The sequence below is a fragment of the Babylonia areolata genome, chromosome 25, assembly GCF_041734735.1.
Source record: "Babylonia areolata isolate BAREFJ2019XMU chromosome 25, ASM4173473v1, whole genome shotgun sequence".
Classification (NCBI taxonomy): Eukaryota; Metazoa; Mollusca; class Gastropoda; order Neogastropoda; family Buccinidae; genus Babylonia; species Babylonia areolata.
Window position 1 is genome coordinate 16,704 of NC_134900.1, and position 64,003 is coordinate 80,706.

General features: G+C 46.8%; 1 protein-coding gene across 1 annotated transcript; it reads right to left on the reverse strand.

The window, feature by feature from the left end:
• Window positions 1-4,229: 4,229 nt before the first annotated feature.
• LOC143300067 (uncharacterized) lies at window positions 4,230-59,790 on the reverse strand. The gene is made up of 10 exons (XM_076613626.1): window positions 59,747-59,790; window positions 53,063-53,524; window positions 51,677-51,813; window positions 48,538-48,648; window positions 40,211-40,343; window positions 27,890-28,203; window positions 18,536-18,654; window positions 17,034-17,327; window positions 13,315-14,051; window positions 4,230-6,614 (listed from the first exon to the last, which is right to left on the reverse strand). The coding sequence occupies exons 2-10, from the start codon at window positions 53,139-53,141 to the stop codon at window positions 6,403-6,405; spliced, it is 2,136 nt and encodes a 711-aa protein (XP_076469741.1). The 5' UTR covers window positions 53,142-53,524; window positions 59,747-59,790; the 3' UTR covers window positions 4,230-6,402.
• Window positions 59,791-64,003: the final 4,213 nt, after the last annotated feature.

Sequence of the window (64,003 nt, forward strand, 5' to 3'; positions counted from 1 at the left end):
GTTCGTTCTGCAGTTCTCGATAGGTTTCAGTCTTTCACGCAACGCACAGAGATCCTGAAACACAGCAGAAAACTCCGGGAAATCAACTCCCCTGTCTTCGTACGGGACGATCTTACGGAAACAGCCCGCCGTCGTAAAAAAATGTCTTACACCGTAAATGAACAAGCTGCATTACGGGGGGAAGCGGGCCAAGCTGAAGAAGGACAAGCTGGTGACACAGGATGGTACTTACGCTTTCGGCCTGGAACGACAGCAGTTCCAAAAGCTGGAACCACGGAAAGGAGAGGCAGAAGCACTGGACGGTACCAGAACGAACACGTGCACAAAACAGCTTTTGTCACAACGCTGACACATGGCACAAAACAGCTTTCGTCACAACGCTGACAGTACACGGCACAAAACAGCTTTTGTCACAACGCTGACAGTTCCCGGCAGAATGGCTCCCCAAATGTGAACAAACCCTCACCCATGTCACGGAAGAGCAGGTCAGAGGTCATCACCGAGATTCACTGCAAAAAAGGCGTGCAGATGGAACAAACTGAGAGGATTTGCTTGGGGCAGGGGGCGGAGTCTAACTTCATGCATCAGCGCGTCACCTGGTCACGCTTCACCAAACAGCTACCGTGCAGCGATCGACAGTTCACTGACGAAGGGGTCGTCTCAAAACAATCACAGTGACTACGCGGTCAATGTTCAGTCACCGTCTGTCGATATTCAGTCGATATTCAGTCAGTGTCTGTCTCTATGTGTCTGTCTCTATTTTGTCAATGTCTGTCTCTATGTGTTTATGTTCAGGCACTGTCTCTGTGTGTCTGTCTATATTCAGTCACTGTCTGTCTCTGTTTGTCTATGTTCTGTCAATGTCTGTCTCTGTGTCTGTCTCTGTTCAGTCATTGTCTGTCTCTGTGTCTGTCTGTATTCTGCCACTGTCTGTCTCTATGTGTCTGTATTCTGTCACTGTCTGTCTTGATGTGTCTGTCTATGTTCTGCCACAGTCTGTCTCTATGTGTCTGTCTATAATCTGTCACTGTCTATGTTTCTGTCTATATTATGTAACTGTCTATCTCTATGTGTCTGTCTGTAATCTGTCACTGTCTGTCTCTATGTGTCTGTCTATGTTCTGCCACTGTCTGTCTCTATGTGTCTATGTTCTGCCACTGTCTGTCTCTATGTGTCTATGTTCTGTCACTGTCTGTCTCTATGTGTCTGTCAATGTTCTGTCACTGTCTGTCTCTATGTGTCTGTCTGTAATCTGTCACTGTCTGTCTCTATGTGTCTATGTTCTGTCACTGTCTGTCTCTATGTGTCTGTCTGTAATCTGTCACTGTCTGTCTCTATGTGTCTATGTTCTGCCACTGTCTGTCTCTATGTGTCTGTCTATGTTCTGCCACTGTCTGTCTCTATGTGTCTGTAATCTGTCACTGTCTGTCTCTATGTGTCTATGTTCTGCCACTGTCTGTCTCTATGTGTCTGTCTATGTTCTGTCACTGTCTGTCTCTATGTGTCTGTCTGTAATCTGTCACTGTCTGTCTCTATGTGTCTATGTTCTGTCACTGTCTGTCTCTATGTGTCTGTCTGTAATCTGTCACTGTCTGTCTCTATGTGTCTATGTTCTGCCACTGTCTGTCTCTATGTGTCTGTCTATGTTCTGCCACTGTCTGTCTCTATGTGTCTGTCTGTAATCTGTCACTGTCTGTCTCTATGTGTCTGTCTATGTTCTGCCACTGTCTGTCTCTATGTGTCTATGTTCTGCCACTGTCTGTCTCTATGTGTCTGTAATCTGTCACTGTCTGTCTCTATGTGTCTGTCTATGTTTTGTCACTGTCTGTCTCTATGTGTCTGTCTGTAATCTGTCACTGTCTGTCTCTATATGTCAATGTTCTGTCACTGTCTGTCTCTATGTGTCCTTTATCTGTCACTGTCTGTCTCTATCAGTCTATGTGTCTGTCTACAATCTGTCACTGTCTGTCTATGTGTCTATAATCTGTCACTGTCTGTCTCTATGTGTCTATAATCTGTCACTGTGTGTCTCTATCAGTCTTTGTGTCTGTCTATAAATTTAATCTGTCACTGTCTGTCTCTGTGTGTCTGTCTATATTCAGTCAATGTCTGTCTCTACGTGTCTCTGTTCCGTCATTATCTAAATCTATGTGTCTTTAAGTTTTTCTAAAAAGACAACCTATATATATGGTATCATAACTAAAAGAAAAATAGATTTTTGACAAAAGAATATAATTTGAATCATGCAAATTAAGTTCATCACTGCACAAACAAGCACCAACATTTTCAACATGTTCTTGTAAGCAATGAAGTATCATTTATTGATTCTGTTCTGGACAATGTATTTTGCAAAACATATGCATGGCATTAACATACAACTATCAAGCAAATTTTGTGTACTCATTAGAAACTTAGGAAAGGTCAAAGTTCATGACATCAATTACCACTGTGCAACCATGTAAGCAATACTTTTTTTTTCAAACTGAGGAACCATTTCTGGCTTTGAGCTAAATAGTGTAAGGCACTGGTTGCAAAACATTTCATTTACTTACTATACACAAACTCCTTATTCATTTACAAATAATTGTAATATAATAATGATCCATGACAATTTTAGAAACATTTCACATAGCAAGAGTTTTGCTGCTTCTGGCTGATGTCTACATCAATGTAATTTCCATACCACAGAGAATACTTCAATGTAACTTCCATGCCATACAGAATGTCTACATCAATGCAACTTCCATGCCATACAGAATGTCTACATCAATGTAACTTCCATGCCATACAGAATACATCAATGTAACTTCCATACCATACAGAATGTCTACATCAATGTAACTTCCATGCCATACAGAATGTCTACATCAATGTAACTTCCATGCCATACAGAATACATCAATGTAACTTCCATACCATACAGAATGTCTACATCAATGTAACTTCCATGCCATACAGAATGTCTACATCAATGTAACTTCCATGCCATACAGAATACATCAATGTAACTTCCATACCATACAGAATGTCTACATCAATGTAACTTCCATGCCATACAGAATGTCTACATCAATGTAACTTCCATGCCATACAGAATACATCAATGTAACTTCCATACCATACAGAATGTCTACATCAATGTAACTTCCATGCCATACAGAATGTCTACATCAATGTAACTTCCATGCCATACAGAATACATCAATGTAACTTCCATACCATACAGAATGTCTACATCAATGTAACTTCCATGCCATACAGAATGTCTACATCAATGTAACTTCCATGCCATACAGAATACATCAATGTAACTTCCATACCATACAGAATGTCTACATCAATGTAACTTACATACCATACAGAATACATCAAAATAACTTCCATGCCATACAGAATGTCTACATCAATGTAACTTCCATGCCATACAGAATACATCAAAATAACTTCCATACCATACAGAATGTCTACATCAATGTAACTTACATACCATACAGAATACATCAAAATAACTTCCACACCATACAGAATGTCTACATCAATGTAACATTCATACTAAACAGAATATTAGAAAAACTAGATTAAAAATTCAAAGTTCAAACAACTGGTATTTATCAATACGTTTGTAAGATAAGTGCTAATAAAATGTGAAAAATACATAAACTGTTAAAACATTTAACACTTCCAAACCCTTAGCCAGTTGTCTTTTGAAACAACTTTTTTTTCAGTTGTCTTTTGAAAGAACTTTTTTTTTCAATGCCACGTTTTTGCATTCACATTTTACATATGCCAATATAAAAAAGAATCAGAAATGAAAAATATAGACATGAGAGAATAGTATATGTATCCAGAATATGGACTTTGTGTATTGAATATGCATCCAAAATATGGACTTTGTGTATTGAATATGCAATGGGGATATGTTTTTTAAAAAGCAAAGTATATAACTATTGTGAATAGGCCTGTCCATACACAACAGATGATTTTATGGTTTTGTCGAAAATGTCATCTTGTTTTATTCAGAGGAATATGCAGAAAGTCTTTTCCTATTCTTATGCCAAATCTGGTGTCAACAGGCACAGTATATACACAAAATCATATGGCAATTTAAAAATGTATACACACACACTCTCTCTCTCTCTTTTCTTCTTCTCATCTTTGATAAATGTTTTCCTTGATATTTCTCTTGCCTGTTCACTCCTATCTTTTCTTCTTTTTTTTATCGTTATTAGTTTCTTTTTTCCTTTTTTTTTTATCGTTATTAGTTTCTTTTTTCCCTTTTTTTTATCGTTATTAGTTTCTTTTTTCCTTTTTTTTTTTCGAGGGCTGGATATGAAAAAAAAATGTTTTGCTTAATCTATTACCCTCAGAAACTAAATCATTCATTCATTTATTCATTTACTCTCTCTCTCTCTCTCTCTCCTGCTCTTTCAATGTGTTCAATAATACACACTGCTCTTTCACTGTGTTCACACTGTCCATGTACAATACACACTGCTCTTTCACTGTGTTCATGATGTCCATGTACAATACACACTGCTCTTTCACTGTGTTCATGATGTCCATGTACAATACAAACTGCTCTTTCACTGTGTTCATGATGTCCATGTACAATACAAACTGCTCTTTCACTGTGTTCATGATGTCCATGTACAATACAAACTGCTCTTTCACTGTGTTCATGATGTCCATGTACAATACAAACTGCTCTTTCACTGTGTTCACACTGTCCATGTACAATACACACTGCTCTTTCATGCCATGCCATGTAGTATCTGATTATTTGCTGAAAAAAGTTGTTAGGGCGGCAGGGTCAGCACATGTTTTGCACAAGGCTCCAGAGGTCCTCAGCCAGTTTATCAATGGGAAGACAAATAAGAGTCCCACCACTGTGTCCTTAGTGGGATAAGGTCCTGTGTCCCACCGCTGTGTCCTTAGTGGGATAAGGTCATGTGTCACACCACTGTGTCCTTATTGGGATAAGGTCATGTGTCCCACCACTGTGGCCTTAGTGGGATAAGGTCCTGTGTCCCACCACTGTGTCCTTAGTGGGATAAGGTCCTGTGTCCCACCACTGTGTCCTTTGTGGGATAAGGTCCTGCGTCCCACCACTGTGTCCTTAGTGGGATAAGGTCCTGTGTCCCACCACTGTGTCCTTAGTGGGATAAGGTCCTGTGTCCCACCACTGTGTCCTTAGTGGGATAAGGTCCTGTGTCACATCACTGTGTCCTTAGTGGGATAAGGTCCTGTGTCCCACCACTGTGTCCTTTGTGGGATAAGGTCATGTGTCCCACCACTGTGTCCTTAGTGGGATAAGGTCCTGTGTCACATCACTGTGTCCTTAGTGGGAAGAGGATCAAAGTGACACTGTGTCCTTAGTGGGAAGAGGATCAAAGTGACACCACTGTGTCCTTAGTGGGAAGAGGATCAAAGTGACACTGTGTCCTTAGTGGGAAGAGGATCAAAGTGACACTGTGTCCTTAGTGGGAAGAGGATCAAAGTGACACTGTGTCCTTAGTGGGAAGAGGATCAAAGTGACACTGTGTCCTTAGTGGGAAGAGGATCAAAGTGACACCACTGTGTCCTTAGTGGGAAGAGGATCAAAGTGACACTGTGTCCTTAGTGGGAAGAGAATCAAAGTGACACTGTGTCCTTAGTGGGAAGAGGATCAAAGTGACACTGTGTCCTTAGTGGGAAGAGGGTCAAAGTGACACTGTGTCCTTATTGGGAAGAGGGTCAAAGTGACACTGTGTCCTTATTGGGAAGAGGTTCAAAGCGACACTGTGTCCTTATTGGGAAGAGGATCAAAGTGACACCAGTGGGTCCTTAGTGGGAAGAGGGTCAAAGCGACACTGTGTCCTTATTGGGAAGAGGATCAAAGTGACACCAGTGGGTCCTTAGTGGGAAGAGGGTCAAAGCGACACTGTGTCCTTAGTGGGAAGAGGATCAAAGTGACACTGTGTCCTTAGTGGGAAGAGAATCAAAGTGACACTGTGTCCTTAGTGGGAAGAGGATCAAAGTGACACTGTGTCCTTAGTGGGAAGAGGATCAAAGCGACACTGTGTCCTCAGTGGGAAGAGGATCAAAGTGACACCACTGTGTCCTTAGTGGGAAGAGGATCAAAGCGACACTGTGTCCTTAGTGGGAAGAGGGTCAAAGTGACACTGTGTCCTTAGTGGGAAGAGGGTCAAAGTGGCACCAGTGGGTCCTTAGTGGGAAGAGGGTCAAAGTGGCACCAGTGGGTCCTTAGTGGGAAGAGGGTCAAAGCGACACTGTGTCCTCAGTGGGAAGAGGGTCAAAGTGACACTGTGTCCTTAGTGGGAAGAGGGTCAAAGTGACACTGTGTCCTCAGTGGGAAGAGGGTCAAAGTGGCACCAGTGGGTCCTTGACAACAAAAGGCGGGTGTCACACATCAGAGTCTCCCAGTCGGACCGTATCCCTGATGGCTCTGTTCCTGCTGGGACCTTCATGGACAACATCGTGCGCCACAAACGGTGCTGACCTCTGACCTGTATAGTAGTGGATGTTGGAGGCAGCGGGTGTGGAGGCAGCAGGGGGCAGCGAGGCGGGGTGAGATGGTGCCAGGAAGGCTGGGTTCGGATCTGGCTCATCCAGCACTGAAAGGACAATACCAGAGACTTCAGTTCCAGGCAGCTCTCTCATGACAGACAGTGGTATCATGTGGATAGACAGTGGCTATAGCCTGAACAAGACATAGACAGTGGTGTCATGTGGACAGACTGGCTATAGCCTGAACAAGACATAGACAGTGGTGTCATGTGGACAGACAGTGGCTATAGCCTGAACAAGACATAGTGGTATCACGTGGATAGACAGTGGTTATAGCCTGAACAAGACACAGTGGTATCATGCGGATAGACCGTGGTTATAGCCTGAACAAGACATAGACAGTGGTATCATGTGGATAGACAGTAGCTATAGCCTGAGCAAGACATAGTGGTATCATGTGGATAGAAAGTGGCTATAGCCTGAACAATACATAGACAGTGGTATCATGTGGATAGACAGTGGCTATAGCCTGAACAAGACATAGTGGTATCATGTGGATAGACAGTGGCTAAAGCCTGAACAAGACATAGACAGTGGTATTATGTGGATAGACAGTGGCTATAGCCTGAACAAGACATAGTGGTATCATGTGGATAGACAGTGGCTAAAGCCTGAACAAGACATAGACAGTGGTATTATGTGGATAGACAGTGGCTATAGCCTGAACAAGACATAGACAGTGGTATCATGTGGATAGACAGTGGCCATAGCCTGAACAAGACATAGACAGTGGTATTATGTGGATGGACAGTGGCTATAGCCTGAACAGGACATAGACAGTGGTATCATGTGGATGGACATTGGCTATAGCCTGAACAAGACAGTGGTATCATGTGGATGGACAGTGGTTATAGCCTGAACAAGACAGTGGTATCATGTGGATAGACAGTGGTTATAGCCTGAACAAGACATAGACAGTGGTATCATGTGGATAGACAGTGGCTATAGCCTGAACAAGACATAGACAGTGGTATCATGTGGATGGACAGTGGCTATAGCCTGAACAAGACAGTGGTATCATGTGGATGGACAGTGGTTATAGCCTGAACAAGACAGTGGTATCATGTGGATGGACAGTGGTTATAGCCTGAACAAGACAGTGGTATCATGTGGGCAGACCCGGGACCAGGCTGCTTCCAATTCAGTAGTGGGGCAACCATTCCCAACCTGGCGGGTCCCCGGGTGGCAGATAGGGGGAACGGTTCTCAGATATGGGGGTTAGCTGCGATATAAGTCAGGCTTTCCTGGCCAAATAAGCAGCCCCGGACCAACTGGCGATGTTCCTACCAGGACGGGGTGGGTCAACAGGTGGCACTGTTGTCCTCACTGAAATACCCCATGTGTCCTATGACGGGTTCATCATGTGGTCAAGAGGCGTGTTATAACCTCTAGCCCCGGAGTGGGACCCTCAGAGAAACAATCCCCCCTGTGCTCACATGGCAGGACGTACGAGCCATGAGCTAAGGGTGAGGCACCCCGAAAGAAAACTCCAGCTGAAGACGGTGGTATCGGGCCACCTGTGCAATTAAAACCACGATACCACGCGGAGTGATGGCCTAGAGGTAACGTGTCCGCCTTGGAAGCGAGAGAATCTGAGTGCGCTGGTTCGAATCATGGTTCAGCCGCCGATATTTTCTCTCCCTCCACTAGACCTTGAGTGGTGGTCTGGACGCTAGTCATTCAGATGAGACAATAAACCGAGGTCCCGTGTGCAGCATGCATTTAGCACACGTAAAAGAACCCACGGCAACAAAAGGGTTGTTCCTGGCAAAATTCTGTAGAAAAATCCACTTCGATAGGAAAAATAAAACTACACGCAGGAAAAAAAATACAAAAAAATGGGTGGCGCTGTAGTGTAGCAACGCGCTCTCCCTGGGGAGAGCAGCCCGAATTTCACACAGAGAAATCTGACGTGATAAAAAGAAATACAAATACAAATACAAATCCACGCTTCCATGATGATGCATTCCACAGAATCTCGATGTGGTGCTCGACCTTTGGAGACCCGCTGGGGAGGCCAGGAGCCGGGCCCTGTTCCTCAAAGGGGCCCACCCCAAGCAACCGGTGGTCGGACAAGAAAATTCCGCATTGCCCATGCGACGAAAAAGGAGCCCTCATCCTCCTGCTGGGGCCAAGCAAACAGTACCACCCAGAACGCTCAACATTCTTCATTGGAATGCAGAAGGGGTGCATAAGAAGAAACTTGGCCTGGCAGAAAGGATGCACCAAGAAAATATTGACATTGCATGTGTCCAAGAGACACATTTGACCGTAAACCACCGCTTTCAAGTGAGGGGTTACGAGACCATCAGGTTGGACCGTGAGGAAAGAAACAAAGGAGGGGTGCTTATCTTGGTGCGGAATTCCATCGCCGCACAAGAACTCAAGATCAACACCAATCAACAGGCAGAGATCCAAGGGGTTGATATAGTCTTTAAAGAACACAACATCAGGATCTACAATGTCTACTGCCCACAAGATCGTGATCTTTCCCTCACATACATGAACATCCCAGACAACAACTGCGTGGTGGTGGGAGATTTCAACAGTCAGAGAGATGGGGCTATGAGGAGACGGACAGGAGAGGTGAAGAAGTTGAGGATTGGGAGATTGACACACATCTTCATCTCATCAACCAAGAAGATGATGAACCCACCTTCTACTCTAGACGCTGGATGACCAATCAACACCAGATCTAGCGTTCGCCACCAACGACCTGTTCGTCAGGACCACAAGAACAGTCCTGAACCAGCTTGGAGGAAGTGACCACAAGCCCGTAAAACTCTCTATCAACCTCAACATGCAGGCTCCTCAAGCAAAGTGTTTTCCCCGCTGGAATTACAGAAAGGCGGACTGGACTCTCTTTGAGACCCTCACAGATAATACACAAAGCCAATCAACATCAGGCAGGAGGACTCAAACAAGATGGTTCAAGACTTCACAAAGGCCATCTTGAAAGCTGCTATAGAATCCATCCCAAGAGGAGCACGCAAAGACTACAAACCCTACCGGACGGAGGAACTCCAGAATCTGGAAGATGCAGTTACGGAAGCCAGGGACCGAGCAGAAAAGCAGCCATCACTGGAGAACAACATAGCACTGAAGGAAGTAACGGCCAGATACAAGCTGTCCTGCGCACAAGCTGCAAGAAAAAGCTGGCAAGAGAAAACTGAAAGCCTAAATCTTGACAAGGATGGCAGCAAGCTGTGGAAACTGGCTAGAACCCTCAGCAACGAAACAACAAGTCACACCACAATAACAATTCAAGAGAATGGAAATTACCTCTCTGGAAAGAAAGCAGCAGACCATTTCATAGGCGTCTATGAAAACATCAGCAATCTGGAAGTCCCTCCTGAACACAGAGCTGCAGTGCACAGGGCCCAAGGTGAACTTCATGAGAAAGAGCCCCAAGAGGAAGTCATGACCTCAGCTTTCACAGAGAAAGAGCTGGAGGAAGCGTTGCACAGCCTCAACCTGAAGAAGTCACCTGGACCAGACGGAATCAGAAATGAAATGATTCTGCATCTTGGGATGAAGAGCAAGGCAGTCCTTTTAACAATCTTCAACTCCAGCTGGAAGATAGGATCAGTCCCACAGCGTTGGAGGGAAGCAGACATGATCCCCATTCACAAAAAGGGAAAAGACAAGTCGAAGGCTGACAGCTACAGACCCATCAGCCTTACAAGCTGCTTAGGAAAGCTGATGGAGAGACTTGTCAACACTAGGCTTGTCTGGCACCTTGAGGAGTATCAGCTGCTGAGCCCTGAACAGGCAGGCTTCCGCCAACACAGATCAACAGAAGACCAGATCACATTCATCGCTCAAAGCATTGAGGACGCATTCCAAGAAAAGAAGAACACGCCTGCTGTCTGGACTGACATGGAGAAGGCGTTTGACAAAGTCTGGAACGACGGACTCAGGCTCAAACTACGGCTATGTGGTGTGTCTGGGAGGATGTACACCTGGATCAGCCAGTACCTACACAACCGCCAAGCCCGAGTCAAGATTCAGGGCCAGAAGAGCAAGAAGAAGGTGCTGAGACAGGGAGTACCACAAGGAGGAGTCCTTTCGCCAATGCTGTTCCTCATCTTCATAGATGACATCGTCAGAGAACTCCCAAGAGGGGTCAGAGGAGCGATCTACGAAGATGACCTGGAACTCTGGTGCTCTGAAGAGTACACAACTACAGCACAGGTACGCCTCCAGACTGCAACTGGACCAAGGAATTGCTTGTCTCTGTCAACTCAAGCAAAACAACCTACACAGTCTTCAGCCTATCCAGCAAGAAGCAAGAAGCGAAACTGACACTGAACAAGCCAAGGCTTGCAGAGGAACCCACACCTACCTACCTGGGAGTGACCTTTGACCGCAGGCTCACTTGGAAACAGCAGATCACCAGATGCTGTAGCAGGGCCAAGCTGAGACTGGCGATCATGAAGAAACTTGCAGGGACGGACTGGGAGGCTGATGAACGTATCCTAAAGAGACTCTATACGGGGAGAGTCCAACCTGTAGTTGAGTACGGGACATCAGCATGGGCATCAGCTGCAAAGTCTAACCTCGACTATCTCAACAAGATACAGAACCAAGCTCAGTGTGTCATAACTGGCGCCATGAGATCCAACCCAATCCTGAAGATGGAGGAGACTACTGGGCTACAGTCATTGGAGGACAGAAGGGACACAAAGATCATAATCCAGGCAGCAAAATTCAAACACCTTGAAAACCATCCAGTGAACAACAGAATGAGCAGACCCACCAAGAGCCGGCTGAAAAGAGGCAGCTTCCTGCACCAGTCAAGACGCCTTGAAAGACAAACCCCAGTCTTCATGGAACACGAAGCAAAGCCTTTCCCGGCAAATGTCACCCACCCATCTCGGAAGAGGCAGGTGTTCCCAACAGTCATCACCAGCATTCCCGGAGTGGAGAAGAGAGGAACACAGTCAGACACCCAAAGGAAGGCCCTGGCCATGGAGTACATCTGCAACAAGTACCCCCAGGAAGACTGGACCTATGTCTTTACAGATGGCTCCACCACAGAAGCAACAAGGGATCGTGGAGCTAGAATCTTCCTCCGATACAAAGACGGAGATGAAGAAATTGCAAACCCAACAGGAAAATACTCCACCAACTTCCGAGCTGAGTGAGAAGCCCTCTGTGAGGCAGCCACAACAGTCTTGCAGAACTCCACAAGAACAACAGGACAGGTGGTGGTGTTCTCAGACGCTCTCTCTGTACTCCAAGCCCTCAAGAACTCCCGCTGCAAAGAACAGAACCATCTCACTTCAGCCCTTGTTGCCCTGAGTGCCAGAGTGGAGAAAGTGGTGATACAATGGGTACCAGCACACTGTGGTAACAGAGGCAATGAAAAAGCAGGCAAAAGACAGTGCACAGAAGGATCGTTCGTTTATTTATTTATAGTCTGTTCATCTAAGATGATGATATTAGACTGAGCACAGAAGGAGCAGGCCAACAAACTGTTGTCATACGATGAAATTAAGACAATCATCAAAGCACAGCAAGGAATAAAGTGGCGCCTCACGCACCCCAAATATAACCCAGAAGACAGATACCGTTTGCTGGAACGACGGGAACAGGTCAAGATCTTCCGCCTCAGGACTGGACAGAACCGCCTGCTCCACCACATGCACATAAAATTTGGCATTGGACAATGTGCAGAGTGCCCTTGTGGTGAGGGACCAATGACAACCGACCACATCCTTCAAAACTGTAGGACACATGCAGCATCCAGGAGGAAGAACTGGCCAACAGCAGTGGAAGCCAAACTGTACGGCACCCTGGAGGAGCTGCAATGGACGGCAGCCTTCATCAAGGACACTGAGCTGCTTATCTAATGGGAGGTGAACGAGGAAGAAGAAGAAATGTGGACAGACAGTGGCTATAGCCTGAACACGACATAGTGGTATCATGTGGATAGACAGTGGCTATAGCCTGAACACGACATAGTGGTATCATGTGGACAGACAGTGGCTATAGCCTGAACAAGACATAGTGGTATCATGTGGATAGACAGTGGCTATAGCCTGAACACGACATAGTGGTATCATGTGGATAGACAGTGGCTATAGCCTGAACAAGACATAGTGGTATCATGTGGATAGACAGTGGCTATAGCCTGAACACGACATAGTGGTATCATGTGGATAGACAGTGGCTATAGCCTGAACAAGACATAGTGGTATCATGTGGATAGACAGTGGCTATAGCCTGAACATGACATAGTGGTATCATGTGGATAGACAGTGGCTATAGCCTGAACAAGACATAGACAGTCATATCATGTGGACAGACAGTGGCTATAGCCTGAACAAGACATAGACAGTGTTATCATGTGGATAGACAGTGGCTATAGCCTGAACAAGACGTAGACAGTGGTATCATATGGATAGACAGTAGCTATAGCCTGAACATGACATAGTGGTATCATGTGGACAGACAGTGGCTATAGCCTGAACAAGACATGGACAATGATATCATGTGGATAGACAGTGGCTATAGCCTGAACAAGACGTAGACAGTGGTATCATGTGGATAGACAGTAGCTATAGCCTGAACAAGACATAGTGGTATAGTGTGGACAGACAGTGGCTATAGCCTGAACAAGACATAGACAGTGGTATCATGTGGACAGACAGTGGCTATAGCCTGAACAAGACATAGTGGCGTGGCTATAGCCTGAACAAGACATAGTGGCGGTTGAAACAGTATAATTGAGCCATCACTTACATGTGGAAGTCTGTTGGGGTAAGTCACCATGGCCGCTGCGTGTGGTGATGCGGGTTGTGGTTCTGCGTGTGACCTGAGAACTGTCCTCAGGCTTGGGGTCAGAGGGGTCAGGGACACTGTCAGTCCACATGACCTGCGTGGTCTGCAGGTCACTTCGGGGGTCAGCGAAGGATTTCATGGCCATGGAGCGATGGCCATGATCTGGGGTGGTGAGGGCAACAGGGGTGGGGAAGGGGTGTCCCTCAGGGGTGGAGGAGAAGCCTGGGGAGCCGGGAGGTCCTTCCTTGCCCTGTGCCCGAGGTGTGCGCTGCGTGTGCATGGCAAAGGTGGTCCTGGTCATGTCTCCCTGTGCTGTGGGCACACTGTGCACAAAGTACGCCCCCTGCTGGCCTGGCTGGCTGCCGGCTGTCTGGTAGGCATAGGCATACGTCTGCTGGCCTGGCACCACCGGAAACATGCCGTAGGGCATGAAGGGCATGCGCTGAGGGCGCCACTCTCCTGGGTACTGCTCCTGTGAGGTGGGTGTGGTGAAGACAGGGTCAAAGGCTTCAGGAGGCAGACCCATGGGGTCAGGGTCACGCCCTGCTCCATGTCGCTTCCCTGAGTGAGGTGAGTGGCGGCTGTGGGGAGAGGGGGATGGGGGTGGTTCTTCATTCAGGTCCGGCACACTGGCTCTGACAGCCGCGTTGATGTGCATGGGGCTGATAATGGTGTCCACGTCTACCTCGCTGCCCTCCCTGTAACATGTAACATCATGTAGCATGACTTCACTGCCCTTTCTGTAACATGTAACATCATGTAATGTCATGTAGCATCACCACAGTGCCCCCTGTAACATCATGAAATGTTAGGTAATATCATCACCTCGCTGCACCCTCTAACATGTAACGTCATGTAACATCACCTCACTGCCACCCTGTAACATCATATAATGTCATGTAGCATCACTTTGCTGCCCTGTCTGTAACATCATGTAACATCACCTCACTGCCCTTACTATAACATCAGGTAACATGCAACATCAACTCGCAGCCCTTCCTGTAACATCATATGATGTCATGTGACATCACCTCGCTGACTGTCTGTAACATCACCTTGCAGCCCTCACTTTAACATCATGTAACATCACATCACTGCAATCCCTGTAACATCATGTAACATCACATCACTGCAATCCCTGTAACATCACCTCACTGCAATCTCTGTAACATCAAGTAACATCACCTCATTGCAATCTCTGTAACATCATGTAACAACACCTCTCTGTAACATCACCTCACAGCAATCCCTGTAACCATGTAACATCACCTCACAGCAATCTCTGTAACATCATGTAACATCACCTCACTGCCCTCCCTGTAACATCATGTAACATCACCTCACTGCCCTCCCTGTAACATCGTGTAACATCACTTCACTGCAATCCCTGTAACATCATATAACATCACCTCGCTGCCTTCCCTATAACATAATGTAACATCACCTCACTGCATTCCCTGTAACATCATGTAACATCACCTCACTGCATTCCCTGTAACATCATGCAACATCACCTCACTGCATTCCCTGTAACATCATGCAACATCACATCACTGCCTTCCCTATAACATCATGCAACATCACATCACTGCCTTCCCTATAACATAATGCAACATCACCTCACTGCAATCCCTGTAACACCATGTAACATCACCTCACTGCAATCCCTGTAATATCATGTAACATCACCTCACTGCAATCCCTGTAACATCACCTCACTGCAATCTCTGTAACATCATGTAACATCATCTTATTGCAATCTCTGTAACATCATGTAACAACACCTTTCTGTAACATCACCTCACAGCAATCCCTGTAACCATGTAACATCACCTCACTGCCCTCCCTGTAATATCATGTAATATCACCTCACTGCCCTCCCTGTAGCATCACCTCACTGCAATCCCTGTAACAATGTAACATCACCTTGCTGCCCTCCCTGTAACATCATGTAACCGCCTGTAACACCACATCACAGCCTGTAACAGGTAACAGCATATCACACCCTGTAACATCACACTAACATCACATCACACCCTTTAACATCACATTAAATCATATCACACCCTGTAACATCATGTGATCAAATCATATAACACCCTGTAACATCATGTGATCAAATCATATAACACCCTGTAACATCATGTGACCAAATCATATCACACCCTGTAACATCATGTGATCAAATCATATCACACCCTGTAACATCATGTGATCAAATCATATCATATAACACCCTGTAACATCATGTGACCAGATCATATCACACCCTGTAACATCATGTGATCAAATCATATCACACCCTGTAACATCATGTGATCAAATCATATAACACCCTGTAACATCATGTGACCAGATCATATCACACCCTGTAACATCATGTGATCAAATCATATCACACCCTGTAACATCATGTGATCAAATCATATAACACCTTGTAACAGCATGTGATCAAATCATATCACACCCTGTAACATCATGTAACATCACAGAATATAATGTAACTTCAACTCACTTCCCTCCCTGTAACATCACATCACACCCTTTAACATCACAAGGCACCTGTAACATCACATACTGTAACATCACATGACACCCTGTAACATTATATCACACCCAGTAACATCACATCACACCTGTAACATTATAACATGACATCATACCCTGCAACAAAACACCAAATAACATCACATAACCGCCTGTAATATGACATCACACCTTGCAACATGACAGCACACTCTGCAACATGACATCGCATCTTGCAACATGACAGCACACTCTGCAACATGACAGCACACTCTGCAATATGACATCGCATTTTGCAACATGACAGCACACTCTGCAACATGACATCGCATATTGCAACATGACAGCACACCTGACACAACACACTGTAACATGATATAACAGCCTGTAACATGACATCAAACCTGACATCACAGCCTGTAACCTGACATCACACCTTGTGAAATGACATCACAGCCTGTAACATGACACCACAGCCTGTAATGATATCACAATCTGTAACATGACATCACACCCTGTAACATGACACCACAGCCTGTAACATGGCAGCACACCCCGTAACACGACATAAACAGCCTGTAATGTGGCATCACACCCTGTAACATGACACCACAGCTGTAACATGACACCACAGCCTGTAATGATATCACAGCCTGTAACATGACAGTACACCCCGTAACATGACACAAACAGCCTGTAACATGACAGTACACCCCATAACATGACACCACACCCCGTAACATGACACAAACAGCGTGTACTGTGGCACCACACCCTGTAACATGACACCACACCCTGTAACATGACACAACAGCCTGTAAAGTCACACCATATAACATGACATCACACCTTATGTCACAGCCTGTAACATGACATTACAATCTGTAACATCACAGCCTGTAACATGACATCACAGCCTGTAATGACATCACAATCTGTAACATCACAGCCTGTAACATGTCATCACAGCCTGTAATGACATAACAATCTGTAACATCACACCCTGTAACATGACATCACAGCCTGTAATATGCTACACACTATGACATTACATGACAACCTGTAACATCACAGCCTGTAATATGCTACACACTATGACATTACATCACAGCCTGTAACATCACAGCCTGTAACATGACACGCATACAACTGACCTGCGAAGAGTGGTGGGTGTGGTTGCCCCCTCCTCCCCCTCACTGGTTGCACACTGTGGGTCCTCTTTCCCCTCCTCCATCTCTCCGCCCTGCTCCCCCTCCTCCTCCCCCTCCCCCCAGTCCCTCTGTCGCCTGGACCCTCGACTCCTGCCGCCTGCTGCCTCCTCCTCCCTTCGTTTCCGAAAGCGGGGGCTGGGTGGTGGGGGCAGGTCCGTGTCATAAGGCTCATACAGGTGGGAGTCCCTCACATTCCCACTGCTGGGGTCTCTGCCAGTGATGCCCTCTCTGTCTGACCTGATCATCACACACCATCATAAGTGCTAGTGAGTGTGTGTGTGTGTGTGTGTATGTGTGTGTGTGTGTGTGAGAGTGTGTGTTGTGGTGTGTGTGTGTGTGTGTGTGTGTGTGTGTGTGTGTGTGTGTGAATAGAATAGAATAGAATAGAATAGAATAGATTTTATTGTCATGAAACCGTAAGGTTTATAAGACTCAAGTGCAATGGTAAATAAATGAACGAATGAAAAACACACAATTAATCAATCAGTTAATCAATCAGTTAATGCAGTAAATTGCAGCAGCATTCATAAACAAATTTTCCCAATTTTGTTTGTATTTATTCATCATCTGTTAGCATCACTTGACTGGGAATATGTCCTGTGTTATTCAAATTTTGAATATCCTTTAAAAATTGTTGCCTTAATGTTTTATATTTAATACAATGATCAAGAAGATGGATTTCATCTTCCAGGATGTTACACTTGTTGCACAATCTGTCTTCTTGTGGAATATTTAAATATCTACCTTTCTCAATCTTTAGGTCATGTACGCTTATTCTGAGTTTCGTTAAAGCTTGTCTGTGTTTTGTATCTGATATATTTAAAAGATAGGTTTCAGTTTTGTACTCTGCTATAATCGTATTGTAAAATTTTAACTTTATTGTTTTTTTCTCTTTTATCTTTTCAGTATTTGATATATTCATTTTCTTTTTTTTTTATATATATATGACGTATTTCAGTCTACGTACGCTGAATGTGAATTGGTTTTTCCAAATGTGTGTGTGTGTGTGTGTGTGTGTGTGTGTGTGTGTGTGTGTGTGTGTTGTGTGAGCATGCATGCATGTGTACTAGAGAGAGAGTGAGAGAAGGAGACAGAGAGATAGCTAGAGTGATAGAGGGAGAGAGAGATGGTAGTATGAATGACGTGTTTGTGCAACGCAGTGCTATGACAACAGGGACTGACAGGTGTAAGTTGCTATGACAACTGGGACTGACAGGTGTAAGTTGTTATGACAACAGGGACTGACATGTGTGCATTGCTATGACAACAGGGACTGACAGGTGTACGTTGCTATGACAACAGGGACTGACGTGTGCATTGCTATGACAACAGGGACTGACAGGTGTACGTTGCTATGACAACAGGGACTGACAGGTGTGCATTGCTATGGCAACAGGAACTGACAGGTGTGCATTGCTACGGCAACAGGGACAAAAAAAGATTACCTGCGGGGGCTGGTGTCCACCTGAGAATTGACGTAACCTCTGGCGGTGGCTTTACGGGGAACACCACGCCGAAAGTTCCTGCTGCCGTCCTGACCACTGCCTGCCCACACTGAGGGCTCCTGGAACATCATCACCCCTCCTCTCCATGTGTGTGTGTGTGGCGGGGGGAAGGGGGGTGTGGGGGTATGTGCATACTTGCCTCAACTAGGTAGTGGGTGTGTGTGTGTGTGGGGGGGGGGGGGTATGTACATACTTGCCTCAACTAGGTAGTGGGTGTGTGTGTGTGGGGGGGGGGGTATGTACATACTTGCCTCAACTAGGTAGTGGGTGTGTGTGTGTGTGGGGGGGGGGGTATGTACATACTTGCCTCAACTAGGTAGTGGGTGTGTGTGTGTGGGGGGGGGGGGGGGTATGTACATACTTGCCTCAACTAGGTAGTGGGTGTGTGTGTGTGGGGGGGGGGGGGTATGTACATACTTGCCTCAACTAGGTAGTGTGTGTGTGTGTGTGGAGGTGTATGTACATACTTGCATCAACTAGGTAGTGGGTGTGAGTGTGTGTGTGTGTGGGGGGGGTATGTACATACTTGCCTCAACTAGGTAGTGTGGGGGGGGTGAACATTCTTGCCTCAACTAGGTAGTGTGTGTGTGGGGGGCTGTATGTACATACTTGCCTCAACTAGGTAGTGGGAGGGTAGTGGGGGGTGTATGTACATACTTGCCTCAACTAGGTACTGGGTGGCGTGGGGTGGGGGGTATGTACATACTTGCCTCAACTAGGTACTGGGGGGGGGGGTATGTACATACTTGCCTCAACTAGGTAGTGGTGGGGGGGGGGTATGTACATACTTGCCTCAACTAGGTAGTGGGGGGGGGTGCGGGGGGGGGGGGGTATGTACATACTTTCCTCAACTAGGTAGTGGGGGGGGGTATGTACATACTTTCCTCAACTAGGTAGTGGGGGGGTATGTACATACTTACCTCAACTAGGTAGTGGGGGGGGGGGGTATGTACATACTTGCCTCAACTGGGTAGTGGGGGGGGGGTATGTACATACTTGCCTCAACTAGGTAGTGGGGGGGGGGTGCGGGGGGGGGGGGGGTATGTACATACTTGCCTCAACTAGGTAGTGGGGGGGGGGGGTATGTACATACTTTCCTCAACTAGGTAGTGGGGGGGGGGGCTGTATGTACATACTTGCCTCAACTAGGTAGTGGGGGGGGGGTGCGGGGGGGGGGGGGGTATGTACATACTTGCCTCAACTAGGTAGTGGGGGGGGGCGCGGGGGGGGGGGGGGGGGGGGGTATGTACATACTTTCCTCAACTAGGTAGTGGGGGGGGGGGTATGTACATACTTTCCTCAACTAGGTAGTGGGGGGGGGGCTGTATGTACATACTTGCCTCAACTAGGTAGTGCGGGGGGGGGGGGGGGGTGTATGTACATACTTGCCTCAACTAGGTAGTTGGGGGGGGGGGGGGCGTATGTACATACTTGCCTCAACTAGGTAGTGGGGGGGGGGGGGGGGGCGTATGTACATACTTGTCTCAAGGCCTGATTCGCTCATTAAGTATATGGGTTCCTCTGGAATCCACAAACATTGAAGTCTTCCCATAAGTGAAACTGTCTACCTCAGTGTGTGCACTGAGTGCATGCATGGGGGCAGTGTGAATGTGCAGAAATCATCCTGAACTGTCTTCATTTTCATTTGTATGAAACCTACAAAAGCAACACAACTGTGTTAACTACTATTCATCACTGGACTGTTTTGTGTGTAATTCTCCAAGTGCTGTGTATGTTATGTTAGGTGTGTAATTCTCACGTGTTATGTATGTTATGTTAGGTGTGTAATTCTCACGTGTTGTGTATGTTATGTTTGGTGTGTAATTCTCCATGTGTTGTGTATGTTATTTTAGGTGTGTAATTCTCCAAGTCTTGTGTATGTTATGTTAGGTGTGTAATTCTCCAAGTGTTGTGTATGTTATGTTAGGTGTGTAATTCTCCATGTGTTGTGTATGTTATGTTAGGTGTGCAATTCACACGTGTTGTATATGTTATGTTAGGTGTGCAATTCTCCACGTGTTGTTTATGTTATGTTAGGTGTGTAATTCTCCATGTGTTGTGTAGGTTATGTTTGGTGTGTAATTCTCCAGGTGTTGTGTATGTTATGTTGGGTGTGTAATTCTCCATGTATAGTGTATGTTGTTGGGTGTGTATTTCTCCATGTGTTGTGGGTGTAATGTTAGGTGTGTAATTCTCTATGTGTTGTGTATGTTATGTTTGTATGACTGTGTATTGTTTGATGTGTAATTCGTCATGTATAATGTATGGCATGTTTGATGTGTAACTCTTCAAGTGTTGAATGTAACTTTATGTATGGCAATGCTGGTATGCAGACAGCACAGCACTCCCTCGACAAAGACAGAAGCACTCCCCCAGACAGACAGACTGACAAATAAACAAAGAGCACTCGCCCAGACAAACAGCACTCCCAGACAGACAGACAGACAACACCACTCCCCCACAGACAGCACTCCCCCACAGACAACACTCCCCCACAGAAAGACAGACAGCACTCCCCCACAGACATACAGCACTCCCCCACAGAAAGACAGACTGCATTCCCCCACAGACATACAACACTCCCCCACAGAAAGACAGACAGCACTCCCCCACAGACTGCACTCCCCCACAGACATACAACACTACCCCACAGACTGCATTCCACCACAGACATACAACACTCCCCCACAGAAAAACATACAACACTCCCCCACAGAAAGACATACAACACTCCCCCACAGAAAGACAGACAGCACTCCCCCACAGAAAGACAGACAGCACTCCCAGCAGACAGACAGACTGCACTCCCCCACAGACATACAACACTCCCCCACAGAAAGACATACAACACTCCCCCACAGAAAGACAGACAGCACTCCCAGCAGACAGACAGACTGCACTCCCCCACAGAAAGACAGACTGCATTCCCCCACAGACATACAACACTCCCCCACAGACATACAACACTCCCCCACAGAAAGACAGCCAGCACTCCCAGCAGACAGACAGACAACACCACTCCCCCACAGAAAGACAGCCAGCACTCCCCCACAGACATACAACACTCCCCCACAGAAAGACAGACAGCACTCCCCCACAGACTGCACTCCCCCACAGACATACAACACTCCCCCACAGAAAGACAGACAGCACTCCCCCACAGACTGCACTCCCCCACAGACATACAACACTACCCCACAGAAAGACAGACAGCACTCCCCCACAGACAGACAGCACTCCCAGACAGACAGACTGCACTCCCCCACAGACAGACAGCACTCCCAGCAGACAGACAGACAACACCACTCCCCTACAGACAGACTGCACTCCCCCACAGACATACAACACTCCCCCACAGAAAGACAGACAGCACTCCCCCACAGACTGCACTCCCCCACAGACATACAACACTCCCCCACAGAAAGACAGACAGCACTCCCCCACAGACAGACAGCACTCCCAGACAGACAGACTGCACTCCCCCACAGACAGACTGCACTCCCCCACAGACATACAACACTCCCCCACAGAAAGACAGACTGCACTCCCCCACAGACAGACTGCACTCCCCCACAGACATACAACACTCCCCCACAGACATACAACACTCCCCCACAGAAAGACAGACAGCACTCCCCCACAGACTGCACTTCCCCACAGACATACAACACTCCCCCACAGAAAGACAGACAGCACTCCCCCACAGACTGCACTCCCCAACAGACATACAATACTCCCCCACAGAAAGACAGACTGCACTCCCCCACAGACAGCACTCCCCCACAGACAGACAGACAGCACTCCCAAACAGACAGAAAGACAACACTCCCCAACAGACAGACAACACTCCCCCACAGACAACACTCCCCAACAGACAGACAACACTCCCCCACAGACAACACTCCCCAACAGACAGAAAGACAACACTCCCCAACAGACAGACAACACTCCCCCACAGACAACACTCCCAACAGACAGACAACACTCCCCCACAGACAGACAACACTCCCAAACAGACAGAAAGACAACACTCCCCCACAGACAGACAACACTCCACCACAGACAACACTCCCAAACAGACAGAAAGACAACACTCACCAACAGACAGACAACACTCCCCCACAGACAACACTCCCCAAACAGACAGACAACACTCCCCCACAGACAACACTCCCCAACAGACAGACAACACTCCCCCACAGACAACAGTCCCAAACAGATAGACAACAGTCCCCCACAGACAGACAACACTCCCCCACAGACAGACAACACTCCCCCACAGACAGCACTCCCAAACAGATAGACAGACAACACTCCCCCACAGACAGACAGAGAGACAGACAGACAGACAGCACCCTCCCACAGAGATACAACAATCCCCCACAGACAGGCAGCACCCCCCCCCACCCCCCCACCCCCATCCCCCCACCCCCCCGACAGACAAACAGCACTCCTCCACAGACAGACATACAGCACCCCCTCCCCCCCCCCCCCCCACACACACACACAGACAATACTTCCCTTCATACCAAAAGACAGACAACACTGTCATAGACAGTTTCAGTTTCAGTTTCAGTAGCTCAAGGAGGCGTCACTGCGTTCGGACAAAACCATATATGCTACACCACATCTGCCAAGCAGATGCCTGACCAGCAGCGTAACCCAACGCGCTTAGTCAGGCCTTGAGAAAAACAAAAACAAAAACAAAAAAACAAAAAAAAACGGGGGAATAAATAATAGATAAGCTTGATAAAATAATAAAATAAATAAATAATAATTATAATATAGAAAAAGGTAGTAGTAATAATATTAGTAATACTAATAAAATGATAATAATAAAACATAAATAAATAAATAAATAAGACAACAATGGTGATAAATAAGCAAATAAATGTAAAATATGAAGACACACATTCACACATACACCCACACATGCATAACAGAAATGCACCAGACATGCAGTTTCACATATATGAAAGCACAGTCAAATACATATAAACGTACATGAGCTCCAACACACACACACACACACACACACACACACACACACATTACCTTGCACACTCACTCTACCCACATATGAAAGCACAGTCAAATACATATAAACGTACATGAGCTCCAACACACACACACACACACACACACACACACACACATTACCTTGCACCTCCTCTACCCCCTCCTCCACACACTCATTTCTAGTCTAAGTATCGCAGCTTCCACGGCACACACACACACACACACAAACACACACTCACAGAGATGAACACTTACTTGTACAAGCACACACACATACGCCCATATCTCCCACCCCCAACCCCACACACGTACATACAAAGATATATATATATATATATATATATATATATATATATATATATATATATATATATACACGTTCCAATATCCTGTTGCTCCCACAGTGTAGGCATGCATACACTCACATACCTCATCCTCTACCTCACCTCCCCCCGCACTCCCACCTCCCCTCACACACACACACACACACACACACACGTACACATATCTCTCCTGACACTTGTGTACAATTTCACTCTCGCGCATTCACAAACGCACTCAAAAGCACAGACCCACACATACACACAAACACACACAGCCGCCACTGACTGGCCGCAAGAGGGATGGGAAAAGATCTCTGATGCCAAGAACGTGGCGTCTAGTGTGTTGCTCGGTCTATTGTATTTGGAAAGGCCCACAGAGACTCTGTTCCGTTTTGAAGAAATTTGCGCAATGTTGGTTTGGAAATGATGCCGATATTTGTTTGATTTGCAAAGCATCGTGCTCTACCTTTCATGTTAGATTTGCGGCCGCTCCCTCTCTCTGCTTCTATTTCTTTGAGGCGATCGATGGTGTGATGGCCTTGTACCTGTTCTTTTTGGTATTCTTTGACTTTTCTGAGGATTTCCGATTTTCCTAGATGTAGGCTGTTCGTTGGTGTTGCGTTACCAGCAAATCTGTCAGCTCGCTCATTTCCCTTAACACCTGCATGTCCCGGGCAGTATGACCATGTGAGTTTTTTAATCTGAAATTTGCGCATTGCGTTATGCCACTCTGGGCTTCCCATTCCGTTTTCAATTTTCTGTATGAGGTTCATTGAGTCGGTTAGAATCATGGCATGTTGGTTTCCGGGCGTATGGAAGGACGATAGCCACTGGAGGGCATGTGTCACAGCTTCAACTTCCATCGTTAGGCTGGAGGTTGTGACTTTGTAGGCAGCATTCTCTTCCCAAATTGTTTTTCCATTTTGTTTCGCAGTGAATCCCCAGCCAGACTGGTCTTTGGTGAGTGAGCCATCTGTGTATATGATGATGTCCTCTTCTTTACTGTTTTCTTCTATAAGCAGCTTCACTTCCGCATCAGTTTTGCCCTCTGGCCATTCCCGACAATGTCTTCCTAGAGTGGGTGAAATGACTGTGTTGAATAGATGGTTGAGGTTTTCGGGGTTTTTCTCCCATTCTTTTGTTTCTTTCAGGTCTTGAAGTCGGCATACTACCTGGATTGTGTCTTCTGCTTGCCCCATCCATGATCTTCCTCGTCCTAGACGGCTGCCTTTTTGTTCTTTGACTGCGTCATGCAGTGGGTTTTGAGGGTTTTCTAATGCTTTGAAGTAGGTCTTGACCTGTTCTAACTTGTTTCTGGCCTGCACTGAAGGAAGGTCAAGCAGGTATCGCATGGTTTCTGTGGGCGTGTCTTTTGTTGTTCCAAGGATCAGCCTCATAGCTTCATTTTGGACTCTTTCTAATTTTAGGAGGTTGCTTTGAGACGGTGTTGTTAGCCCAAGTCCGTAGTCGATCACACTGAGGACGAGTGATTGGTATAGCAGGAAGAGGTGGCGTTGTTCAATTCGTTTGGTTGCCATTGCTTTTAAGACTGAAAGGCCCTTTTTGCATTTGAGAACAGTGTTTTCCGTATGTTTTCTGAAGGTCAGCATCCTGTCGAAGTGTATTCCTAGGTAGCGTAGGCATTCAGTTTTCTCAATTTGAATCCCATCGAATGACACAGAAGGTGGTGATTTGCTCGCGGTTTTGTTGTTGAGGGTGCACAGCAACGTTTGGGCTTTCGCTGGATTGATGGAAGATCCTGTGTCTTTGCACCATTGAGCAATATTGTTTAGTTGTTTCTGGACGGCTTCAGTTCTTTCCTGAGCATTTTTCGAAGTTCTGAAGACCAGGCCGTCATCCGCAAGGGTAAGCACCCGAGCAATTCCATTGTTGTTTAAGTCTGCAAGGCTCTTCGTGCAGACATTGTAGAGGACAGGAGAGAGTGGAGACCCTTGTGGCAGTCCCATGGATAGTTTAGAAGGTGCAGACATCCAATCTCCGAGGCGTAGGACGACGGTTCTTTCCTGAAGCGCTGCTGCTATCCAGACAGACAAATAGCATTCCTCCACAGACAGCACTCCCACAGACAGACAACACTCCACCAGACAAACAAACAACAGACAGACAAACAGCACTCCCCCAGACAGACAGCACTCCCAAACAGCACTCCCCCAGACAGACAAACAGCACTCCCCCAGACAGACAAACAGCACTCCACCAGACAGACAGATTACACTCCCCCACAGCCAAACAGCACTCCCCCAGACAGACAGACAGCACTCCACCAGACAGACTACACTCCCAAACAAACAGCATTCCCCCAGACAGACATACAGCACTCCCCCAGACAGACAGAACTCCCACAGACAAACAGACAGCACTCCACCAGACAGACAGCACTCCACCAGACAGACAGACAGCACTCCCCCACAGACAGAATCCCCCAGACAGACAGCACTCCCCCACAGACAGACAGACAGAACTCCCACAGACAGACAGCACTCCCCCACAGACAGACAGGCAGAACTCCCACAGACAGACAGCACTCTCCCAGACAGACAGCACTCCCCCACAGACAGCACTCCCCCAGACAGCACTCCCCAACAGACAGACAGACAGAACTCCCACAGACAGACAGCACTCCCCCAGACAGACACACAGATAGACAGCACTCTCCCAGACAGACAGCACTCCCCCACAGACAGCACTCCCCCAGACAGCACTCCCCCACAGACAGACAGACAGAACTCCACCAGACAGACTACACTCCCAAACAAACAGCATTCCCCCAGACAGACATACAGCACTCCCCCAGACAGACAGAACTCCCACAGACAAACAGACAGCACTCCACCAGACAGACAGAACTCCACCAGACAGACAGACACACCAGACAGACAGCACTCCACCAGACAGACAGACAGCACTCCCCCACAGACAGAATCCCCCAGACAGACAGCACTCCCCCACAGACAGACAGACAGAACTCCCACAGACAGACAGCACTCCCCCACAGACAGACAGGCAGAACTCCCACAGACAGACAGCACTCTCCCAGACAGACAGCACTCCCCCACAGACAGCACTCCCCCAGACAGCACTCCCCCACAGACAGACAGACAGAACTCCCACAGACAGACAGCATTCCCCCAGACAGACAGCACTCCCCCACAGACAGACAGACAGAACTCCCACAGACAGACAGCACTCCCCCAGACAGACACACAGATAGACAGCACTCCCCCAGACAGACAGAAAGCACTCCCCCAGACAGACTGACAGACAGACTGCACTCCCCCAGACAGACAGCACTCTCCCAGACAGACAGACAGACAGCACTCCCCCAGACAGACAGCACTCCTCCAGACTCGCCCAGACAGACAGCACTCCCCCAGACTCGCCCAGACAGACAGACAGAACATGCCCCGACAGTCAGACTGCACTCCCCCAGACAGACAGCACTCCCCCAGACAGACAGCACTCCCCCAGACTCGCCCAGACAGACAGACAGACAGAACACGCCCAGACAGACAGACACACTGCACTCCCCCAGACAGACAGCACTCCCCCAGACAGACAGCACTCTCCCAGACAGACAGCACTCCCCCAGGCAGACAGCACTCCTCCAGACTCGCCCAGACAGACAGACAGAACACGCCCAGACAGACAGACAGACAGAATGCACTCCTCCAGATAGAGACAGCACCCCCCACACAGACAGACAGCACTCCCCCAGGCAGAGCACTCCCCTACACATGAACAGCACTATCCCACAGACAGACAACACTCTCTTACACACAGACAGCACTCCCACAGACAGACAGCACTCCCACAGACATACAGACAGACAGACGGTACTCCCCCACTCACAGAGAGACAGCACTCCCCCAGACAGACAGACACACAAACAGCAGGCAGACAGCATCAGCCCGAGCAGGGCAGGACGACTCACCTCCCAGGGAAAGTTCTGCTTCATGTGGATGTTGGAGGGGTAGGACAGTTTTTCCAGGTTGCTGTCAATGCTGCCTCCAGTATAGGGGGGCGCTGCAGTGGTGTGGGTGGTGCTGATAGGCTTGCCTCCCTTCCGACCCCCCTTCCCACTCCCACTCCCTCCCCGCAGGAAGTTGTGGATGTAACCGGTGCAGCAGCACCAGCCCAGCAAGATAGCGACTGCGATGACGATGAGCACGCCGACCACGATGCCGATGATGGCCCCCACACTGAGCGTGTCCACCCCCACCTCTGTTCCTATCGTATCTCCATCCTCTGTGACACATCACAGTTTGTCATGATATCCCCTGTGACACACACACACACCTTGTCATGATACCCTGTCATGTCTATGCCCTCTGTGACACACACCACACCTTGTCATGATATCCCCTGTGACACACACCACACCTTGTCATGATATCCCCTGTGACACACACACACCTTGTCATGATACCCTGTCATGTCTATGCCCTCTGTGACACACACCACACCTTGTCATGATATCCTCTGTGACACATACCATGTCATGATATCCTCACACACACACACACACACAGAGAGAGAGCTTGTCATGATATCCTGTCATGTCTATGCCCTCTATGACATACACCACACCTTGTCATGTCATTATGCTGTATCACACTGTCACACCTTGTCATGTCACCATGCTGTATCACACTATCACAACTTGTCATGTCACCATGCTGTATCACACTATCACACATTGTCATGTCACCATGCTGTATCACACTGTCACACCTTGTCATATCTTTATGCTGTATCACACTATCACACCTTGTCATATCTTTATGCTGTATCACACTATCTGAGGTCAGGTCAGGACTCTACCTGCCACAGGTACCATGTAACCCTGTGCTACCTGTCACATGTGGGCAGATGGAGCTCGACAGCCTGGGAAGGCAGTCCATCTAAGACAAGGAAAAGTCTGAAGTAAAACCCATGAAGTGCTAAGGAATGCAGGACAGTCTCGACATGCATTGACCCTGGGTCCATGGCCATGTCCCGACTTTCAGTAGCCGCGCCCCCGTGCCTCCGAGGAAGGCTTTTGAGCCAGAGGCTAGGACAAGGACAGTCTGATATAAAACCTACGACCTGAGGACCTCACTGTCACCGTCCCAGCTTGCTAGGCTATGGCAGATGAACCACGGGTGTAAAGGGTGGGGCCAGTACTGCGCACACTGCACTCCACCTAAAAATTCCATTGCGCAGGCTTGAAGGACACGTCCACGTCCGCGCCACCAACTATTCCAAGCCCTGTAGCGATGGGAAAGGGGCGAAAACGGCAGGTGGAAGATGTCACTGGAAGCCGCAGTTCCAATCCTGCATGCAGGCGGTTCAGGATATTGGTCGCCTGATTGTTGACCTGGAGGTGACAGCATCACTCGGCAGCACCCTGAACGACCAAGCAGCCTTTTCTAGGGACAGCACTGCTTGCTCCACACGGAGAGGGGCCTAGAAAAGGTGGTCCAAACAAATGCTCATCTCCATACCCCCCAGTTGGCTAGCCGCGGTCAACGGGCATCTCCAAACGCGGTCGAACAACAATAGAGAAGAAAAGGCCGGCACCTGCCTCACAGTTAGGTGCAAAAGGACTAAAGGTAGCATGCTGGAACATCAGAACCATGCGTGACTCTGCAGACAGCAACCACCCAGAAAGGCGTTCCGCTCTAGTCGCACACGAACTTCAGAGACTGAACATTGACATTGCTGCCGTCAGCGAAGTCCGCTTTGCAGGGGAAGGCAGCCTCCAGGAACACGGCGCTGGGTACACCCTCTGCTGGTCAGGCAAGCCAGAGACCGAGAGACGCCTTTATGGCGTAGGCTTTATGGTCAGGAGCACCATTGCCTCCAAGCTTGAAAACCTGCCAACAGGACACTCAGACCGAATTATGTCCATGCGCCTCCCACTACGGAACAAACAGCATGCCACTCTGTTCAGCGTGTACGCTCCAACCCTCCAAGCGGACCCCACAGAAAAGGTCAAGTTTTACACTGATCTGCGCAACCTCGTTCAGAACACCCCTGCTGACGACAAGGTCATCATCCTTGGCGACTTCAATGCCAGAGTTGGCCAAGATTCAGAAGCCTGGAAAGGAGCCCTTGGCAAGCATGGCGTTGGTAATTGCAACGACAATGGGCGCCTTCTTCTCGAGTTCTGTGCAGAGCAGCAGTTTACCATCACCAACACCATTTTCCAGCAGAAGGACAGCCTGAAGACAACGTGGATGCATCCTCGGTCCAAACATTGGCACCTCATTGATTACATCCTGATGCGCCAGAGAGACGTACGAGACGTCCTACACACCCGAGTGATGCCCAGCGCGGAGTGTCATACTGACCACCGCCTCGTCCGCAGCAAGCTCAGGCTCCACTTCAAGCCCAAACCAAAGAAAGGAGGAGCTCCTAGGAAGAAATTCCAGGTCGGCAACTTTCAGTCAGCTGAAGTGAAAGCTGAATTCCAGGCGAAGCTTCAGGACAAACTTGAAGACCCCAGTTGCCCCACAGACCCCTCTCCAGAAGCACTATGGGCACAGCTGAAATCAGCCATCCTGCAGTCCTCTGAAGAAGTCCTAGGGTTCTCGTCGAAAAAGAACAAGGACTGGTTTGACGAAAACAACCAGGAGATCCAAGAATTGCTGGCGAAGAAGAGATCAGCCCACCAGGCTCACCTTGCACAACCGTCTTGTCCGGTGAAGAAAGCAACCTTCCGGCTCATATGCAGCAACCTCCAGCGCAAGCTTCGTGAGATTCAAAATGGGTGGTGGACCAACCTGGCAGAGAGGGCTCAGCTTTGTGCAGACACTGGTGACTACCGGGGCTTATACGAAGCCTTGAAGGCGGTGTACGGTCCCTCATACCAGGTCCAGAGTCCTTTGCGCAGCGCAGACGGCCAGGCGCTCTTCACAGACAAGACGTCGATCCTGAACAGGTGGTCGGAACATTTCCAGACCCTCTTCAGCGCCAACCGCACGGTTCAAGACTCGGCAATTCTCCGCATCCCACAACAGCCAGTGAAATTACAACTGGACGAGCTACCAACCCTAGAAGAGACTGTCAAGGCCATTGAACAGCTGAAATGTGGCAAGGCAGCAGGGGTTGACGGAATTCCGCCGGAGGCGTGGAAGAATGGAGGCCCAGCACTACACTCCAAACTCCACAACCTCTTTGTCTGCTGCTGGGAGCAAGGCAAACTACCACAGGACCTCCGTGACGCAGTCATCATCACCCTGTATAAAAACAAGGGAGAAAAGTCGGACTGCTCCAACTACAGGGGGATAACTCTGCTCTCCATCGCAGGCAAGATCCTCGCCAGAGTCCTCCTAAATCGGCTGGTGCCCACTATCGCCGAAGAACATCTCCCAGAGAGTCAGTGTGGCTTTAGAGCCAACACAGGCACCACTGACATGGTCTTCGTTCTCAGACAGCTACAAGAAAAATGTCGGGAACAGAACAAAGGACTGTATGCGACATTCGTCGATCTCACGAAAGCTTTCGACACCGTGAGCAGAAAAGGTCTGTGGGAGATCATGAAACGTCTAGGATGCCCCCCAAAATTCCTCAGCATGGTCATCCAACTACATGAGGAACAGCGTGGACAGGTCAGACACAGCAACGACCTTTCGGAGCCCCTCCCAATTGGAAATGGAGTGAAACAAGGTTGTGTCCTCGCGCCGACCCTCTTCACGATCTTCTTCAGCATGATGCTCCAACAGGCCACTGAAGATCTTGGCGACGACGACGGTATCTTCATCAGATACCGCACTGATGGCAGCCTATTCAACCTGAGGCGGCTACAGGCCCACACCAAGACACTGGAGCAACTCATCAGAGAGCTTCTGTTTGCCAACGATGCTGCCCTCGTCGCCCATACAGAAGCGGCCCTGCAGCGTGTAACGTCCTGCTTCGCAGAGGCTGCGCAGTTCTTCGGCCTAGAAGTCAGTCTGAAAAAGACGGAAGTTCTCCACCAGCCTGCCCCACGGGAAGAATTCCACGCTCCTCACATCAACATCGGTGAGACAGAGCTGAAGTCGGTCCACCAGTTCAGCTACCTAGGCTGCACCATCTCGTCTGACGCCAAGATCGACAAGGAGATCGACAACAGACTTGCAAAGGCAAACAGCGCATTCGGCAGGCTGTACAAGAGAGTGTGGAACAACAAACACCTGAAGAAAGACACAAAGATCAGCGTGTACAGAGCTGTTGTACTGCCCACCCTGTTGTATGGCTCCGAAACCTGGGTCACCTACCGGCACCACATACGACTGCTTGATCGCTTTCACCAGCGCTGCCTTCGCACCATCCTCAGCATCCACTGGAGTGACTACATCACAAATGTCGAGGTCCTGGAGCAGGCAAAGACTATCAGCATCGAGGCAGTGCTGCTAAAGACCCAGCTACGTTGGGCAGGGCACGTGTCCAGGATGGAGGACCACCGCCTGCCCAAGATCGCGCTGTATGGCGAACTGTCCACTGGCCACCGTGACAGAGGAGCACCCAAGAAGAGATACAAAGACTCCTTGAAGAAAGCTCTCGGTGCCTGTCACATTGACCATCGCCAGTGGTCCGCAGTAGCCGCTGATCGAGAGACCTGGCGACGCACCATCCACCAAGCTGTCTCCTCCTTCGAAAACAACCGCAGGGCCAGCCTTGAGGACAAACGCAGAAGGAGGAAGAACCACGACGCTGCAGCCGCGAACCCAGACCAGACTTTCCCTTGCAACCGCTGCGGCCGACTCTGCTTTTCCCGCATTGGCCTTGTCAGCCATGAGCGTGCCTGCATCAGACGTGGACAACGCCCTTCCTAGATCTTCGTCAGCGAAGCCAGGCCATGATGATCGCACTATCACACCATGTCACATCACCATGCTGTATCACACTATCACACCTTGTCACATCACCATGCTGTATCGCACTATCACACCATGTCACATCACCATGCTGTATCACACTATCACACCTTGTCACATCACCATGCTGTATCGCACTATCACACCTTGTCACATCACCATGCTGTATTGCACTATCACACCATGTCACATCACCATGCTGTATCACACTATCACACCTTGTCACATCACCATGCTGTATCATACTATCACACATTGTCATATCTTTATGCTGTATCACACTATCACACCATGTCACGTCACCATGCTGTATCACACTATCACACCTTGTCATGTCACCATGCTGTATCACACTATCACACCTTGTCATGTCTTTATGCTGTATCACACTATCACACCTTGTCATGTCACCATGCTGTATCACACTATCACACCATGTCACATCACCATGCTGTGTCACACTATCACACCTTGTCATGTCACCATGCTGTATCACACTATCACACCTTGTCATATCTTTATGCTGTATCACACTATCACACATTGTCATATCTTTATGCTGTATCGCACTATCACACCTTGTCATATCTTTATGCTGTATCACACTATCACAACTTGTCATGTCACTATGCTGTGTCACACTATCACACCTTGTCACATCACCATGCTGTATCACACTATCACACCTTGTCATGTCACCATGCTGTATCACACTGTCACACATTGTCACATCACCATGCTGTATCGCACTATCACACCATGTCACATCACCATGCGGTATCACACTATCACACCTTGTCACATCACCATGCTGTATCACACTATCACACATTGTCATATCTTTATGCTGTATCACACTATCACACCATGTCACATCACCATGCTGTATCACACTATCACACCTTGTCATGTCACCATGCTGTATCACACTATCACACCTTGTCATGTCTTTATGCTGTATCACACTATCACACCTTGTCATGTCACCATGTTGTATCACACTATCACACCTTGTCATGTCACCATGCTGTATCACACTATCACACCATGTCACATCACCATGCTGTATCACACTATCACACCTTGTCATGTCTTTATGCTGTATCACACTATCACACCTTGTCATGTCACCATGCTGTATCACACTATCACACCATGTCACATCACCATGCTGTGTCACACTATCACACCTTGTCATGTCACCATGCTGTATCACACTATCACACCTTGTCATATCTTTATGCTGTATCACACTATCACACACTGTCATATCTTTATGCTGTATCGCACTATCACACCTTGTCATATCTTTATGCTGTATCACACTATCACAACTTGTCATGTCACTATGCTGTGTCACACTATCACACCTTGTCACATCACCATGCTGCATCACACTATCACACCTTGTCATGTCACCATGCTGTATCACACTGTCACACATTGTCATATCTTTATGCTGTATCGCACTATCACACCTTGTCACATCACCATGCTGTGTCACACTATCACACCTTGTCACATCACCATGCTGTGTCACACTATCACACCTTGTCATGTCACCATGCTGTATCACACTATCACACATTGTCATATCTTTATGCTGTATCGCACTATCACACCTTGTCACATCACCATGCTGTATCACACTATCACACCTTGTCATGTCTTTATGCTGTATCACACTATCACACCTTGTCATGTCACCATGTTGTATCACACTATCACACCTTGTCATGTCACCATGCTGTATCACACTATCACACCTTGTCATGTCTTTATGCTGTATCACACTATCACACCTTGTCATGTCACCATGCTGTATCGCACTATCACACCTTGTCACATCACCATGCTGTATCACACTATCACACCTTGTCACATCACCATGCTGTGTCATACTATCACACCTTGTCATGGTGTGTGTCCATCGAGATCGATGATGACCATCGTTGTCATCCAGCTGGGGGATGGGGGGAGGGTGGTGGTGGGGTGGGGGGGAGGATGCTCATGAATCTATCTGTGAATGCGCAGATGGCTGAATAGTCCAATCTGCGCACGAAATGTTCGCTGACAGTTGGGGCAGACAAAGACAGGCATACCATTGTCAGGGAGCTTGTTTGCCCGTGACTTTCTGGCCCGCCTCTTCTGAACAGCTGCAGCAGTCCTGTTGGCCTCGCACAACTTGCCGCCTTTGTGAACAGCAGCGCGCCATTTGTCACGGTCCACTGCAGATTCCTCCCAGGAGTCAGGGTTGATATCAAACGCTTTCAGAGAGACTTTCAGAGTATCTCTGAAGCGCTTCTTCTGACCTCCGTGTGATCTCTTCCCTTGTTGCAGCTCACCATAGAAGAGCCTTTTGGGCAGCCGATGGTCTGGCATGCGCGCCACGTGTCCAGCTCAGCGAAGCTGGGACTGCATCAGGATGGTGAAGATGCTGGGAAGGGTGGCTTTTGCGAGCACCTCTGTGTCTGGGGTCTTGTCTTGCCACTTGATGTTCAGTAGCTTCCTGAGGCATGTTGTGTGGAAGTGGTTCAGCTTCTTGGCATGTCGTTGGTACACTGTCCAAGTTTCGCAGGCGTACAGTAGTGTGGGGAGAACTACTGCTCTGTAGACCTTTAGCTTGGTCTCAAGACTAATGCCTCTTCTGTTCCAGACATTTGCATTGAGTCTACCAAAAGTTGCGCTTGCTCTTGCAATCCTGACGTTCACTTCATCGTCGATGGTCGCATTTCGTGACAGTGTGCTGCCAAGGTATGTGAACCGCTCCACCGCACTGAGTCTCTGACAGTTGACTGTGATGTTGGGCTCAACGTAGGGTTTCCCTGGGGCTGGCTGATGGAGAACTTCAGTTTTCCTCGTGCTGATGGTAAGGCCGAAGTTCCTGCTGGCAGTGGCAAACTTGTCGACGCTGAGTTGCATGTCAGCTTCAGATCCAGTGTTGAGGGCACAATCATCAGCAAACAAAAAGTCTCTGATGATGTCTGTCATGACCTTCGTTTTTGCTTGAAGCCTTCTGAGGTTAAACAACTTGCCATCTGTTCAGTACTTTAGGCCGATTCCAACATCGCCATCTCTGAAGGCATCAGTAAGCATTGCAGAGAACATGAGGCTGAACAGTGTTGGAGCCAGGACGCAGCCTTGCTTGACACCATTTGTGACAGCAAAAGGAGCAGATGTTTCGTCTTTGTCCTGGATTCGAGCCTGCATGCCTTCATGGAATTGGCTGACCGAGGAAATAAATTTCCGAGGGCATCCGTACTTGGCCATGATCTTCCACAGTCCCTCTCTACTCACGGTGTCGAAGGCCTTAGTGAGGTCGACATAGGTGGAGAACAGATCAGCATTTTGCTCCTGACATTTCTCTTGCAGCTGCCTTGCAGCAAACACCATGTCGGTGGTTCCGCGCTCTTTCCGGAATCCACATTGGCTCTCAGGCAAATGATCTTGGTCAAGGTGTGCTGTGAGGTGGTTTAGTAGGATCCTGGCAAGTATCTTGCCTGCGATGGAGAGCAAGGAAATGCCCTGATGGTTATCACAGGCTTGCCGGTTCCCCTTTCGCTTGTACAAGTGAATGATAGATGCATCTTTGAAATCCTGGGGGATCGTCTCTTCTTTCCACATGAGTGAGTACAGCTGATGGAGCTTCTCAGTCAGCACAGTGCCTCCATCCTTGTAGACCTCTGCTGGTATGGAGTCTGAGCCAGGTGCTTTGCCACTGGATAGCAGATGGATTGCTTTCTGGGTCTCAAGAGGTGTTGGCGGATCGTCCAGTGCTTCGTTGATGGGGACTTGTGGGAGACGGTCTATGGCTTCATCATTTATGGAGGAAGGGCGATTTAAGACACTGCTGAAGTGCTCAGCCCAGCGTTCGAGAATTTTATCCTTCTCGGTGATCAAGGTATTCCCATCTGCACTGAGGAGGGGGGATGATCCTGAGGATGTGGGGCCGTAGACTTCTTTCAAGGCATCATAGAACCTCTTCATATCGTGCCTGTCAGCATATCCCTGGATCTCATCAGCTTTGTCACTCAGCCACTTATCCTGCATTTGGCGTAACTTTTGCTGAACAGTCCTGCGGATGGCATCGTACGCATCCTTTTTTGATGTGGACTTCGGGTTGCTCAGGTAGGCTTGATGCAGACGGCGTTTCTCATCCAGAAGCTGCTTGATTTCATCACAGTTTTCATCAAACCAGTCTTTGTGCTTTCTGGTCATGGGTCCCAGGGTCTCTGAAGCTGTACTATAGATCAGCTCACGCAGGGTCCTCCAGTCAGACTCCACATTCTGGTTGTCCAGAGAGGCGGATTCCAGACGATCTTCTAGCAGCTCCACAAAGGACTGTTTGATGGTGATGTTTTTCAGCTTAGCGATGTTGAGCCGTTTTGGAGCCTTCTGGCCTTGGGGGCGTCTCTTGGGCTGGATTCGAATATTCAGTTTCGAGACTACAAGGCGATGGTCTGTCCAACACTCGGCGCCACACATGGTCTTTGTTACACGTACATCTTGCCTATCCCTTTTCCTGACGATGACATAATCGATGAGATGCCAATGCTTTGAGCGAGGGTGCATCCATGACGTCCTGTTACGGGTAGGGAGGCAGAAAACTGTGTTGGTTATCAGCAGTTCGTGCTCTGCACAGGTCTGAAGCAAAAGCAATCCATTCGGGTTACAGTGGCCCACACCATGCTTTCCAATCACTCCATCCCAGGAGATGTAGTCAGAGCCAACTCTAGCATTGAAGTCCCCAAGAATGATGAGCTTGTCTGCTTTAGGGATAGCAGCAATGACAGAGTGAAGGTCCTCGTAGAACTTCGCCTTCACTTCATCCGGGTTGGTCATGGTTGGGGCGTAGGCACTGACAATGGTGAGGTGCTTCTGGCCAGATGCCAGTGGGAGTTTCATGGTCATAAGCCTATCGTTGACTCCCTTTGGGATTCCAGCTAGCTTGCTGACAAGTGCTGTTTTTACTGCAAAACCAACGCCAGCTTCACGTCGCTCTTCGCTTCCTCGTCCACTCCAGAAGAAGGTGTAACCAGATCCCTGTTCACAGAGCTCGCCTTCGCCTGCAAGCCGAGTCTCACTCAAGGCTGCGATGTCAATGTTGTATCTGGCGAGTTCGGATGCAACTAGTGCCGTTCTCCTTTGGGGTCTGTCCGCGTTATCTCTGTCCAGGAGAGTCCTTATGTTCCAAGCACCAATGGTGAGAGGAACGATCCTTGTTTTTTTCTTTTCTTTCTTGTTGTTTCGACCGCTGATGTAGGGTCCCCGCCAGCCGCGGTATGCTGGCCAGGGTGATATGGAGCAGGCAATTTTTAGGGCACCTTTTCTAGCCCCTTCCTCATGCCAGGGAGGTGAGCAGTGCATTCCTAAAGAGGGCTGCTCAGACGCTCAGACGGCTGCCGAGCTCCATCGCTGCTCCTGTCGACGAAGAACGACCCTATGGCCTGAGCCGCCTGTGTGCAGGTCTGCGGCTGCGACTGCCAGTGTACCCACACCTGTCGTTTTGTCGCTCGCCTGTCGCCACAGGACTTGGGGGTGATGAAATGATGAAGGATGAAAGGTCATTTTGGATGACTGATGACTTGCGCGATGAGTTTGTTTAAAGTGAAGAGGAGTTGCGCAACGTCGACCTCACTCTCTCGTCCGGGTCCACCAATTTCCAGTGGCAAGACTAAGTCGAGACGACTGGAGGATGAGCACGGATGCAGTGGATGACCAAGATATCCTTTCGGTGTCTCATCTTGCTCTCTGCACTCCACAGTGCGTTGCTGTAACCGCCTTCCTCTCCGTTGAACCGATAGGTTTCTTCCGCAGATTCTGCCGGATCCAGACTTCACATGCATGGGTAGACACACCCCGGGGGCCAACTGCGTGTGGCATGCACACAGCACGGTGGAGCTAGATGGCCGTCAGTGGTTCTCCTGAGCCAACGCCCTTTTATGGATCGCCATAAGGGTGTCTAGCCACCTGCCTCACCAGTCCCGGAAGGGAGCGGTGGGGGTGCCGGTTTAGTCGCCGGCAACCCGACCCTGAACAGGTTGTACTGGATTACAGGTTACCAGTAGCAGATCTAATGACCTGACCTGACATGCTGATCTGTGCTTCACAAAACATGGGGCCAGAACTCTTGATGTGCTTCACAAAACATGGGGCCAGAACTCTTGATCTGTGCTTCACAAAACATGGGGCCAGAACTCTTGATCTGCGCTTCACAAAACATGGGGACAGAACTCTTGATCTGTGCTTCACAAAACATGGGGCCAGAACTCTTGATGCGCTTCACAAAACATGGGGCCAGAACTCTTGATCTGTGCTTCACAAGACATGGGGGCCAGAACTCTTGATCTGTGCTTCACAAAACATGGGGCCAGAACTCTTGATCTGTGCTTCACAAGACATAGGGCCAGAACTCTTGATCTGTGCTTCACAAAACATGGGGCCAGAACTCTTGATGCGCTTCACAAAACATGGGGCCAGAACTCTTGATCTGTGCTTCACAAAACATGGGGCCAGAACTCTTGATCTGTGCTTCACAAGACATGGGGTCCAGAACTCTTGATCTGTGCTTCACAAAACATGGGGCCAGAACTCTTGATCTGTGCTTCACAAGACATAGGTCCAGAACTCTTGATCTGTGCTTCACAAAACATGGGGCCAGAACTCTTGATCAAAGCTGAGTGACATCATGGTGTGTGACTGTAAACTGTGGAGACAGTGCGAAGGGCTATGATGTGACAATTTTACATCATGGTGTGTGACTGTAAACTGTGGAGACAGTGCGAAGGGCTATGATGTGACAAACTTTACATCATGGTGTGTGACTGTAAACTGTGGAGACAGTGCGAAGGGCTATGATGTGACAATTTTACATCATGGTGTGTGACTGTAAACTGTGGAGACAGTGCGAAGGGCTATGATGTGACAAACTTTACATCATGGTGCGTGACTGTAAACTGTGGAGACAGTGCGAAGGGCTATGATGTGACAAACTTTACATCATGGTGCGTGACTGTAAACTGTGGAGACAGTGCGAAGGGCTATGATGTGACAAACTTTACATCATGGTGCGTGACTGTAAACTGTGGAGACAGTGCGAAGGGCTATGATGTGACAAACTTTATCTTCTTTCTTTTTTGGGGGGAAGCGGGGGGTTGGGGGTGGGGGGGGGGGGGGTAGTGTGAGTGTGTGTGAGAGAGAGTACATAACCTTTTTGAATTTCATATTTCATTTTGTGTTGTGTATAATTTAATTTCAGGTGTATCAAAAATATAGATTAATCAATCATTTGTCAACTACTCTCATTTGGGAGGGTCAGTGTGTCTTGTGCGTAAACCAACTTTGTCGCCGGGTGTTGAGGATTTGCCATCTTGTGACACAAGGTGACTTCATAACCACTGAGCTTGACTCACCATACGCCTTGACAGTCAGGGTGACTTCATAACCAGTCTGGTAAAGGTGCAAAGGACGAGAGAAGCGCAGCGTGGCTTGGCGACCTTTGGTGTAGATGATATCTGTAGAACTGCTGGAGCAGCCCAGCAACCTCTGTCAATAACCACATCAGTGTTACAACTCTGTCAACAACCTTTATCAACAACCGCATCAGTGTTATAACTCTGTCAACAACCTTTATCAACAACCACATCAGTGTTATAACTCTGTCAACAACCTTTATCAACAACCACATCAGTGTTATAAGTGGCAACAACCTTTGTCAACAACCACATCAGTGTTATAACTCTGTCAACAGCCTTTGTCAACAACCACATCAGTGTTATAATTCTGTCAACAACCTTTGTTGACAACCACATCAGTGTTATAACTCTGTCAACAACCACACCAGTGTTATAACTCTGTCAACAACCTCTGTCAACAATGACATCAGTGTTATAACTCTGTCAACAATCACATCAGTACTACAACTATGTCAACAACCTGTCAACAACCACATCAGTGTTATAACTGTTGACAGCCTTTGTCAACAGCCACATCAGTGTTATAATTCTGTCAACAACCTTTGTCGACAACCACATCAGTGTTATAACTCTGTCAACAACCACATCAGTGTTATAACTCTGTCGACAACCACATCAGTGTCATAACTCTGTCGACAACCTTTGTCAACAACCACATCAGTGTTATAACTTTGTCAACAAGCACATCGCGTTATAACTCTGTCAACAACCACACCAGCATTATAACTCTGTCAACAACCTCTGTCAACAACCACATCAGTGTTATAACTCTGTCAACAAGCACATCACATTGCAACTGTCAACAACCTATGTCAACAACCACACCAGTGTTATAACTGTCAACAACCACATTAGTGTTATAACTCTGTCGACAACCATGTTAGAGTTATAACTTTGTCAACAACCACATCAGTGTTATAACTCTGTCAACAACCATGTCAGTGTTATAACCTTGTCAACAACCACATCACTGTTATAACTCTGTCAACAACCACATCAGTGTTATAATTCTGTCAACAACCTGTCAGTGTTATAACTATCAACAACCAAGTAAGTGTTATAACTCTGTCAACAACCTGTCAATAACCATGTCAGTGCTATAAGTATAATTCTCTCAACAACCTCTGTCAACAACTTGTCAATAACCATTTCAATACTATAACTCTCTCAACAACTAAGTCAGGGTTATAACTGTGTCAACAGCCATGATATAGTTATAAATCTATTAACAACAATGTCAGTGTTTAAAGTTATCTGTCAACATCACATCAGTGTTATAACTTTGTCAACAACATCTATCAACAGCCAAGTCAGTGTATAACTCTGTCAACACTATCCGTCAATAACCACATGAGTGTTATAACTCTGTTGACAGTCACATCAGTGTTATATAACTCTGTCAACACCATCTGTCAATACCAACATAGTGTTATAACTGTCAGTACCATTGTCAATAACCATATCAGTGTTATAACTCTGTCAACACCATCTGTCAATAACCACCTCAGTGTTATAACTCTGTCAACAGCCACCTAGAGTTTAACTCTGTCAACAGTCACATCAGTGTTATAACTGTCAACAACCTCTGTCAACAACCATTTAGACAATACAGCAAATAAGGCTTCAGTGATACTAGCAGCGTGAATCCCATTAATATTGTCTCTTCCATCTAGAAAGCACCATAATATTGTTTCTAGCTGATAGCAACTGGTAGTGTGTTTCTGTGTCAGGCTGATGGTAACTGGTAATGTGTTTCTGTGTCAGGCTGACAGCAACTGGTAATGTGTTTCTGTGTCAGGCTGACAGCAACTGGTAGTGTGTTTCTGTGTCAGGCTGATGGTAACTGGTAGTGTGTTTCTGTGTCAGGCTGATGGTAACTGGTAGTATGTTTCTCTGTCAGGCTGATGGTAACTGGTAGTGTGTTTCTGTGTCAGGCTGATGGTAACTGGTAGTGTGTTTCTGTGTCAGGCTGATGGTAACTGGTAGTGCGTTTCTGTGTCAGGCTGACAGCAACTGGTAGTGTGTTTCTGTGTCAGGCTGACAGCAACTGGTAGTGTGTTTCTGTGTCAGGCTGATGGTAACTGGTAATGTGTTTCTGTGTCAGGCTGACAGCAACTGGTAATGTGTTTCTGTGTCATGCTGACAGCAACTGGTAATGTGTTTCTGTGTCAGGCTGATGGTAACTGGTAGTGTGTTTCTGTGTCAGGCTGACAGCAACTGGTAGTGTGTTTCCGTGTCAGGCTGATGGTAACTGGTAGAGCGTTTCTGTGTCAGGCTGATCGTAACTGGTAGTGTGTTTCTGTGTCAGGCTGATGGTAACTGGTAGTGTGTTTCTGTGTCAGGCTGACAGCAACTGGTAGTGTGTTTCTGTGTCAGGCTGACAGTAACTGGTAGTAAGTTTCTGTGTCAGGCTGATGGTAACTGGTAGAGCGTTTCTGTGTCAGGCTGATGGTAATTGGTAGTGCATTTCTGTGTCAAGCTGACAGCAACTGGTAATGCGTTTCTGTGTCAGGCTGACAGCAACTGGTAATGTGTTTCTGTGTCAGGCTGATGGTAACTGGTAGTGTGCTTCTGTGTCAGGCTGATGGTAACTGGTAATGTGTTTCTGTGTCAGGCTGATGGTAACTGGTAGTGCGTTTCTGTGTCAGGCTGACAGCAACTGGTAGTGCGTTTCTGTGTCAGGCTGACAGCAACTGGTAGTGTGTTTCTGTGTCAGGCTGACGGTAACTGGTAGTGCGTTTCTGTGTCAGGCTGACAGCAACTGGTAGTGTTTTTTCTGTGTCAGGCTGACAGCAACTGGCAATGTGGTTCTGTGTCAGGCTGACGGCAACTGGTAGTGTGTTTCTGTGTCAGGCTGACGGTAACTGGTAATGTGTTTCTGTGTCAGGCTGACGGCAACTGGTAGTGTGTTTCTGTGTCAGGCTGATGGCAACTGGTAAGGTGTTTCTGTGTCAGGCTGACGGCAACTGGTAATGTGTTTCTGTGTCAGGCTGACAGCAACTGGTAATGCGTTCCTGTGTCAGGCTGACAGCAACTGGTAGTGTGTTTCTGTGTCAGGCTGACAGTAACTGGTAATGTGTTTCTGTGTCAGGCTGACAGCAACTGGTAATGTGTTTCTGTGTCAGGCTGACAGCAACTGGTAAGGTGTTTCTGTGTCAGGCTGACAGTAACTGGTAGTGTGTGTCTGTGTCAGGCTGACAGCAACTGGTAATGTGTTTCTGTGACAGACTGACGGCAACTGGTAATGTGTTTCTGTGTCAGGCTGACGGCAACTGGTAATGTGTTTCTGTGTCAGGCTGATGGTAACTGGTAATGTGTTTCTGTGTCAGGCTGACAGGAACTGGTAATGTGTTTCTGTGTCAGGCTGACGGCAACTGGTAATGTGTTTCTGTGTCAGGCTGACAGTAACTGGTAGTGTGTTTCTGTGTCAGGCTGACAGCAACTGGTAATAGGCTGACAGTAACTGGTAATGTGTTTCTGTGTCAGGCTGACAGCAACTGGCTGTCAGCAATTGGCTGGGTTAATGTGAATATGGCCCACACCAGCTTTTCAACTAGAGAATACCATAAATTAATGTCTTTCAACCAGACAATAAACAGCAACAGATCTTTCAACCAGACAATAAACAGCAACAGATATTTCAACCAGACAATAAACACAACAGATCTTTCAACCAGACAGTAAATCAACATCAGCAACACTGAGCAATTAGTGGGGGTGGGGGTGGGGGTGGTGTGGGATTGGAGGTTCAGCCAAGCCGACTACAGCCCTGAAGACCCCCTCACACATCACATGACAAGCTGACTACAACCCTAAAGACACCCTTACACATCACAACATGACAAGCTGACTACAGCCCTAAAGACCCCCTCACACATCACAACATGACAAGCTGACTACAGTCCTAGTAAAGACACCCTTACACATCACAACATGACAAGCTGACTACAGCCCTAAAGACACCCTTACACATCACAACATGACAAGCTGACTACAGCCCTAAAGACACCCTTACACATCACAACATGACAAGCTGACTACAGCCCTAAAGACACCCTTACACATCACAACATGACATGCTGACTACAGCCCTAAAGACACCCTTACACATCACAACATGACAAGCTGACTACAGCCCTAAAGACACACTCACACATTACAACATGACAAGCTGACTACAGCCCTAAAGACACCCTTACACATCACAACATGACAAGCTGACTACAGCCCTAAAGACACCCTTACACATCACAACATGACATGCTGACTACAGTCCTAAAGACACCCTTACACATCACAACATGACAAGCTGACAGCAGCCCTAAAGACACCCTTACACATCACAACATGACAAGCTGACTACAGCCCTAAAGACACACTCACACATTACAACATGACAAGCTGACTACAGCCCTAAAGACACCCTTACACATCACAACATGACATGCTGACTACAGCCCTAAAGACACCCTTACACATCACAACATTACAAGCTGACTAAAGCCCTAAAGACAACCTTACACATCACAACATGACATGCTGACTACAGTCCTAAAGACCCCCTCACACATCACAACATGACATGCTGACTACAGCCCTATTAAAGACACCCTCACACATCACAACATTACAAGCTGACTACAGCCCTAAAGACACCCTTACACATCACAACATGACAAGCTGACTACAGCCCTAAAGACCCCCTCACACATCACAATATGACAAGCTGACTACAGCCCTAAAGACACCCTTACACATCACAACATGACAAGCTAACTACAACCCTAAAGACACCCTTACACATCACAATATGACATGCTGACTACAGCCCTAAAGACACCCTCACACATCACAACATGACAAGCTGACTACAGCCCTAAAGACACCCTCACACATCACAATATGACATGCTGACTGCAGCCCTAAAGACACCCTTACACATCACAACATGACATTCTGACTACAGTCCTAAAGACACCCTTACACATCACAACATGACAAGCTGACTAAAGCCCTAAAGACACCCTTACACATCACAACATGACATGCTGACTACAGTCCTAAAGACACTTTACACATCACAACATGACAAGCTGACTAAAGCCCTAAAGACACCCTTACACATCACAACATGACAAACTGACTAAAGCCCTAAAGACACCCTTACACATCACAACATTACAAGCTGACTACAGCCCTAAAGACACCCTTACACATCACAACATGACAAACTGACTAAAGCCCTAAAGACACCCTTACACATCACAACATGACAAACTGACTACAGCCCTAAAGACACCCTTACACATCACAACATGACAAACTGACTACAGCCCTAAAGACACCCTCACACATCACAACATGACATGCTGACTACAGCCCTAAAGACACCCTCACACATCACAACATGACAAACTGACTACAGCCCTAAAGACACCCTTACACATCACAACATGACAAGCTGACTACAGCCCTAAAGACACCCTTACACATCACAACATGACATTCTGACTACAGCCCTAAAGACACCCTTACACATCACAACATGACAAGCTGACTACAGCCCTAAAGACACCCTTACACATCACAACATGACAAACTGACTACAGCCCTAAAGACACCCTTACACATCACAACATGACAAACTGACTAAAGCCCTAAAGACACCCTCACACAGCATAACATGGTGCATTGATGTGCAATGCCCTGACTTCTCAAGTTCTCTGCCTACTTGCACATGGGTCAGTGGAAAACTTACTCAGATTTGTATTTGTATTTCTTTTTATCACAACAGATTTCTCTGTGTGAAATTCGGGCTGCTCTCCCCAGGGAGAGCGCGTCGCTACACTACAGTGCCACCCATTTTTTTGTATTTTATTTGTTTTTCCTATCGAAGTGGATTTTTCTACAGAATTTTGCCAGGAACAACCCTTTTGTTGCCGTGGGTTCTTTTACGTGCGCTAAGTGCATGCTGCACACTGGACCTCGGTTTATTGTCTCATCCGAATGACTAGCGTCCAGACCACCACTCAAGGTCTAGTGGAGGGGGAGAAAATATCGGCAGCTGAGCCGTGATTCGAACCAGCGTGCTCAGATTCACTTTCGCTTCCTAGGCGGACGCGTTACCTGTAGGCCATCACTCCAGGTGACTGCAGAGATAATGAATAACAGTTTATGGTAGAGATGATGAAGGTCAGGTGATGGTAGAGATATTAGTCAGGTCATAGTAATTACACATACTGAAGGTCAGGTGATGGTAGAGATAATGGTCAGGTCATGGTAGAATTAATGAAGATTAGGTGATGGTAGAATTAATGAAAGTTAGGTGATGGTAGAGATACTGAAGGTCAAGTGATGGTAGAATTAATGAAGGTCAGATGATGGTAGAGACAATGAAGGTCAGGTGATGGTAGAATTAATAAAGGTCAGGCCATGGTAGAGATAATGAAGGTCAGATGATGGTAGATAAAATGAAGGTCAGGTCATGGTAAGGATAATGAACGTAGAGATAAAGAAGGTCAGATCATGGTAGAGAAAATGAAGGTCAGGTGATGGTAGAAATAATGGTCAGGTGATGGTAGAAATAATGGTCAGGTGATGGTAGAATTAATGAAGGTCAGGTGATGGTAGAGATAATGAAGGTAGAGATAATGAAGGTCAGGTGATGGTAGAAATAATGGTCAGGTCAGGTGATGGTAGAAAAAATGGTCAGGTGGTGGTAGGGATAATGAAGGTCAGGTGATGGTAGGGATAATGAAGGTTAGGTGATGGTGGAGATAATGAAGGTCAGGTGATGGTAGGGATAATGAAGGTTAGGTGATGGTAGAGATAATGAAGGTCAGGTGATGGTAGAGATAATGAAGGTCAGGTGATGGTAGAGATAATGAAGGTCAGGTGACGGTAGGGATAATGAAGGTCAGGTGATGGTAGGGATAATGAAGGTCAGGTGACGGTAGGGATAATGAAGGTCAGGTGATGGTAGAAATGAAGGTCAGGTGATGGTAGAGATAATGAAGGTCAGGTGATGGTAGAAATAATGAAAGTCAGGTGATGGTAGGGGTAATGAAGGTCAGGTGATGGTAGAATTAATGAAGGTCAGGTGATGGTAGAATTAATGAAGGTCAGGTGATGGTAGAAATGAAGGTCAGGTGATGGTAGAATTAATGGTAAGGTCAGGTTATGGTAGGGATAATGAAGGTCAGGTGATGGTAGTGATAATGAAGGTCAGGTGATGATAGGGATAATGAAGGTCAGGTGATGGTAGGGATAATGGTTAGGTGATGGTAGAATTAATGAAGGTCAGGTGACGGTAGGGATAATGAAGGTCAGGTGATGGTAGGATTAATGAAGGTTAGGTGATGGTAGAGATAATGAAGGTCAGGTGATGGTAGAGATAATGAAGGTCAGGTGATGGTAGCGATAATAAAGGTAGGTAGAGATAATGAAGGTCAGGTGATGGTAGAAATAATGGTCAGGTGATGGTAGAATTAATGAAGATTAGGTGATGGTAGAATTAATGAAAGTTAGGTGATGGTAGAGATAGTGAAGGTCATTTGAAGGTAGAGATAATGAAGGTCAGGTGATGGTAGAATTAATGAAGGTCAGGTGATGGTAGGGATAAGGTCAGGTGATGGTAGAATTAATGAAGGTCAGGTGATGGTAGGGATAATGAAGGTCAGGTGATGGTAGAAATGAAGGTCAGGTGATGGTAGGGATAATGAAGGTCAGGTGATGGTAGGGATAATGAAGGTCAGGTGATGGTAGAAATGAAAGTCAGGTGATGGTAGGGATAATGAAGGTCAGGTGATGGTAGGGATAATGAAGGTCAGGTGATGGTAGAAATGAAGGTCAGGTGATGGTAGGGATAATGAAGGTCAGGTGATGGTAGAGATAATGAAGGTCAGGTGATGGTAGGGATAATGAAGGTCAGGTGATGGTAGAAATAATGAAGGCCCTTGCTGTCTGCCCCAGGTCAGATGAGAGGGCTCAGCTTTCATTTCCGACCTGAAGGCAGCACCTCCCCTGTTGTACTTTAATTCTCTAGTACAGACAGACAGACTGACAGACAGACATTCAGTCAAATCAGTGTGAGTGTTGTACATTCAATCACCTACCTATAATTCTGTTGCACAGACATATATACAGACAGTATGTGCTGCTCACTTTACACTATGAGACCAAGACCTTCTTTGAAATAAACAGAGTGACAAATGGACAGGCTGACATGCGGACAGACAGACAGACAGACAGATGTGTGTGCTGACCAGATAGTTGCCTGATGCCCCACGGCCGTTGAACAGAGCCAGTTTCACTTGGCAGTCTCCGATCTGAAGCTGTTCCACAATGATCTGCAGCCTGGAACGTCCATCCGCTGCCTGTCACACACATCTGTCTTTTACATCCTGTCACACACACCTGTCTTTTACATCCTGTCTTACACCTGTCTTTTGCATCCTGAAACTCACCTGTCTTTTACATCCTGTCACACACCTGTCCTTTACATCCTGTCACACACCTGTCTTTTACAACCTGACACTCATCTGTCTTTTACATCCTGTCACACACTTATCTTTTACATCCTGACACTTACATGTCTTTTACATCCTGTCACACACCTGTCTTTTACATCCTGTCACACACTTGTCTTTTACATCCTGACACTCACCTGTCTTTTACATCCTGACACTCACCTGTCTTTTACATCCTGTCACACACCTCATTTACATCCTGTCACACACCTGTCTTTTACATCCTGTCACACACACCTGTCTTTTATATCCTGACACACACATCTGTCTTTTACATCCTGTCACACACACCTGTCTTTTACATCCTGTCACACACACCTGTCATTTACACCTGTCACACACACCTGTCTTTTACATCCTGTCACACACCTGTCTTTTACACCCTGTCACACACCTGTCTTTTACATCCTGTCACACACACCTGTCATTATATCCTGTCACACACACCTGTCTTTTACATCCTGACACTCACCTGTCTTTAACATTCTGTCACACACACCTGTCTTTTACATCCTGTCACACACCTGTCTTTTTCATTCTGACACACACGCCTGCCTTTTACATCCTGTCAAGCACACCTGTCTTTTACATGCTGTCTCACACACACACACACACACACACACACACACACACACACACACACACACACACACACACCTGTCTTTTACATCCTGTCACACACACCAGTCTTTTACATACATCCTGTCACACACACCTGTCTTTCACCCTGTCACACACACCTGTCTTTTACATCCTGTCACACACGTGTCTTTTTCATCCTGACACACACGCCTGTCTTTTACATGCTGTCTCAGACACACACACACACACACACACACACACACACACACACACACACACACGCCTGTCTTTTACATCCTGTCACACACACCTGTTTTTTATATTTTGTCACACACCTGTATTCTACATCATCACATACGTATACACACCTGTCTTTTATTAGTTTTAATCCTACATATACATCTGTCTTTTACATCCTGTCACACACACACCTGTCCTTTACATCCTGTCATACACACACACACACCTGTCTTTTAGTTTTACATCCTGACACACACACCTGTCTTTTACATCCTATCACACACCTGTCATTTATATCCTGTCACACACACCTGTCTTTTACATCCTGTCACACACCTGTCTTTTACATCCTGTCACACACACCTGTTTTTTATATCCTGACACACACACCTGTCATTTACATCCTGTCACACACCTGTCTTTTACATCCTGTCATACACACCTGTCATTTACATCCTGTCACACACCTGTCTTTTACATCCTGTCACACACTTGTTTTTTACATCATGACACACAAACACACCTGTTTTTTACATCCTGTCACACACACCTGTCATTTACATCCTGTCACACACCTGTCTTTTACATCCTGTCACACACCTGTCTTTTACATCCTGTCACACACTTGTTTTTTACATCATGACACACAAACACACCTGTCTTTTACATCCTGTCACACACACCTGTCATTTACATCCTGTCACACACCTGTCTTTTACATCCTGTCACACACTTGTGTTTTACATCCTGACATACACACCTGCCTGTTACATGCTGACACACACATCTGTCTTATACAGCAATGATTACTGGGAAGTACCACATACACTGACTACAGACAGACAGTACATTCCACACTCAGACTGGCAAGGAGGCAACGGCGAAGGTGGGGTTAGTAACCTGGTAACCTCACTGCAGGTAGAAGTGGGGTGGGGTTAGTAACCTGGTAACCTCACTGCAGATAGAAGTGGGGTGGGGTTAGTAACCTGGTAACCTCACTGCAGGTAGAAGTGGGGTGGGGTTAGTAACCTGGTAACCTCACTGCAGATAGAAGTGGGGTGGGGTTAGTAACCTGGTAACCTCACTGCATGTAGAGATGGGTTGGGTTTAGTAACCTGGTAACCTCACTGCAGGTAGAGGTGGGGTGGGGTTAGTAACCTGGTAACCTCACTGCAGGTAGAGGTGGGGTGGGGTTAGTAACCTGGTAACCTCACTGCAGATAGAGGTGGGGTGGGGTTAGTAACCTGGTAACCTCACTGCAGGTAGAGGTGGGGTGGGGTTAGTAACCTGGTAACCTCACTGCAGGTAGAGATGGGGTGGGGTTAGTAACCTGGTAACCTCACTGCAGGTAGAGGTGGGGTGGGGTTAGTAACCTGGTAACCTCACTGCAGATAGAGGTGGGGTGGGGTTAGTAACCTGGTAACCTCACTGCAGGTAGAGGTGGGGTGGGGTTAGTAACCTGGTAACCTCACTGCAGGTAGAGGTGGGGTGGGGTTAGTAACCTGGTAACCTCACTGCAGGTAGAGGTGGGGTGGGGTTAGTAACCTGGTAACCTCACTGAAGGTAGAGGTGGGGTGGGGTTAGTAACCTGGTAACCTCACTGCAGATACAGGTGGGGTGGGGTTAGTAACCTGGTAACCTGGTAACCTCACTGCAGGTAGAGGTGGGGTGGGGTTAGTAACCTGGTAACCTCACTGCAGGTAGAGGTGGGGTGGGGTTAGTAACCTGGTAACCTCACTGCAGATAGAGGTGGAGTGGGGTTAGTAATCTAGTAACCTTACTGCAGGTAGAGAGAGGGTAGGGTAGTTACCTGGTAACCTGACTGCAGGTAGAGAGGGGGTGGGGTAGTTAGCTGGTAACATCACTGCAGGTAGAGATGGGGTGGGGTCACCTGACTGCAGGTAGAGATGGGGTGGGGTCATCTGACTGCAGGTAGAGATGGGGTGGGGTCACCTGACTGCAGGTAGAGATGGGGTGGGGTAGTTACCTGACTGCAGGTAGAGATGGGGCGGGGTCACCTGACTGCAGGTAGAGATGGGGTGGAGGTAGTTACCTGGTAACCTGACTGCAGGTAGACAATACACTCTAGAGGGGGGTTTGCTGGGGCCACGTTGGAGCGAGCAACCAGTGTCAGCTCTCTGTCATACACAGTCAGCGTCTGTCCACAGGTTGACTGACGATCCAATGCATCTGCACACACACACTATGGACATTCACTTGTCTGTGTGTGCTTCATTTGGAACACACACACGCTTACACAGAGACAGATAGATTCATGTTAGTGTTCTGTGCTGGTCAGTCTCAGTGATGTGTGCCATTCAGTGCTGTATGCTGGTCAATGTGCTGGTTGGTATTGTGTTCTGGTCAGTGTCAGTGCTGTGTACTAGTCAGTGTTGTGTTCTGATCAGTGTCAGTGCTATGTGCTGGTCAGTATTGTGTTCTGGTCAATGTGCTGGTTGGTATTGTGTCCTGGTCAGTGTTCATGTTGTGTCCTGGCCAGAGTCAGTGCTGAGTGCTGGTCAGTGTTGTGTTCTGATCAGTGTCAGTGCTGGTCATTGTCAGTGCTGGTCACTGTCAGTGCTGAGTGCTGGTCAGTGTTGTGTTCTGGTCAGTGTCAGTGCTGGTCAGTGTCAGTGCTGAGTGTTGTGTTCTGGTCAGTGTCAGTGCTGAGTGCTGGGCAGTGTTGTGTTCTGGTCCGTGTCAGTGCTGGTCCGTGTCAGTGCTGTGTGCTGGTCCATGTCAGTGCTGTATTCTGGTCAGTATCAGTGCTGTGTGCTGTGTTCTAGTCAGTGTCAGTGCTGTGTTCTGGTCAGTGTTGGTGCTGGTCAGTGCTGTGTGCTGGTCAGTATCAGTGCTGTGTGCTGTGTTCTGGTCAGTGCTGTGTTCTGGTCAGTGTCAGTGCTGGTCAGTGTCAGTGCTGTGTGCTGGTCAGTGTAAGTGCTGTGTTCTGGTCAGTGTCAATGCTGGTCAGTGTCAGTGCTGGTCAGTGCTGTGTGCTGGTCAGTGTCAGTGCTGTGTGCTGGTCAGTGTCAGTGCTGTGTGCTGGTCAGTGCTGTGTGCTGGTCAGTGTCAGTGCTGTGTGCTGGTAAGTGTCAATGCTGTGTGCTGGTCAGTGTCAGTGCTGTGTGCTGGTCAGTGTCGGTGCTGGTCAGTGTCAATGAAAGTGCTGGTCAGTGTTGTGTGTTGGTCAATGAAAGTGCTGGTCATTGCTGTGTGCTGGTCAATGAAAGTGCTGGTCAGTGTTGTGTGTTGGTCAATGAAAGTGCTGGTCATTGCTGTGTGCTGGTCAATGAAAGTGCTGGTCAGTGTTGTGTGCTGGTTAGTGTCAGTTTTGTGTGCTGGTCAGTGTTTTTCATATAGTCACACACACACACACACACACACACACACACACACACACACACACAAACCCACACACACACACACACACAGAACTCACACTCCTGAGCAGCAGTCATCACTAGCAGACCGCTGAGCCACAGCACCATGGGCAGCAAGGCAGGACAGCGCTCCGTCATGATGGTTTGTGTGAGGTCAGCTGATCCTGACCACTGGTCTGTGTGAGGTCAGCTGATCCTGACCACTGGTCTGTGTGATGTCAGCTGATCCTGACCACTGGTCTGTGTGACGTCAGCTGATCCTGACCACTGGTCTGTGTGACGTCAGCTGATCCTGACCACTGGTCTGTGTGACGTCAGCTGATCCTGACCACTGGTCTGTGTGATGTCAGTTGATCCTGACCACTGGTCTGACCACTGGTCTGTGTGACGTCAGCTGATCCTGACCACCAGTCTGTGTGATGTCAGTTGATCCTGACCACTGGTCTGTGTGACGTCAGCTGATCCTGACCACTGGTCTGTGTGACGTCAGCTGATCCTGACCACTGGTCTGGGTGTTGGCACTGCACAGATCCTCAATGTAAACTGACTCTTCCACCCCCACACAGGCCCTCAATAAAGATATATATATATATATATACATATATATATATCTCAGTGACTGATCTACTCATCTATTGTCTGATATCTCAGTCACTGATCTACTGTACTCGTGTACTGTCAGATGTCACCAATCACAACTAGTAACAGTAATTGATCTAGTCATGTAGAGACACTTTTTACGACGACACATCATAACCATGACATGTGAACAAACACTAACCCACACAATGACACACACAACACATCATAACCCTGGCATGTGAACAAACACTCATCCATACAATGACACACACAACAACACATCATAACCCTGACATGTGAACAAACACTCATCCATACAATGACACACACAACACATCATAACCCTGACATGTGAACAAACACTCATCCATACAATGACACACACAACACATCATAACCCTGGCATGTGAACAAACACTAACCCACACAATGATACACACAACAATATATCATAACCCTGACATGTGAAAAAACACTAACCCATACAATGATACACACAACAATATATCATAACCCTGATATGTGAAGAAACACTAACCCACACAATGATACACACAACAATATATCATAACCCTGACATGTGAACAAACACTAACCCACACAATGATACACACAACAATATATCATAACCCTGACATGTGAACAAACACTCATCCATACAATGATACACGCAACAATATATCATAACCCTGACATGTGAACACTCATCCACGCAATGATACACACAACAATATATCATAACCCTGATATGTGAACACTAACCCACACAATGATACACACAACAATATATCATAACCCTGACATGTGAACAAACACTCATCCATACAATGATACACGCAACAATATATCATAACCCTGATATGTGAACAAACACTAACCCATACAATGATACACACAACAATATATCATAACCCTGACATGTGAACAAACACTAACCCACACAATGATACACACAACAATATATCATAACCCTGATATGTGAACACTAACCCACACAATGATACACACAACAATATATCATAACCCTGACATGTGAACAAACACTAACCCACACAATGATACACGCAACAATATATCATAACCCTGATATGTGAACACTCATCCACATAATGATACAACAATATATCATAACCCTGACATGTGAACAAACACTCATCCATACAATGATACACACAACAATAAATCATAACCCTGACATGTGAACAAATACTCATCCATACAATGATACACACAACAATGTATCATAACCCTGACATGTGAACAAACACTAACCCACACAATGATACACACAACAATATATCATAACCCTGACACATGAACAAACACTCATCCATACGATGGCACACACAATAATATATCATAACCCTGATAGGTACACAAGCACTGATGTATACACTGATACACACAATATATCATAACCCTGATAGGTACACAAGCACTGATGTATACACTGATACACACAATATATCATAACCCTGACAGTTACACAAGCACTGATGTATACACTGATACACACAATATATCATAACCCTGATAGGTACACAAACACTGATGTATACACTGATACACACAATATATCATAACCCTGATAGGTACACAAACACTGATGTATACACTGATACACACAATATATCATAACCCTGATAGGTACACAAGCACTGATGTATACACTGATACACACAATATATCATAACCCTGACAGGACCACAAACACTGATATATACATTGATACACACAATATGTCATAACCCTGATAGGTACACAAACACTGATGTATACAATGATACATACAATATATCATAACCCTGATAGGTACACAAGCATTGATATATACAGACACACACAACAACATTTCATAAACTTGACAGGTACACAGGCACTGATGTATATGATGACACACATAAAAATACATCATAACCCTGACATGTAAACAATCACTGATGCATACAATACAATGATACACACAAGAATACATATATATGTACACGCATCAAAACCCTGACAGGTACACAAGCACTGATACATACAATGACACATACAAGAATAAAGTGTATGTATACAATGAAACGTACAGTGTATGTATACAATGACACACTCAACACATGCACAGTGTATGTATACAATGACACACACAACATGTGCACAGTGTATGTATACAAAGACACACACAACATATGCACAGTGTATGTATACAATGAAACAGGCAGGAACAACGGTATACAGTGGACACTCTGGACACAGCTGGACGATCTTGACTTTGCTGACGACCTGGCGCTCCTGTCACACAACCACAGCCAGATGCAGGACAAGACCACTCGCCTGGAAACCACGTCAGCCAGGACAGGGCTCAAGATCAACAAGAAAAAGACCAAGCTGATGAAGATCAACACCACTGCCAACACTCCAGTCACAGTCGGTGGAGAGCCCATCAGGGAGGTGGAGTCTTTCGTCTACTTGGGAAGCGTGGTTGACCGACAGGGAGGCACGGACCGAGACGTCACAGCCAGAATCCGCAAGGCAAGAACAGCTTTCATCATGCTCAAGAACATCTGGGCATCTGGAGCAATCAGTATGAAAACCAAACTCCGCATCTTCAACTCCAATGTGAAGTCAATTCTGCTCTATGGATGTGAGACATGGCGGACGACACAGACAATGCAGCAGAAGATTCAGACATTCTTCAACACCTGTCTGAGGCGCATCTACAAGATCTGATGGCAGGAGAACATCCGAAACGAAGATCTGTGGGAGTGAGCGGGACAGGAACCAGTGGCCAAGCAGATACTGCGGAGGAAGTGGGACTGGATCGGACACACCCTCAGGAAGCCAGCGTCCAGCATCACACGCCAAGCCCTGACCTGGAACCCGCAGGGAAAGAGGAAGAGAGGCCAGCCTCGCAACAGCTGGAGGCGAGATACCGAGGCAGAGCTAAAGCAGCAAGGGACCAACTGGACTAGAATGTCCAGAACAGCCCAGAACAGAGTGCGATGGCGAGGGGTCGTCAATGGCCTATGCTCCACCAGGAGCGATGGGCACAATGAATGAAAATGAATGTATACAATGACACATACAACACATGTACAGTGTATAAATACAATGACACACAACGCATGCACAATGTATGTACACAAAGACACACACAATAAATGCACAAGTAGAGATTGGTGGTATCCATGCCTTGTGGGTAAAGGTAGAAAGTGGTGGTATCCATGCCTTGTGGGTAAAGGTTGGTGGTATCCATGCCTTGTGGGTAAAGGTAGAGAGTGGTGGTATCCATGCCTTGTGGGTAAAAGTTGGTTGTATCCATTCCTTGTGGGTAAAGGTAGAGAGTGGTGGTATCCATGCCTTGTGGGTAAAGGTTGGTTGTATCCATTCCTTGTGGGTAAAGGTAGAGAGTGGTGGTATCCATGCCTTGTGGGTAAAGGTTGGTTGTATCCATTCCTTGTGGGTAAAGGTAGAGAGTGGTAGTATCCGTGCCTTGTGGGTAAAGGTAGAGAGTGATGGTATCCGTGACCTGTGGGTAAAGGTTGGTGGTATCCATTCCTTGTGGGTAAAGATTGGTGGTATCCATGCCTTGTGGGTAAAGGTAGAGAGTGGTGGTATCCATGCCTTGTGGGTAAAGGTAGAGATTGGTGGTATCCATGCCTTGTGGGTAAAAGTAGAGATTGGTGGTATCCATGCCTTGTGGGTAAAGGTAGAGATTGGTGGTATCCATGCCTTGTGGGTAAAGATTGGTGGTATCCATGCCTTGTGGGTAAAGGTAGAGATTGGTGGTATCCATGCCTTGTGGGTAAAGGTAGAAAGTGGTGGTATCCATGCCTTGTGGGTAAAGGTAGAAAGTGGTGGTATCCGTGCCTTGTGGGTAAAGGTAGAGAGTGATGGTATCCGTGACCTGTGGGTAAAGGTTGGTGGTATCCATGCCTTGTGGGTAAAGGTAGAGATTGGTGGTATCCATGCCTTGTGGGTAAAGGTAGAGATTGGTGGTATCCATGCCTTGTGGGTAAAGGTAGAAAGTGGTGGTATCCGTGCCTTGTGGGTAAAGGTAGAGAGTGATGGTATCCGTGACCTGTGGGTAATGGTTGGTGGTATCCATGCCTTGTGGGTAAAGGTAGAGAGTGGTGGTATCTGTGCCTTGTGGGTAAAGGTTGGTGGTATCCATGCCTTGTGGGTAAAGGTAGAGAGTGGTGGTATCCATGCCTTGTGGGTAAAGGTTGGTTGTATCCATTCCTTGTGGGTAAAGGTAGAGAGTGGTGGTATCTGTGCCTTGTGGGTAAAGGTTGGTGGTATCCATGCCTTGTGGGTAAAGGTAGAGAGTGGTAGTATCCGTGCCTTGTGGGTAAAGGTAGAGAGTGATGGTATCCGTGACCTGTGGGTAAAGGTTGGTGGTATCCACTCCTTGTGGGTAAAGATTGGTGGTATCCATGCCTTGTGGGTAAAGGTAGAGAGTGGTAGTATCCATGCCTTGTGGGTAAAGGTAGAGATTGGTGGTATCCATGCCTTGTGGGTAAAGGTAGAGATTGGTGGTATCCATGCCTTGTGGGTAAAGGTAGAGATTGGTGGTATCCATGCCTTGTGGGTAAAGGTAGAGAGTGGTGGTATCCATGCCTTGTGGGTAAAGATTGGTGGTATCCATGCCTTGTGGGTAAAGGTAGAGATTGGTGGTATCCATGCCTTGTGGGTAAAGATTGGTGGTATCCATGCTTTGTGGGTAAAGGTTGGTGGTATCCATGCCTTGTGGGTAAAGGTAGAGATTGGTGGTATCCGTGCCTTGTGGGTAAAGGTAGAGATTGGTGGTATCCATGCTTTGTGGGTAAAGGTTGGTGGTATCCATGCCTTGTGGGTAAAGGTAGAGATTGGTGGTATCTGTGCCTTGTGGGTAAAGGTAGAGGTTGGTGGTATCCATGCCTCATGGGTAAAGGTAGAGAGTTGTGTTATCCATACCTTGTGTGTAAGGTAGAGATTGGTGGTATCCGTGCCTTGTGGGTAAAGGTAGAGGTAGGTGGATCCGCGCCTTGTGGGTAAAGGTAGAGATTGGTTTTGGATGTGCAGACCTGCTATTCATTGTGGTATCCATGCCTTGTGAGAAAAGGCAAAAATTGTTGTTGTTTTTTATGTGCAGACCTCCTAGTGCCTTATAATAGTTATAAACTTATATGTACAGAAGATCAAATACATACATCAAAGACCTTTTATTCTGTGTCAGAATTTGGTAGGTTATGGACACATGAGCATATCCAGCATGCCCACAAATGGAGTATTTGCTTAAATGGTGGGACAAAAAGGTAACAGAACAATGGCAGCCCCCCACGCCCCACCCTACAGATCATGAACTGCAATCCACACACAGAAAAATAGGAGTGTACATTGTCAAATGATCTTTTTATTAAGCTCATTGTTTTATTTGCTTTCCTAATTATTTTATGGATGTGTTTTTCAAATCTTGAACTAAAGCTGAGTAAAAACAACTTCTGAATCAATTTGTCATATATTTCATTATGGTTCACATCTTTGTTTAAATTCATTCTGTATTCATATCTTTATTTTTTTCAGGAACTTGATCAATATAAAGTTGTGTAAGATTCCTCGGAACCTAGAATGAGGTATTTTTATTCAAATCTTGATGTATACAGTATAGTGTGATGGAGGGAAAAATCCACATCTGAACATTATCATCAGATCAGTTCTCTTGTTCCATACAGTATCTTTTTTCAATGTTACAAAATTCAAATTCATTAAACTAGGTGTGTGTTTGTTTGACAATTGATGCTAGATGTATACAGACTGGTTCTGAGTGGCACATCATGATCATCAAAACTGTTGAAAGCTATATATAAATATATAGAACAATATATAGATCTATATATATGAGGAGATTTGGGAACACGACATCTTTGCTATCAAACTGAACTGCCAGTGTGATCTACACGTACACACTGGCCTGGGCAATGCTGTGTCGCCATTGTCGAGTTTGAGGAAGTGACAAACCTAACACGTTCGATCACAACACGATTCCTGTTTCTCATTAATTTTGGTATCGGTCACACTCAATATTCCGACAGGCAGAAATTCAAAGACAAATTAAATATCACCAGATTAACAGCAGTATTGTCAGTAAGCCACGGACAACAACAAAAATAACAAAGCCATTTCAAATTACTCACCTGTCACAGTTCGTCAACGGTCGTCCCTCCGGCCTCCATTTTACCTGAAACTCTGACCTACTTTGACAAGTGGGTCACTGCACGAGTGTTCTCCCCTTCTTCCTCACTCACCTGAGAGAGAGAAAAAAAAATCAGCACTCTGTGTCGTCCTCAGCACTGTCTTGCCCGATGTAGGTTTGGCAGAGGCATTTTAATTACATCTCGCGGAGTTCATATAGTGGGTTGGAACCAGTCGCCGAACTCAGAAGCGACACTGAGATCATGGGTGATTTGGTTGAGTGGCACCTCGTGAAGGTACTCTAGTGCGGACAAATAGAACAATCCGAGGCCACCCAGACAAAACTACAGGTACCCTTCTCCCGCACTGACTCCCACAGGCACTCCTGCTTCCCTTCAGCTGTCCGCCTGTGGAACCAGATTCAGACCAAATAATCTAGCCATTTCCCCTCAGTCTTTCAAGACCAGGACTGAGGCCTGACTGTGGGCCCTAGGTTCAGTATAGCAACAGGACAGGTTTTGGGTTTTGTTGTTGTTTTTTGCTTTTTTGTTTTCTTTACTGATGCTGTGTGGGGCCCGGGTGACAGAACTGACAGGATACATACTGTGACAGAACACACTGTGACAGAACACACTGTGACAGAACTGACAGATTGCACACAGTGTGACAGAACTGACAGGATACATACTGTGACAGAACACACTGTGACAGAACTGACAGGATACATACTGTGACAGAACTGACAGGATACATACTGTGACAGAACACGATGTGACAGAACTGACAGAACACACTGTGACAAAACTAACGGATTACACAGTGACAGAACACACTGTGACAGAACTGACAGATTGCACACTGTGACAGAACTGACAGAACACAATGTGACAGAACTGACAGGATACACACTGTGACAGAACTGATAGGATACATACTGTGACAGAACACAGTGTGACAGAACTGACAGGATACATACTGTGACAGAACACAGTGTGACAGAACTGACAGGATACATACTGTGACAGAACACGATGTGACAGAACTGACAGAACACACTGTGACAAAACTAACGGATTACACAGTGACAGAACACACTGTGACAGAACTGACAGATTGCACACTGTGACAGAACTGACAGAACACAGTGTGACAGAACTGATAGGATACATACTGTGACAGAACTGATAGGATACATACTGTGACAGAACTGATAGGATACATACTGTGACAGAACTGACAGAACACAGTGTGACAGAAATGATAGGATACATACTGTGACAGAACTGATAGGATTCACACTGTGACAGAACACACTGTGACAGAACTGATAGGATACATACTGTGACAGAACACAGTGTGACAGAACTGATAGGATACATACTGTGACAGAACTGACAGAACACAGTGTGACAGAACTGATAGGATACATACTGTGACAGAACTGATAGGATACATACTGTGTCAGAACTGACAGAACACACTGTGACAGAACTGACAGAACACAATGTGACAGAACTGACAGAACACACTGTGACAGAACTGATAGGATACATACTGTGACAGAACTGACAGAACACACTGTGACAGAACTGTCAGCTTTCTTCTCAAGCTGCTGAACGCCTTTCCAAAATTTCTTCCCACACCAATGTCTCTACACACTACAACTCTGTCCTCTCTCAACTGCTGGATGAACATGCAACCCCCACTACCCGCATGCTCCCTGATAGACCTTCCACCCCATGGTACAGACAAGACATTAGACTTGCAAAACGCAAACGTCGCCAATTGGAACGGCGATGGCGATCAACAAAACTGAAAGTCCACAATCAAATCTTCCGAAAACAAATAAATAAAGTCAAACATATGATCTCATCAGCGAAGACAAACTTCTTTTCTTCTCAAGTTCTCGATGCCACATCCACCAAATCTCTTTACTTTATCATGTCAAATCTTCTCGGTACTGCAAAAAAGACCTTCTGCCAACACTTTATCTGAACTCCCCAATGTCTTCTCCTCTTTCTTTTTTGACAAAGTCCATAATGTTCGTACCATCTTAGACCAAATGCCTTTCCAACCTACTCATCCTGATCCTCAATTCAACGGCACTCTTCTCCATTCCTTTAATCCATTAACTGAAACAGAAGTGAATGAAATCCTGAAAGAAATGACAATAAAGTCCTGTGAGCTCGATCCTATACCAGCCTCTGTTTTTTTCCCCAGTGTGTCTCACAGCTTCTCCCAACAATCACCAACATTGTCAACTCATCCCTTCTCACTGGAACGTTTCCATCCACTTTCAAAACTGCAATAGTCCGGCCTCTTCTGAAGAAATCCAACCTTGACGCAAACATTTTGAAAAACTATCGACCAGTTTCTAATCTTCCATTCCTGTTCAAACTCCTTGAAAAAGCTGTGCTGAAGCAGCTCTACAATCACCTTTGTTTCAACAATCTCATCCACCCATTTCAGTCTGCCTATCACGCTGACCACTCTCCTCCACATCCTGAATAACCTACTGCTAGCGTCCGACTCAGGACATATCTCCCTTCTCACTCTTCTCGACTTGTCAGCCGCCTTTGACACGATATTCAATCCTTCTTTCCCGTCTTTATTTTACATTATTTTGGTATCAACGACACTGTTCTAAACTGGATCAAATCTTATCTCACTGATCGATTCCAGTCTGTCATTGTTGATAATTTCCAGTCTGAACCCGTTAAAATTGAACATGGAGTCCCACAGGGATCTGTTTTAGGCCCAGTGCTCTCCACACTGTACACTGCTCCTCTCGCTGAAATTATCAACCGCCATAATGTCAGTCATCATTCTTATACTGATGACACTCAACTCCAGAAGAGTGATACACCTGAAAAACTGTCGTCGCTCTTGCAAGAAACATCCAACTGCTTCCTGGGTATTCAAAATTGGATGACTCTAAATAAGTTACAATTGATCGCGGACAAAACTGAAGCAATGATCATAAGAACTAAACAAAAACTCTCTTCCATTACAACTGACACAATCAAACTTGGCAGTACATCCATCCCTCTTTCCAGTTCAGTCAGGAACCTCGGCGTTGTCCTTGACAACACACTGTCCATGCAAAAATTTATCACTCAGACATGTCAATCCTGCTACTGTCAACTGCGGCGCATCAGTTCCATCCGGAAATATCTGTCCATTGACGCAACATCTAGACTTGTCGTTTCTCTCATTCTCTCTCGCCTTGACTACTGTAACTCTCTATTGTCTGGTTTGCCTGCTTCATCCATTCAGTCCCTTCAGCGCATACAAAACTCTGCTGCCCGACTCGTCCTCAGAAAGAAAAGATCTGAACACATCACTCCTCTTTTGCAACATCTCCACTGGCTCCTTGTCTCACACCGAATAAAGTACAAGATCAGCACTCTATGCTACAAATGTATTCACAAATCAGCCCCTTCCTATCTCTGTGGCTGCCTTCACCTCTACACTCCATCTCGCTCACTACGATCAGCTTCGGATCCACTCTGTTTATGCATACCCAGATTCAAACTCTCGACTGTTGGCCGCCGTTCTTTCTCAGTCTCTGGACCTTGCAATTGGAATGAACTTCCTCTTTCGTTTCGTCAAGTCTCCACACTCAGCTGTTTCAAGTCTGGCCTTAAAACCCACCCCTTCCCAAAATAGCCTCCCTTCCATGTCTCTTCCTTGTCTTCAGTTTCTCCATTATTATTATTATTAGAACTGACAGAACACACTGTGACAGAACTGGTAGTTTGCACACTGTGACAGAACTGATAGGATACACACTGTGACAGAACTGTGACAGAACTGACAGAACACACGGTGACAGAACTGACAGGATACACTGTGACAGAACTGACAGAACACACTGTGACAGAACTGACAGGATTCAAAATGTGACAGAACTGACAGAACACACTGTGACAGAACTGTGACAGAACAGACAGAACACACGGTGACAGAACTGACAGGATACACTGTGACAGAACTGACAGAACACACTGTGACAGAACTGACAGGATTCAAAATGTGACAGAACTGACAGAACACACTGTGACAGAACTGACAGGATTCACACTGTGACAGAACTGACAGAACACACTGTGACAGAACTGACAGGATTCACACTGTGACAGAACTGACAGGACACACTGTGACAGAACTGACGGAACACACTGTGACAGAACAGACAGAACACACTGTGACAGAACTGACAGAACACACTGTGACAGAACAGACAGAACACACTGTGA

What these genes read in the sequence shown, in the direction of transcription:
- LOC143300067 (XM_076613626.1), bottom strand. Translation starts at nt 53,141, where the DNA reads ATGACGGAGCGCTGTCCTGCCTTGCTGCCCATGGTGCTGTGGCTCAGC. An exon ending in ACCTGCAGTCAGGTTACCAG is followed by an intron (nt 48,649 to 51,676) that starts GTAACTACCTCC and finishes TGTGTGTGACAG; the next exon opens with GCAGCGGATGGACGTTCCAG. An exon ending in GGGCATCAGGCAACTATCTG is followed by an intron (nt 40,344 to 48,537) that starts GTCAGCACACAC and finishes GGTTATTGACAG; the next exon opens with AGGTTGCTGGGCTGCTCCAG.